Raw genomic sequence first — 70399 nt, forward strand, 5'->3', positions numbered from 1 at the left:
ACAGGCAAATTACTCCAAGATCAGACTGCTCTACTTTGAGATCTAAATGGATCTGGTGACGTCACTGATCCGTACTCTTCATGATCCAAGATCTCTTGGAGCCACTTGTAGTAGTATCTAACGAACAGGGCTAGACAAGAAGAAATCCGAGTAATCAGAGCAACCGGAGTGAATTTTCGTGAACCCCTTGCACAGTGTCTATTTATTTATATCCCTTGTATTGGCGCTCCCAGTCATCGAAACCACCCATGATCTGGAGGCGGCAATCCTCTCCCTTGAGACTGACATTAAAAACGCCCTGACTCAGACTACGACGGAGACTATTGTCCCCCGACTGACAAACCCCCGGGGCACCCTCCCCGATGACATAAAAAACTTAATACGTGACAGACGACGTGCGAAACGGCTTGCCACCCGCACCCGCCTCCCCCGACACAGACATGACTTAAACGTACTTAACAGACGGGTGAAGGCGGCTCTGGATGAACTGGCCCAGGATAACTGGGCTAGGCACCTGGAGTCGCTGGATCCACAAGACAACAGCCTCTGGAAAACGCAGAGGGCCCTGCGACAGACCGCTCGCCGTAAAATTCCTCCAATCCACGGTAGTGTGGGGGTGGTTTACACGAACCAGGAAAAGGCCGAGGCTTTCGCCGATAGCCTGGAACTGCAGTGTAGACTGCCTCAGCTGCCCGACGAAGACGAGGAATTCGAGATAGTGGCTGAGCGCGCGGCCCGACGCGTCGACAGAGAGCCAGACAATGACATAATCCCCCCCGCAACACCTGACGAACTAAGACTGACAATACGCAGACTTAAAAACAGAAAAGCCCCCGGACCCGACAATATACATAACACGACACTTAAACGACTACCACACAAGGGCCTCATGGCCCTACTAAACATAACAAACGCGACACTCAGACTAAGACACTTCCCTACCCGCTGGAAAACNAAATGATTATAGAGTTTCAGTGCTTTCTATATTGTATTAGCTTTCACGGTGAATAAAAAAATATTACAAGTAAATAATTTTACTAAACCAATCTTTGATTAATTCTTGTAATAGAGATTTATTATGCAACTTTAAATTTTTCGTTGTGTTGATATCCATAAAAAAAACTACCTACCTCTGATCACATTTTTTATTAAAGAAAACAAAAAAACAAAACATTTTATTATTAATAAAAAAATGTGATTATATGATGATCAGACATTATTATGTTATATAAATAAATGTGAATGAAATATCTAATAAAACACACTAAAAACACAAATAAAACACACACCAACACTCGCCAAACCTAACCAACAATAAACAATAAACATGAACAAGAACAAAAATGACATGAAATGATTCATAATTGCAATTGTCAAAATTTATTCTACAAAATCTTTGTGGCGACATCTGTAGACTCTTTCCCCAACTTGTATATCCATCTCAAGTCACGTGGTTCCCAGTGTCCCCATATTTTCAAGTATAAGTTCTCGGGCCCTGAGTTTGCGTCAACCTGTTGTAAATGTTTATCCGTTTATATTTGTTTTCTGTTGAAATTTTAAGGTGTTGGGGCCAACAAATCATTTAATATAATTTTTTTTGTGTTGGAGGTGATATGCATAATCTTTTATTTGATCAGTATTTACCGATTTATTTTTTTATGTAGGAGTGCTGAAAATTTATTTGGAAATACCGTTGTTGTGCATCGTTCTGTGTTTGGTTATGTGTTTGTGTTAAACTGTTAAATATTATATTAGGTATTCCCGATAGTTTGGTAAGTCTATAAGAAAATGGATTCACAATTTTCTTTTCATGTGTTAAGATTTCTATTTCTGTGCATTTTTTTATTTATCCTTTTTTATATTCTTGGCAACTGCAGTTGATCATTCTCATTGGCTTATTTTTTGGTTAAATTTAGAATTTGCATAGTAATACGTATCTTGGATACAAAACACTTATTTGTTATCATTCAGCAAATAATGTATGAATTACTTTAGATATTAAGAATTGTTTGATGTTTTCATATCTTATTATTTAAAGATATCTATTTAACTGGTAATTAGGATATTACTACATTGAAACAATTTGATATTAAACTGTTGTTGACTAACACATATAACTTATTTGTATCAGTAAATAAAGACGTTTTCATTTTTAGATAATCTTATTATGGCTACGAAACTGGTATTCCAGAGTGGTTTAACAAAATCTGATCCGCAACAGACGCCTGTTCTTGTTCTTGGTCAAGTGAAGCATTTGACACAGTTAAAGTTTCAAACCATCAAGAGTAAACTAGAACCTAGGGTTACAGAAGAAACTTTCAAGGTTGCTGTGTCCAGCTTACACCCATCGCCGACTGATAGTTGTTCGTTGTACTTAAATCTAGCTACGGTAGCCGCATTGCCTGTGAAATGCAGCCGCCACAATACTCCTTCAAGGGCTCATGCTATTACAAGGTTAATCCAAGTGTCTTCTACAGGCGTTGATGAGAGCATTGTGGTAAGTAATAAGAACATCCAATTGAAGGTAGTGCCGTCTTTAAAATTTTTGTAAATGTGTGTTTAGAAAGATTTATGCCTTGTATCTCTCTTGTATTAATTAGTATTTGTTCAATTTAGATTGTTTGTGAACGTAATGACGTGTACGCAAGTGGATGTGCTGTTGCCAGAGCATTTCCGTTGTACTCAAAAAAGACATCTGGAAGTAGCGATGGGGAAGTCACGACTGTTTCTGTGGAATTTGTGATTGTTGGAAGCAATAACGGCAGGGAAAACAGCCTTGTGGAAAGTGGTGACCTATCTCCGCTAGAAATTAACGCTCTAGACGATGCAGCCACTGGCATTCGTTTGGCTGCACGTATAGTCGACATGCCTTGTAACGAGATGAATGTTGATCACTTTTTAGAGGTAATATTGTGTTTTTTTTGCTATTCAATTGATTTTCCTATGCTATTTAATGATGTACCTATTTTTGATGGTTAATTTTAACTCTTAGGAAGTTCAGTCAGTTGGCAGGGCATTAAACATCACCCCCACTATAATTCGAGGTAAAGAGCTGGCGGAAAAAGGTTTTGGGGGCATCTATGGAGTTGGGAAAGCAGCTGCCGTGCCTCCCGCCCTAGCGGTACTAAGTCACACGCCTCAGAGTGCTCAAACGACAGTGGCCTGGGTTGGAAAAGGAATCGTTTATGACACTGGCGGTCTCAGTCTAAAAGGAAAGGTAACGATAACGTTTCGGGCTGCGGACAACAGTTTTCGTGTCTGGTCTCAATATCGCAATTTCTTTTCAGACTGCTATGCCGGGAATGAAACGGGACTGCGGCGGAGCTGCTGGAATCTTAGGTGCCTTCTATGCCGCCGTGAAGGCGAACTTCAGCCACAACTTACATGCCGTTTTCTGTTTGGCGGAAAACGCGGTGGGGCCGGACGCAACAAAGTAAGTTGTTGTTGTTAAAGTAACGTATGGTCCGAACAATTTTTAAAATATACTTTCTAGGCCTGATGATATTCATACGTTGTACTCGGGGCGTACGGTGGAGATCAACAATACAGACGCAGAGGGGCGGTTGGTGTTGGCGGATGGCGTGGTTTATGCCCAGCGCGATCTCAAGGCTGATATCATTTTGGATATGGCGACTTTGACGGGAGCTCAAGTAAGTGGCAAATTATTAAATTGTAACTCGTAAACTATTTTTTTCGTATTAGTGTTTTTTCCTTCCATTATATAGCATGTTTATAAAGTGTATTAGGGAGAGAGGGACTAGAAAGGTAGGCAATTCAGAGTTTGCCGATTTGGAAAATTTTTTTGAATTGTATGTATCGAGCTGCCGACAAATCCAGCAAAAAAAATTGCTCGTAAAATACGATAAAATAATATATAAAAAAGTAATAATTTCCTTTTGGTATAGTTTTTATGAAAATATTAGTTCTTCATCAAAAGAAAATAGTTCCAAACAACCCACGATCCGAACCAGGGAGCTTTGGTTTGGCAATCGCAAACTTAAAACTGAGTTAGGGTGACGTATCGGTGGGCGGAGCCTGTAACAGATATTTTAACGTGTAGGCAAAATAATGACCTGAACAAAATTTGTTTTGATGTCTTCACTGACATCAGTCTCGGTTTTTATTTAATAATTATTCTAAATGGAAACGTGATAGAATCTCAACGAAAATACACTAGGCTATTGAATATATCAAAAAAAAAAACAGGGTTAAAAGGAACTGACGTTCAAGCCATTTTTTTGCATGAATCGTTCAAAGGGTCATTTTATATGAAAAAACTGTGGAGTGGTATTAAATTAGAGGGTGGAAATTGGAGATAGGGGTGGAAATGCACCCCTTTCAGTTTTTTAATTGTAGCACGAAAACGAAGCAAAATTTCGGTATAGTTTATAGGAAAAATTTTGTAGAGAATTGAATTTCTCATCGACATGGTTTATTTAAAAAATGTAAAAGGAAAATTTTATGTAAAAAATCATTAATAAACAATTTTAAAGAAAGCAAAAAAATAAGATTGTTTGATTTTTTTTATTTTTTAATAAAATAATTTAGTAAAAATTTGAGAATTTAAGTACAATAAAGTTTATTAATAATGCATATACAGTGTGTCCACGGATGGAATTGACAAGAGGATAAACTCTTTTGTTTTTAACTTTATCAAAAAATGTCACTTTATGAAAAGTTCTGCCCCTCGAAAAAATGAGAATATCATACAAACATCTTGGATTAGATATACAGGGTGCTCATAAATTAAAAAAACACGAAAATACCCAAGAGAGAAATATCATTACTTGTTATTTTACACATTTTTATAAAACAAATCTGTTTATAACCTCAAATAATGTCCTAATAAAAATTTTAAAATCAAAATTTCAATTCTGATTTTTACTCTATAGTACACTCTTGTTTTTTGAAAAAAGCCTGATTTTCGAGTAAAACTTAAAAAATCAACTGAAAACACTTTTACTTAAATGGCATGACAAGCACTAATCATTCAGTTATTTATTCGAATAAAAAAATTAATAGCATTAGTCGTCATTTAATGATTTTATTTAAGTAAATGCTCAAAAATACCTCCACGAACACAGGCCCGACATCTTTTTAGTAACGAAAATGTAATTTGTTCGAAATTTATTATTTATTCTTCTAACTGCTCAGAATGTCAAAGTTGGTATCGCAGCCAACTATGTAATTTTAAAAAGCATTATATTGGAATATTGAATTGTGTTCTCAGTTCGTTTTTTAAGTTTTACTTGAAAATCAGGCTGTTTTCGAAAAACATAAGAGAGTAGTAATTTGTAGAAAATTGAACGACGAATCCGAAAATATCATGGTTGTTACCGTAAACAGTGGTGTTTAGAAAAAAATATGCCACCGATACCCTGTATCTCCGCCACTGGAGCATATAAATTTTAGTAAAAGTCCTCAGATTTTGGACAATGTTTACATAAATACGTGCCCAATTTCAAATTATTTCTCTTACTAGTTTTCAAATTATTTAAAAAATGTTTGAAGTTGTATCTTTTTAACGAAGCGTCCTAGATAAAAATTTTATAGGAAAGACCCCTTAAAATTCACCAAAGAATACGAGGTTTCATTTTTGGTCACCATTTGTGAATCACTCTGTATAAACTGGTGTTGTCTCGAAGTTAGAAATTTTGTCTCATTTAAATTTACCTTTTAGGCCCGCTTTAGAATCCAAAGATCTGCGAGTCTATAAAATTTTATTTAGGATTAGCCCTTACAAGAAAACTGAAAAATTGCTAGTAAATACGGGATTTGTACAAAGAATAAAATCAGATACTTTGTCACTTTTACAAGGCAATAAATACGTAAAAACGGCTTCAAAATTAAACAAAATACTACCTCAAAATCTTGACACGCGTAATAAAAATTTTAGGACGTACCATCGTATATCAGAAGGGCTTCAAAATCCATCAAAATGCATCAAATTTGCCTTACAATCGTGCAAAAAGCACCAAAGCTTCTATAAATTATGTCAAAGTACTTTGAACAGGTTTCATAAAATATTAAAATGGATCAAAACAGGTTTAGGGTCATATGCGGGATTTCGCCCAAATCATTGAGGGGGCAAACATCTCGAAAAATTTTGCAACTTTAAATTTTTTTTATATTTTCTATAGTTTAACTCAACTGCCTGTGGTGTTGCGAGTACTGAATTTGCTTTCCCCCACCTATCTACGGTTTAACTCACTTATCTGTAGTTGCACGAGATTTAACTCGCTTTCCCCGCCTATCTAGGGTTTAACTCGCTTGTCAGTGGTTTTACGTGTATTGCTTGCGAGTATTGAATTCGCTTTCCCCCACCTATTAGGGATTTAAATCACTTTTCTGTGGTTTTACGAGTATTGAACTCGCTTTCCCCCGCCTATCTGGGGTTTAACTCAGCTGTCTGTGGTTTTACGAGTATTGAACTCGCTTTCCCGCCACCTATCTGCGGTTTAACTACGATCTGCTGCCATGTGACTATTGAAATTGCAATTTGCATTCCCTTGAAGTTTAACACTGAGTTTAATTCTTTTAACTCAATTGCCATAATATTGGGGGAGCAATTGCCCCCCCCCCCTCCTCAGTCCCGCCTATGTTTAGAGTACAGCAAAATATGTAAAACTAACCGACTACATAAAAATTATATAAATCTGCCGCTAAAATATGTCGGAAAACGAATAATATATCAAATTGGCATTGGAAATATGTCGGAAACTTGTACAAACGTCGAAATACCTGAAAAATCACAAATTAGGTATATTGAATACTTTGAAAATTTCAAAGTACTTGGAAATATGTACAAACTTATCTAAATACCTCAGAAGCTAAAAGTTAATCTCGGCTTTAGTCTCTGGAGGTCAAAGATCAATGACCCCAGGGTCGAATAATGTCCCGGGATATTTTTAAAAGTCTTTTGAACTATTTGAAGAATTTTTATGCAGTTCAAGGTTGGTGTAGTATATTTTGTTATTTTCTAAAGCCGTTTTCATCGATTTTAATTTTGTGATGCTGTTGCTATGTACTTGCGTATTTTATAGTTCTAACACTTTCGAAGCATTCTATATTCTATGGCCAATTTAAATATGATTTATTAGTTTATACCATTTCAAAACGGACTCCTCTTTTCCGTTGACATTTAAAATTTATCATAATTATCTACAAGTGAAATTAATTTGTCAATTTAAGGGCATAGCCACTGGCAAATATCATGCCGCGGTGCTAACCAATAATGGAGAGTGGGAGGACCTCTTACTGCAGGCCGGACTACGATCGGGGGATCTGGTTTTCCCGATTCCGTACTGCCCCGAACTGCACTTTTCGGAATTCTCTTCTGCCGTCGCCGATATGAAAAACTCCGTGGCCGATCGCAGCAATGCTCAGTCCAGCTGTGCCGGACTGTTCATTGCCGCCCATCTGGGATTCGATTTTCCCGGTAACTGGATTCATGTGGATATGGCCACTCCAGTTCACAGCGTAAGTTGGGATTGGGTTGAGAAATGAATTATTTGGGGGTTTTTTCAATGAATTATACATTTTTCAAGGAGAATCTTACGAATTTTAGGGTGAACGAGCCACTGGTTACGGTGTTGCCTTGTTAACTACCCTTTTTGGTAGTTTTTGCAAGCAGCCTCTGTTACAATCTATCGCCCCGGAGTTGGATAACGTTAACGAAACTGCTGCCAAGAAACCGAGAAAGAAATGATATTAAGTGCATTAATTAAATACTACATATTGGAAAGCAATTATTAACAAATGGAATTATTAAGATTACTTGCCCTTTTGGCAAATAATGCGGTTAATAGTGTATTTTTAAGAGAAATTTCGCGTTGGTGCAAATTGTAAAGTTTTAGTGTATTGAATAGTGTTTTATATATATTTTAATCAATTTTGTTAATTCTGTAATTTTACCTGTAAATCGGTAATAAAGTTTTATATTCTGCTGCGCCGCATATCATTGTGTTTCAGTACCACGCATAGAATTTCACTATCGCAATTGTTCAGTTGTAGTCTAATAAATCATTTTTAACTAATGATACTGTGGGAGACAACTCCTCTGCGAGCTACATGTCCTGTCTGGCATTGAATTATACCCGCAATATTTAGTAAACATCTAAAAACATCTGTCAGCAGCATCACCAGACAGATCGGTTGATTCTTATCACTAATCCTAGAACGAGAGAAATGCTTTCTTAGTACCTACAATTAGGCCCGCCCTTTAGCAGTAGGTACAAAATAATGCTTTGTAAAAGTAGGCATTGAGTGCAACGATATATACTTTGTAGGTTATAGGTCGGTAAATAGACATTGAAATAGCTAAATCATAAAAACCTCTTCAAGGATGCAAAAGCATTTCGCATTCGAGATGCAAACAATTTTTTTTCAAAAAGTGCAATAAAATAAGTACTGTGTTATATAACGAGCGTTCAAATAAAAACGTGGTCGAAGTTTGCTTTGACACATTGGACGTAGGGAGTAGCTTATAGCGACCAACTTAACCTCATTTCTCAACGAGCTGTATAGCAGCTGTCAGTTTCAATAACGTTAATGACTATATAACTTTATTTTAAAGAATAATCGTGATAACAATAACAAACAATTAAAGGAGCTGCGGAAAGTGTCCCCCTCCTTGTTATAACAATAAATTAAAGCAGCTGCTGAAAGTGTCCCCCTCCTTGTTCCAAGCACTTTTCACACCTGTTCCTCAAAGAATTAAAGACATTTTCTAAGATGCTCGGGGTATTGTTAATTTCACGAATCTTGTCTATAAGTCGAGCCTGCAGATGGTTTAAATCAGGAATAGGCAGTTCAAAAATAGTGTTTTTAAGGTATGGCCACAAAAAGAAATCACACGGCGTAATATCACATGACCTTCCAGATGGTTAACAAAAGGAGCGATAATTTCTTCTCTATACCTTTGCGCAGTAAGAGTACCATTAAAAAAAAATAGGTCCATAAATCCTCCTTCGATTGAGAGCACACCAAACTCCAATTTTTTGAGCGTGTAGAGGGCCCTCGACAAAAAAGTTATCTGGTTTTTCAGAAGACCACATTCTCATATTCTGTGAGTTTACGAAACCACGTAAATGAAACCAGGCTTCATCAGAAAAAAAGGTGATATGAAGTTCACCGTAGTTGTTTAAAAACCATTCACAAAATACAGCCTGTCGCGGAAAATCAACTTCATGAAGTTCTTGCTGACAAGTTAAACGATAGGAGAACAAACGCAAATCTTTTTTTAACACTGTGTGGCAGGTACCGACTGATACTCCCACCATTTGTGATAAAACACGTACAGAAGTTCTTGGCGCATTTTCCATTATTTGTTGGACATTTTCTTTTAATTCTTCAGTCCGCTTTTTAGGTCGGCAGCTTCCTTCTTTTCTTGTTTCACAAAAAACATTAACACAACGCTGAACTGCACTTTGAAAAATTTTGTACTCGACAACGCCGGGAAATTGATTTTGAAATTCTATGAAACATTCCTCAATAGAATACTTCCATATTCCATCAATCTTGCGTCCATTTCTAAAGTAGGACTCTATGATAAACACTTTTTGTTCTTGAGAAAACACCATTTTAAACGCTTTTTAAAACGAAAATATTCAAATTGATAGCGGCGATATAGCGCTTTGACAGATGACGTTTAAGTTCAGCTACGCCCTACGTCCAAATTTTCAGAACCAACTTGACCACGTTTTTATTTGACCGCTCGTTACAATTTAATTTATATTTGAAATTGTTTGAACCGTGTTTTAATCAAGACGGTTTAAGCGCGGTGACTATTGTAACGATAGCAACCTAATAAACAACAAAAATTAGTTGTTTGTAAAAGTAGTGTCAGAACTATACAGGGTGTCCCAAAAGTAACGGCCGTCCTGGGTTTTTTTTTAAGGAGGCAAAAACAAATTGAAAATCAAGAGTGGAAAATTTTCCGATTGCTTTTATTTGTTGAGTTGTTCAAAAAAATTATTAAAAAAACTAGAAAAGTGAAAATCCAATTTTTTTTGTCTCAAAACTGAGGTGCTTATACGAAGACAAATGATTTATAACCAATAGTAGGTAAGTATAGTTTCCGATTATCGGTATAGTAAGAGTCTGAAGCATTATTACTGGCATATTTCGAACATAAAATTAATAAAATTAAACTATGCTATGGTCAGTATATTCCAAGTTAAAAAGAAAGAGGAATGCCAAAAAAAAATGTAAATATCAGAAAATTTCCAAAACTAATACCATATTTAAAAAGCAAATCAGTTGGATACCGTCCGAAAAAGTCCAGAATTCTAACGAAAGAGAAAATTGAGGGATTTCTACAAGAAGCGTGTGATAATAGATTTCTGCTAAAAAAGGTAATTCAAATTAATATAAATCAATAGATTTAATTAATTTTCGACAACTTTTTAGTTGAGGGTTATTTTTATGAAAATAGTTTTGCCTAAACCAAAATCACACTGAGAAAAGCAGACAAATACAAAATATAGTACAAAAAGAAAAAACATGTCACTTAAAAAGTTGACGTTTTGAAATTCTATCTGTTTTCGTCTTGTGAACTTTTTTGATTTTTGAGATTAGTCAAAGCAACTAAAAAGCAGTCAAAAAAAGTTCAGAAGATGAAAACGGATATATTTTCAAAACATCAACAACTTTTTAAGCGATGTGTTTTTTGTACATTTTATATTTGTCTGTTTTTCTCAGTGAGATTTTTGTTTAGGCAGAACCATTTTCATAAAAATAACCCTTTACTGATCCTGTTAGGACAAGGGTTTATTTCAATAATTTTAAATTTTTACAGGTGACAAAAAATTATAATTCTTATAAAAAAATGTTCCTCAGTTTTTTATATGCTAGCACCGTATCATTATCTTGTAATTAGTAGAACCACTATATAGGATGTTTCTGAAATATATAGAATTAACTTGGCGATTTTCTACTTATTTTCATGAAATTTTTAAGTATATCGGTGTGTGTATGTCAAAAAAATATCAACAAAATTGCTGCTAAAATATATATTTCAAAATTGAAAGCACGGTATCAACATACAAATACAAAAAAATCTGTTGCAACTTAATATCCTGAGGGTGCAGTTCCATACCAGTCGACAATTTTACAATCGCGCCAGACATACTTTCCTTTGAAATCAGCCTCTAGAGCCACATAAAGAGGAGCTTTTGCCCCTTCTTCAATAGTCAAAGTTCCTTTATGACTGCTCATGTCGGTATCTACATAGCCCGGATGAACGGCGTTGACCGCAATATTCCTGTTCGGTTGTTCCTTATCAAACAACCTCTGTTGGGCAAAGGTTAAGGCACTAACTCCTACTTTGCAAACGGCGTAAGCTGAGTCACCCCAACCTTCTGATTGCGTTTTGTTCTCTTTGGCATCCCTAAATAATGGTAAATTAATTTATCTGAATCTCTGATCTCGTATCATTTTGTAGAAATTTTATGTTTGGCAAAGTTCAAATAATAAGTCTCGGAAATCTAATCTAAGTTATACATGTAAGGAATTTGAGTACTTAAATATTTGTTAAATAATGTAGTGGTTGTTTATAAGTCAGTTTGGTTCTGTTTGATTGTGATAACATTTTCCAAAAACATAAAAGTTGCAGTTTATCAGAATGACAAACAACCAAACCGACAATATACACTATTAAGTTGATTCAAAATCGATAATTATTAGTCGTCATGCGGTTACTTTTGCGTATTTGTCAAATAACTAAAAAATTTCAGTACTGAAAATCTATATGACAGAGATATATGCTGCCAGCTGATATTAATAAGAAGAGATAAACTGTTATTACATACTTTACAAATTTTTCCATCAATTTATTGAGATCTGGAATGGTCAAGTTAGAATCGCTTAATTTCACCCTTAAGTCCGCAGATGGAATTTTGCTGAGATGACCAAGCGAGCTGGAAACATTTACAACTTTGGCGTTGTTCCGTAACAATGGGAAAAGTGCCTCAGATACTCTTAGTGTCCCAAAATAGTTAACTTTTATGGTTTCTTCCGCTTGTTGGCCAAAAGGTTCAGTAGCGTCATTCTAAACATAAACATCATTAAGTTAAAGCTTTCATATAAAAAAACATCCAACCCTTTATAAAATGATGCAAACATCTTGCTAATGCAATTACAAGATTTCAATATATAAATTATTGTAATCAATATACCTTAAACGCTATAGCAGCATTATTAACCAAAACATCTATGCCCCCATGTTTTGATTGAATATATTCCTTAAATTTGTCGATGCTAGACTGGTCTGAAATATCCAATTGGTGAAACAGAGGGTTGAAGCCAAGTTTTTTCAATTTATTAACTGCTGCTTCTCCTCTACCAACATCTCTTGCTGTTAAATACACAGAACCATTAAATTTCTCACAGAGGCCCTTAACTATGGCATATCCAATGCCTTTGTTACTCCCTGTAACCTGTTTCAAAAAGAAAACTGACGTTTTTTATCTATTTCAGTTACTTACCACAGCAATTTTTTGTGTCGACATCTTAAGAATCTTATATGGTTTACTGGCAAATAATACAATATTAGGAGTAGTATTTTTCGTCTATTCTGTAATAATATTTTATTTCTACTTATTTAATTTGTTGTTTTTGGTTAGGTTTTATTATCACCACAGATTAAAAAGAGGATAATTAATTATCACTCTGACAGATTCTCAACTGTTGTTAACCAACCAACCCAACAACCTAGTATCATTTATCTAGGCAACAACCGAACTGAAATTGAAGTATTGAAGTACGAAGTACGTTCCTTTTATGTTCACCTATTTATATTTTGTGTATCACTTGACGTCATTTAACTGATATAATAAAAGTAGGAAATAGAAACACTCTATGTGAGAAAACATGAAAACAATCTTTGTGATAAATAAGTAGGTCGGTAACTATCTATATTATTTTCACAAAATAAAATTGTTGAATAATATTTATAGAACTCATTATTTTGCCTTCCCATCTAGTCTGAAAATGTGCCATTTCGCGGACTATGTTTAAATTTTAGTTACACGTTACACCTCTTTGAATCATTCCTTACCGTTGCTTATAAAATCAAAGAGTGACCATCTTCCTCCTGTCAGCTATGAATATCATTAATCCCTTTTGGCATTAAGGGTTTTTTGGCGAGCCAAACCACATCAAACCCGGTTAGCTCGAGTTTGATTGTGTTAAGAGTTTGAGTTAACATTTGACAGAACTCGCAAAAATTCTTTTGGTTTGGATATCTAATCAATAATGAAATCGTAACCTATAATCTATGATAGTGCTCGTAGCTCAAGTTGTTTAATTATTTCTTATATACTATAGTTGTTATTCCTAATCTGAAATGCAGATCCATGAAAGAACGTTAATGTATGGTTATTAAATCAAAATGGGTTTACCTTGTTCACAAATATTATCTATTCAAACGCAAATGTATCGTCTAAAAGGAAGTTAATAAAGATCTATACAGTACAATATATAAAATGCATATTTACCATCTAATAAACGATTAAAGTTATTTGGATCCTCGATTACTATTTTTTTATTATCAATTTCAAATATTACTTTGTATTTTTTGCAGTGAATCCATTACCAAATTTTTTTATTTACAACTTAACCTATCCAAACCTCTAAAAAAACGAAGTAGTGACTACTAGGTACGAAACAGAAAATACATAAACAAAGATAGAAATATTAACTTAAGATCCAAACCAACCCACAAGTCCGGTTTGATGGTTAGGCAAACTCTGCCAAACCGGGTTAACAACATTTCTCGCCAAAACGGCAAACCGCAACAAACTATAGTTAACCGGGTTAGCGGTTTTCTCGCCAAAAAACCCTTAATATTTTTTCTTAAAATCTTTTAAAATGCTAATGTTATGTCTTATACTAAGAATTAAAAAGATATAAGCTCAGTAATATAAATTAAGCAGTGTGGGACACTCATGGAATAATGTTTTAGAAGATATCGTTATTGAACATATTCTTAATATTACTAACAATAAATCAGCTTATTTAGAGTAGGTTTTCTTCTAGCAAGATTTTTTGAATGCTCTCAAACTCAAATTGTTGTGGTCACGGTGTGTATACTTCAAACTCAATGTTTAGTCTTTATAAATTACATTTTTTGTAGCTTATTTAAGGTTTGTTCCTATTATCTCATGGGGGTGTGTAAATAAATAAATAAATCACATAAAAAAATAATCTGTTTTTAAGATTCAATAGAAATAAAACACTTGTTCGATGGTTCCGTATGTATTGTTCATATCCAATTCATTTTTATCTAATAATATTTATAACAAATATTTGTTATGCTGTTGGTTTTGGTGGAGTGGTGTCTCCATACCAGTCCACAACACTACAGTCTAACCAGACGTATTTCCCCTTTAATTCTGCATCCAACGCCAAATAAAGAGGCCCCCTGGCACCCTGCTCAACGGTCTGAATACCCTGATCATTTAGGTCCGTTTTAATCCAACCCGGGTGAACGGAATTGATGGAAATATTCCTGTGGGGCACCTCTTTATCAAAGCTTTTTTGTTGGATATTTGTAAAGGCAGTAACAGCGGTTTTCGATATTCGATAGGCGCAACCAGGGAGTTTACCCCATCCTTCTTGTTCTGTTTTATTGTCTCGGGCATCACTAAAACGACATGCAGAGAATTATGAAGACGTAAGATGTATATTTTGAAAATTTTACCTAAGGAATTTTTGAACAAGTTGTTCCAGTTGTGGAACAGTCAAATCACGATTGGTAAATTTTGCTCTTAAACTTGCCAAGGGAATTCTAGACGGATGACCAGCTGAACTCGACACATTTACAACTTTGGCATTGTTGCGTAACAATGGAAATAACGCTTCACATATGCGTTTGGTGCCGTAATAATTGATATTTAGGATGTTCTCTGCTAGTCTTGCAAGTTCGGCGGCTGGTTGCGGTGGATCTGTCAACTAAATTTCAGATTACTTGAAAGCTACATAAGGGCAAATAAAATCTAAGTGTGGAAAGCAGGTAGGTGCAAAATAATTTAAATCTTTATTTTTTTTCGAGGAGAAAGCGACGACAAGACACATAAGTAATTCAATAATTATGTGGTATATATGTTCAACCTTTCCTTTAACCCTTAAAAATGATATAGCCTGAAATTTGGAAAGATAAGCATCCGTATCGTTTAAGTGGCAGTTATAATCGAGAGTGATTTGAAATCATTTGCAAACAATAAAAATTTAAATTGGCAGCATTCATAAATGTCATTTAGAAAGATACTAAAGAATAACAGTCTAAAGTGAGAGCCTTGGGGTACACCTGACACTAAACTTCTGATTCAGTCTAGAAGAGAACCACAAACTACAAGATCTTAATTAATTATTGTATTATATATTATTAATAAAAGGTCTTCTCTAAAAGTGGGAGATATAAAGCCTAATTTAAGAAAAGCACCTTGATTTAAAGGTATGTTAAATATAATCCATAATGATGTAGAAAAATTAAAACTGCAATACCTGAAAATAGGAGAACGAGCACCATTAATTTTCTCTATACTAGGTAGTTTCTAAGGTACAAGGCTTGTACTCTTACCTGATACCCAATGGCAGCATTATTAATCAACAAATCCAATCCTCCATGTGCTGTTCGAATGTGTTCTTTGAAATTATCCACACTGGTCTGATTGGCAATATCCAGTTGGTGGTATAGCGGGTTAAAACCCAACTCTTTCAGCTTCGCTACTGCCGCCTTTCCTCTTTCTTCATTTCTCGATGTCAAATAAACAGACCCTTGAAATCTTTCGCATAGACCCTTTACTATCGCAAAGCCTATTCCCTTATTGGCCCCAGTTACCTTATAAAAATCGACAATGGTTTTACCGGGTGGTTTGTAACAAATATACTTACCACAGCGATTTTCTCAGTTGGCATCTTCAATACCACTCACGCAAGACAAATCGTGTTATAGACTTCCGTAGTTCAACTACAGTGGCTTCGTTCATGACTTATTGCTTTTATATTGGGTTGCTTCGTTGTCTTAGTATTGAAAAACAATAGATAATTTTGTATTATCAATATCGACCACAAGCAAATACAAGAGATCGATAACTTTGGATGTGGTTTTGATTTGTACAGGTCAAAAATATTAAATGGCATGGTCAAGGTTGAATTTGCAAAACCACGATATTAATTAATCAAGTTCTCTCCTTTAATATCTCTTGTGTATTATCGTTTTTCTCTAAGAGAATTGGTCATTGAAACTATTGCTTCTGCATTGAGATCTCACGGTTTGTTTGTTACACAAGATATATTAAACATTGTTATTCGTCTATTGTGAATTATTTGTCAATTATAATTTCCGGTACATATTATATATGGTCTAGCATTAGTTTAGTTGTTAGGTTAGGCTACTATGACAGCTGCTCTACGATATACAAACTTAATCAATAATTGTAATTCTTCTCGCCTTAATTTTTTTTATTTAAGGGGTAAAGTCACCTTAGAACTTTGAAAAAATTGATTTTTGGATAAATTGTTTAAACAACGCTTTATGTGAAGAATAAAGGAAAAGAGTTTTAGATGGTGGAAAAATCTGGAATATGAGTTTTCTTCAAGGTGGAGCGCAACCACTCGCAACGCACTGCAGGAGTGCTTACTGTAACTCGTGAGAACGCACGCGATAGTTATTATAGAGGCCAGATTGGGTTTCACATCAAGAAGGCCAATTATATGGTGCAGGCATCGTTGATTGAAGATGTACATAGGAACGAATTTCGTATACGAAGTATTTTTTGAGAAACCACATTTTTTTAACTGGCAACAAACATAATTCAAAAAGTTTCCAACAAATCGACATGAAATTTTGTATAGAGTTTCACAATAACAAAATACATGGAATATCTTAGGGGTTTTTCAATTGATTAACAATTTTCACTGTTATTAACAGTTTAATGAAAAATTTTTCATCTTTTTTCAACACATTTTCTTTAATGTTCACTAAATCAACGATTATTAATCAGAAATTATTTGTTTTTTTGTTCAAAAACCGGACCTCAACCCACTGGATTTTTTTGTGGGATGCTGTTAAACGACATGTATACGTTAAACAAATTAATACACCTGAGCAGTTAGAAGAAACAATAAATAATGCTTTTCATCAGATTGAAGCAATAATAAATTTTGAATAAATTACATTTTCATTACTAAAAAGTATTTCACTTACTGGTTTTTAAATTATTTAAAAAAATTAAAATATTTATTTTAAGTTTTACACCCTGTATCTTTTTAATGAGGCGTCCTAGATAAAACATTTATAGGAAAGACTTCCCTTAAAATTCACCAAAGAATACTAGGTTTCATTTTTGGTCACCATTTGTGAATCACCCTGTATAATTGAGCCTATATTTTTATACTCTTTATTTATGATATTATTAAACATTTAATGTTGAATGTTGAATACCTGTTTATATGCAGATGACCTAAAAATTTATTCTAAAATTATCTCACTGTAACACTGCTTGATCATTCAGCAAAGTTTAAATGATGTATGTTAAACAAATTGTTCCTATTACCTCACGGGGGTGTGTAAATAAATAAATAAATCACATAAAAAAATAATCTGTTTTTAAGATTCAATAGAAATAAAACACTTGTTCGATGGTTCCGTATGTATTGTTCATATCCAATTCATTTTTATCTAATAATATTTATAACAAATATTTGTTATGCTGTCGGTTTTGGTGGCGAGGTCTCTCCATACCAGTCCACAAGACGACAGTCAAACCAGACATATTTCCCCTTTAATTCTGCATCCAACGCCAAATAAAGAGACCCCCTGGCACCTTGCTCAACGGTCTGAATACCCTGATCGTTTATGTCCGTTTTAATCCAACCGGGATGAACAGAATTGATGGAAATATTCCTGTGGGGCACTTCTTTATCAAAGCTTTTTTGTTGGATATTTGTAAATGCAGAAACAGCGATTTTCGATATAACGTAGGCGCAATAAGGGAGTTTACCCCATCCTTCTTGTTCTGTTTTATTGTCTCGGGCATCACTAAAACGACATGCAGGGAATTATAAAGACCTGAGATATATATTTTGGTAATTTTACCTGAGGAATTTTTCAACAAGTTGATCCAGTTGTGGAATAGTCAAATCGCGATTAGTGAATTTTGCTCTTAAACTTGCCAAGGGAATTCTAGACGGATGACCAGCTGAACTCGACACGTTTACAACTTTGGCATTGTTGCGTAACAATGGAAATAACGCTTCACATATGCGTTTGGTGCCGTAGTAATTGATATTTAGGGTGTTCTCTGCAAGCCTTGCGAGTTCGGCAGCTGGTTGCGGTGGATCTGACAACTAAATTTGAGATTACTTAAAAACTGACTTACAAAAGCAGAAAGTGAAATGTAAAAATCGTAATGACTAAAAAAATTGTTGGCCAGTTATAATTGAGAATGATTTAAAATTATTTCAAACAATAAAAATATCACTTAGAAAGACATTAAAGAACAATGGTTCAAAGTGAGAGCCTTGGGATACACCTGAAACCTTTGTGATTTTGTTAGATATAACATTTTCTAATTTAACCATATGATATTTCTGTGAGAGATAATTTCTTATTCCGTCTACAAGAGAACCACAAACTCCAAGCATATAAAGTTTCTACTCTTACCCGATACAAAACAGCAGCATTGTTAATCAACAAATTCAATCCCCCATGAGCGGTTCGAATGTGTTCTTTGAAATTATCCACACTGGTCTGATCAGCAATATCCAGTTGATGGTATAGCGGGTTAAAACCCAACTCTTTTAGCTTCGCTACTGCCGTTTTTCCTTTTTCTTCATTTCTCGATGTCAAATAAACAGACCCTTGAAATCTTTCGCATAGACCCTTTACTATCGCAAAGCCTATTCCCTTATTGGCCCCGGTTACCTTATAAAAATCAACAATATATGGTTTTAGCGTGTGGTTTATAACAAATTTACTTACCACAGCGATTTTCTCAGTTGGCATCTTCAATACCACTCACACAAGAAAAATCGTGTTATAGAGTGGTCTTTTACTTCCGTACATCAACTACAGTGGCTTCGTTCATGATTTATTGCTTTTATATCGGGTTGCTTTGTTGTCTCAGTATTGAAAAACAATCGATAATGTCGTATTATTAACATCAACCACAAGCAAATACAAGAGATCGATAGCTTTAGATGTGGTTTTGATTTCTACAGGTCATCGAAAATATTAAAAGGCATGGTCAAGGTTGTATTTGCAAAACCACGGAATTAATTAATCAAGTTCTCTCCTTAATATCTCTTCTGTAGTATCGTTTCTCTCTAAGAGAATTGGTGATTGAAACTACTGGTTCTCCATTGAGATCGCACATTTTTTTTGTTATACAAGATATATTAAACATTATTATTCGTCTATTGCGAATGATTTAAGTCAATTATAATTTCTGGTACATTATAGTATGTGGTCCAGCATCAGTTTAGTTGTGGCCTAATATCAGTTTAGTTGTTAGGCTACTACCTTTTTTTTTACCAATAGACTAGATGTTCCCTATCTGTGCTAGAAACCTCAAATGGCAGTTGCTCCACATACATATATATAAACTTAATCAATAATTGTAATTCTTTTCTTTAAAGGGATAGGGTGAGTGTTTCATTATTTGAAAAATGCATAATTTGATAATTATTTGTTACCCGCAATTGTATTTGGCACGTTTTGTTTAGACGATTTGGTTTTTGTAGGTCTTAGGAATCTTAAGATATACGTACGAAACTGTTAATTAGAGTTTCTATCCAACGTTGTACATGGGCGTTTCTCGAAATTCCTCCCTGATACTGTAGTTAATGCTATTGCTGTTCTTGTTGATGTTGAGCAATAAATGAGCCTGAAAAATTAAAGAAGAAAATTATGTCACATGGATAGCTGAGTCTTTTGCCTGTCCTATACTTACCTGACCCGATACCTTAGAAAAAGTAGCCGTGTAGCCGCTGTATTTTACGTAAGCCGAAGGCACTTGGTGAGCTGTCTTGATTACGTGATCCTAAGGCTGTGCGTACATTTTCATTTGTTATGACATTTTGCTGTCTTGTGCAAACCCTAAAGAAGTAGTGGAGAGCTGTTATCGTCGACCATTTTGCCTTGAAACTTTAGATTTTCTGTGCTGCAAGTTCTACAATTTTTTTAACAATCTATTTCTCACAAATATTTATTAGAGAACAAATATATGAACAATTTATTTACCTAATTATAATAATATTTATTGGTCTGAGATGGTAATTGACATATGCCATTTTGGCTTTTGATGTCAATAAAATTATACTACGTATAACAGATACATAGTATGTTTTATAAACCGAATAACAGCTGTTATCTGGGGATTTAATATGTTTTATTTTTTCATGCTCATTTTGAGTTGCATATACACTAATGTAAGATAAATACTTACCTGGCGTATAACACCTGCACGAAGACTATTTCTCTACCGTGTAATTGATACCTAAATAATACCCACTCATTTGTTAATAATTAAATATGTTAAATAATGTTCATCTATTTATATAGTAGTATCTAAGTAATTTTAAGTACTTATTTAATTAATCATTTTCACAAAATCATTACCTGATTAATCGAAGTCATAGAATTTTATACATTTTAGCTCACATTAAAGTTTTTAAGCATTTTAAGATCAAAATTTTGTGTAAGTCTTACGCTCCTCTTCCCTTTTGTCGATTTGTTTCGGCTGGCGCCCAGGCCTACCTTATTTGTAGTTTTCTGCAATCAGGAAATATACTTCTCACCCACTGCCTGCCTCAAAATCAAGGTTAACATTAGTTTTTGAAATATTTAAAAGAAAACTGAAATTTTGCCAAAACGGAAACGTTTTCGAACATTTACTGTAATTTTTTAAAGTATAATATTCATTTGGAGTTTTGGTTGTCCATATGCATTTTTAAGAATGAATTTGTCATAATGAAATTAGAATTGTAATAATGTTTTTTAATTTGGTTGCAACAACATATTCGAGTTATGTATGACCAGATGATAGAGATTAAAACACGAATAACGTTTTATTGTAACGTGTGATAGTAATAGGTTAAAAAACTAGGTGGATTTCACAAGTGTCACAGAGTTTAACGACACTTAGAGTGTACGATAATTCAATAAACATAGAAATCTAAATTAAAAAATTAGATAAATTTGGGACGAATACATTGAAAATGATTTTTCGAGACAAAATGTCTGAATCTGGTTCATGCTGAGACAGGACAATATTGGCGGTCATGAAGGCTTGCAAAAAATGTTATAAAATTTACAGGGTCGTATTTAAAAAAATGAAGTTGATGGTTCGGGAGAGGCGAAACGTTATATATAAAAATTGATTATGCCATTTGATAGAGGACAAAAAGTGGCCATGAGAAAGTGTTCTTCGTTTTTCAATATCTCCTCAAACAAGGATGAAATTAAACAAAAACGGATTTCCAAAATTTCGATTTTTTTCAAATATTTCGAAAACTAATCATGTTAGCCTTGATTCATGAAGAATACAGTTTATACAGTTATAGTTTAGTTGAAAGATTATTTTACAGAAACATAAAAACATTACAATATACATATACCTATATGCATATACAACTGTAATATGTATGTATCTATGTACCAATATCTTTGTTAATAAACAATTAAAAGTAAAGTTTTTTAATTTAATACTGTTTACATATACATTTTCCATTAATCCGAACTTTCTAGTACTCCGGCACTCTTAGGTTTTTAATGGTGCCAGATTAGTGAGATTGTACTGTATTTACAAAGATAGCACTCCCTTCTGTTTTGCTTAAAAATAAAAAAAAAGAAGAGCTTTTGAGACAAATGACCTTCAAAGTACTAATGACAATAGTTCGACTTATCCTCAGTAAAAGTTTGGAATTTTTTTATCAATTAACAAAAAAATTACAACAGGTTAAACTGAGAGGTATCAATTTTGTAGGCAGAAAACAGTGATTTTTTCAACATTTTCATTAATAACTAAAAAATGGAATAACGAAACTAATGAAATTTTAGCATACAATAGAGTAATAGTGAGGCTACACATGGTCCAAATTTGAATTTTTTTTGCCAATACATTTTCTTAATATCGGTTTTCAAACTCGGGAGTCTATTTCATTTATTTTGATAGCAAGTCTGCTTTACCTGTGCTAGAAATGTTAAATGACATTGCTGTATATACAGATTTTTTGTTGTCGCAATTTTTTAAATTCTAAGAACTGCTTGAAGCATAGCATGACATTTTAGTAAAAACTGAAGCGCCCTTTACTTTTCTTAAATTAATTTAAAAGAAAATATCCCTTAAAACCTTTTAAAGTAGGACCATTTGAATAGTGGTACCACTGTCTTAAAAATATTAGATTCATTGCATAGAATCAATATAATGAATGCTACTTATACATATTTGTATATCGGTGTGGGTATTTCGAAGACAAATACATAAATTGCTGCAAAAATATATATTCCAAAGTTATATGTACAAAATCAGCATGTAAATAAAAAAAACATCTTTGTTGCAATTCAATACAACGAAGGTGCAGTTCCATACCAGTCCACAATTTGACAATCATGCCAGACGTATTTTCCTTTGAAATCAGCCGTAAGGGCCAAATAAAGGGGTGCTTTTGCCCCTTCTTCAAGAGTCAACGGTCCTTGGTGATTGCTCATGTCGGTATCTACGTAGCCGGGATGCACAGCGTTGACCGCAATATTCCTGTTCGGTTGTTCCTTATCGAACAATCTCTGTTGGGCAAAGGTTAAGGCACTCACTCCTACTTTGGACACGACGTAAGCATGAGACCAATCTTCTGATTCCGCTTTGCCCTCTTTGGCGTCCCTAAATGATGACAAATTAATATAACTAAATCTATATAATTTTATTTTGTAGCAATTTTATGTCTGACAAAATTCATCAAATAACTGATAAATTGTAATTTATCACGGCGACAAACAACGAAAACCACAATTTATATTATTAACTTTTTACAAAAACAAACAAGCGATATTGGCAATTAATTATTATAGTCATACAATGCAGATAATATGTAAAAATAATGATAAAACTATTATTACGTACTTTACGAATTTTTCCATCAATTTGTTAAGGTCTGGAATGGTCAAGTTAGAATCGCCCAATTTTGCCTTCAAGTCTGCAGATGAGATTAGGCTAAGATGGCCAGCAGAGCTTGAAATATTTACAACTTTGGAATTATTGCGTAATAGTGGGAAAAGTGCCTCAGATACTCTTAGTGTCCCGAAATAGTTAACTTTTACAGTTTCTTCAGCTTGTTGGCCTGCAGGTATAGTTGCATTATCCTAAACATAGTCATCATTGCTAAGTTGAATCCACAATTTATTTCACAAAAAAGTATCTAGTTTAGTTTTAAATAATATTTTCAAAATATTATAATCCTTTGCGAACGTTGCAAACAGACAAGTTTCCAAAGTAGAACTTAATTATGTGAAAAATTAAAATTGGAAAATATTTTGGAATAAACTTATCTAACTACTTCATTTTGCTTTTGCAATTATAAGATTTTAATAAACAATAATTTATGGAACTCGGCATACCCAATAGACAGTAGCAGCATTATTAACCAAAAGATCTATGCCCCCATGGTTTGATTTAATATATTCCTTGCATTTGTCAACACTAGACTGGTCTGTAATGTCCAGTTGATGGAATGGTTGAATGGTTGGTTGAAACCAAGTTCCTTCAATTTCTTAACTGCTGCTTCTCCTCTACCAACATCTCTAGCTGTTAAATACACGGCACCATTAAATTTCTCGCAAAGGCCCTTAACTATGGCATATCCAATACCTTTGTTGCCCCCTGTAACCTGTTTTGAAAAGGAAATTCAATGATTTTTTTTAAATATGTTGGAATTAAGTACTTACCACAGCAACTTTTTGGGTTGACATCGTAAATAGTTGATCAGGTAAAGTTATACAGTTTACTCATGAATAAAAGAATATTAGGAATAGTTTTTCTAGTATTTTACATAATTATTTTGAATTTGTTGTGTTAGGTCAGATATTATTCTGACTGATCTGGCAAATTGTCAACTGAGATTGAAATACGTTCCTTTTATGTTCTCGTATTTATACATATTTTTGTATCTATAAACATTTACTGATACTAGAAAATTAGGAAATAGAAAAACAATATCCGAAAGACAACTTTATGATAAATTTGTCTGTAGGTTAATAGTTATCTAAATTCTCTTGACAAAAAAAATTGTTGATAATATTTACGAAAACATAGATTATTTTGCGACCTTGTCCAAAATGTGGCATTTTTACGGACTATCCCAGCATGGGTGGCCCAATAGTGTATCAAAGTTCAATATCTCCCTTATTATAAAGATTTGAAAAGAAATATATATGGCAGTGATGTACTTAAAAAAGTTCACATTTTAAAAATATTTTGGAATATACAGGGTGATGCATTAGGGCGGGGCATCTTTAAGGTGGTTTTTCTTAAAAGGAACACTCTGTATATTTTTACTAATTTGTATTCTACAGAAAATTCTCTTTCCAGCAATGTATTTGTTTTTTGTATTCGAGATGTGGCGATGCCAAGTTATTTGAAAAAATAAGATAATTTTCGCTGGGACAGGGTCCTGTAAATCTATCCACTGTGCGGGTACTACCAGTAATTAAGAAAAAATATTTTGTAGGCATGCGAACCAAAGATGTAGACAAACAACAAAATAGCAAAATCTTTATAATTTTGAACAGGGTGTTCTACACATAAACCGCAGTTTAGCGAATCTCGAAGGACATTTTCTCGATTTTTTTAAATGAAACACCTGGTATATTATTTTATTTTTGTATTAATATGTTAATTACTTACAACTTTTGTAAATAATACCCTATGCCTAAAATCACTATTTTCGGAAATATTGGAACTTTTCTAGCAAAACCTCTTTAATTTTGCAGATTTTACTTTTTATTACTCTAGTAGGCCATGAGTTTGACATAAAATAACAAAATCTGCAAGTTTACTGTTGTTTAATTGTCAATAGTGTAAACTACAGGGTTGTAAGTTTAAAAATACTTTTAATTAAATAACTAAATACTAACTTTTCTCAAGCAGAAATGGTTGATAACGATTTATGTGTTGGGTGCAAGTGATAAAAATATTTTATTAGCAACGCGAATTTATCATCAACGCTATCCACAGAGAAGGCAGCCCAGTGTACGAACATTTAGAAAAGTAATGGATCGTTTTGATAATTCCGGTACTGTAATTTATTGCAAAAATGTTAGGAAAAAAAGACCATTAATTGAAGAAAATTAATTAAACGTTCTTTTGGCTACTTTGGAACAGTGCATACCAAATGATGGAGGACTAATGGAAAAATAGTAATATAGCACCCTGTATGAGTGAAATCAATGAAACTGCATGGATATACCTTCGGTTAATAAAATTATGTAAAAATATTTTGAAAATATTTTCCGCTGCAATACGTGGAATTTTTCGAAGTTTGCACCTATTTTGTGAACACCCTGTGAAAGCTATAATAATGAAATTTTGTATTTAGAGTTTTCAGGCGTAATAAAATCGAAAATGGTATCCACTTCTTTCTTAAAAATATGCCTAATATATTTTTTAATTTTTGAGGGTCTTTTCTTAATGATAGTAGGCCGTAAAAAAGATCACATGTCAAAAAATATAATATCAAAAAGTAGGCCTCTCTGAGTACTACCACATAAAAAAAAGAATTTTGGGAATCGACCACCGCCATCCTAAATACGGAGGTGTCCCAGCTTTAAGTGAAATACACTGTACATATAAGCTCGTAGGATTAAGTTTAACTAATTCGCACAAACATTATGAGTACTCCAGGGCTTTATACTACGTCCCATATTTTTTTATACTCTATTAAGTATTTTAATTTCAAATATGTTATTTGTTTTCTTTAAACGATACAGGATACAGGACAATAATAAATTCTGGTACATTGTTGTATATGTGGCCCAGCATCAGTATAGTTGTTATGGTAGGCTAGCATCTGATAACTATTTTCTAACACCATTTGTATCTAACTAGACCTGCTCCCTCTGAGCTTTTTGTTTAAATTATTATGAAATTGACCAAAGTGGGATTAATTCAAGAGCGATTTTCTCAGAAACCGTTAAAGATAACGATTTGAAACAAGAGTACCTTTTTAACGTAAAACAGTTCGGGAAAACGGAATTTGCTGTCCAATTTGTTAAAAAGTCAAAGATGAAAAAGTTACACACACAAAGTACCAAGGGCCCCCCCGTACCCACCCCAATGGACCTTGTGGAAATAAATTGATTAGTCCATCAAATTGCTCATCAAAATTTAGCTGTGTATACCAAATTTCATTCATTTATCACAACGCAATTGAGAGATATTGCAAAAAAATGATTTCCATTCCTCCCTCTTCAATGGGTCCCTGTGCCCTTAGGAAGCATTTCCGGACCCATGTTCATATGAACTTTTTTACTTAGTTTTGATCATAGAATCGGCCTGTTCAGGGTTGGAAGCTAATTATGAGACACCCTGTATATACAAATTTTTGTTGTGCTACTTTTGGTTTAGTCCATTTTTTAAAATACAGTACAACATAAAATTCAAAGAACTGCTTGAAGCATACCGTTGAGTAAAAACTGATGTGCACCTTACTTTTCTTCAGTTAATTTAAAAGAAAATATCTCTTACAACCTTTTAAAGTAAGACCATTTTCACATTCACATCACTATCTTGAAAATAGTGGATTCATTGCATAGAATCAACATAACGATTTCCTACTCATTTTTAAATGTCGGTGTGTGTATTCCAAAGAAAAATACAATAAAATGCTGCTAAAATATATATTTTAAACTTAAAAGTACAAAATCAACATGTAAATACAAAAAACATCTTTGTTGCAATTTAATACAACGAAGGTATAGTTCCATACCAGTCAACAATTTTACAATCGTGCCAGACGTATTTTCCTTTGAAATCAGCCGTAAGAGCCAAATAAAGGGGAGCTTTTGCGCCTTCTTCAATAGTTAACGGTCCTTGGTGATTGTTCAAGTCAGTGTTTATGTAGCCGGGATGCACAGCGTTGACCGCAATATTCCTGTTCGGTTGTTCCTTATCGAACAATCTCTGTTGGATAAAGGTCAGGGCGCTCAGTCCTACTTTGGACACGAAGTAAGCATGACGCCAACCTTCTGATTTTGCTTTGCCCTCTTTGGCATCCCTAAATGATGATAAATTAATAGTGATGTAAAATAGCATGCTATTTAGTTTTGGGTGATATATATCAAAATATATATCATTATATATATCAGATGAATTTTGTTAAAAAAAAACTATATTCAAATTAGTTTTTTTATATTGCTAATGCCTTGCTGATTAATTTGACACCAAATACATGTCATATATATGAACTTTAAGAAAAGTTATCAAGTGATCTTTTTTTTTTTTCATATTTAGATTGGAATTTTATATTTTTTTTATCATACTGACTTCTAATTTTTGTTGCGTGCTACTGACTGTTTATAAGCAAGTACGCTGTTTATTAGCAATTTAGTTTTATCAACCCAGAAATAAAAAATGGGAAATTTCTAGAACAAGAAAATTTAGTCTTTGTATATCACAATACGTACTTAAAAAAAATTAAAGATAAAAATTGAAATAAAAATTATCAAAAACTTATGATAATAAAGAAACTGCTTTAAAGTAGTACTTAAAAATCTGAAAATTTAGGGGTGTACTATAAATGGGGAGACCTAAGAGCGCACGTAATTTCAACTCACCCCTTCCACCCTAGGGGGTGGGGTGAAGGTTTTTTTTAGACGTACCCTATTTATTTTGCGATTTTCGGATTGTACGCGTAAAACTACCCCCAGAAACGCGTTCTTGGGGGTACGTCTAAAAGACCACCCCTCACCCCCTCTGCACCTACTAAGGTGGAAAGGGCCAGTTGAAATCAGGTTCGCTCTTAGGTCTCCCCACTTATAGTACACCCCTAAAATTTCAGATTTCTATATTTATTTTTGAAGGAGAAAAATGCTCATCGAAAAAACGACAAAATCCATACGAGGGTGGTGGTTTGGTTTTTGTGCGAATTCGGCAAGAACGCGCTTTCGGGGGTAGTTTTACGCATAGAATCCGAAACTCGCAAAATGAGTAGGGTACATCTAAAAAAACCACCCGTCACCCCCTAGGGTGGAAGGGGTGACTTGAAATTACGTGCGCTCTTAGTTCTTCCCATCTATAGTACACCCCTAAAATTTCAGATTTTTATATTCATTTTTGACGGAGATATTCCAGGTACCCAAGAGCTACTACAGTCCAACTCAAGCCTACCACACCACAAGTTTTTAGTTTTAAAATGTAAGGTTATGTTTGAAATTTGGCTTTATTCATGAAATGGCGGGAAAATTGATATATATCAGCTATTAACATAAATATAATAGCTGATATGTATCAAAAATTGATATATATCAATTTGTTATATATTTTCACTCACATCACTATAAATTAATATAACCAAATTATTTTATTTTGTAGAAGTCTGACACAATTCAACAAATAACTGATAAATTGTAATTTATCACGGCGACAAACAACGAAAACCACAATATATATTATTAACTTTTCACACTTCGATTGTATTTGTATTATTCTTCAGTACATCAAACAGTGTAAACAATTTTGCTTGCATTCAACTTAAAGGCTAAAAACCAAAGATAGATAATATGTAAAAATAATAAAAGATAAACTATTATTACATACTTTACGAATTTTTCCATCAAGTTGTTCAGGTCTGGAATGGTCAAGTTAGAATCGCCCAATTTTGCCTTCAAGTCTGCAGATGAGATCATGCTAAGATGACCAGCAGAGCTGGAAATATTTACAACCTTGGCATTATTGCGTAATAGTGGGAAAAGTGCCTCAGATACTCTTAGTGTCCCGAAATAGTTGACTTTTATGGTTTCTTCAGCTTGTTGGCCTTCAGGTATAGTTGCATTACCCTAAACATAGTCATCATTAAGTTGAATCAACATAATTTATTTAATAAAAGAGTACCTGGTTGCTTTAAATATTTAAAAAATATAATCCTTTGTGAACGTTGCAAACAGACAAGTTCCCTAAGTGGAACTTAATTGTGAAAAATTAAAATCGAAAAATATTTTGGGATCAAAATGGTAGGCATTTCTACCTTATCTACTTCATTTTGCTTTTGCAATTTTAATAAACAATAATTTATTTTACTCAGCATACCAAATAGGCTATAGCAGCATTATTAACCAAAATATCTATGCCCCCATGGTTTGATTTAATATATTCCTTGAATTTGTCAACACTAGACTGGTCTGTAATGTCCAGTTGATGGAATAGAGGGTTGAAACCAAGTTCCTTCAATTTCTTAACTGCTGCTTCTCCTCTACCAACATCTCTAGCTGTTAAATATACAGCACCCTTAAATTTCTCGCAAAGGCCCTTAACTATTGCATATCCAATACCTTTGTTGCCCCCTGTAACCTGTTTAGAAAAAAAAATTCAATATCTTTTTTTATATCTTTTGGAATTAAATACTTACCACAGCAACTTTTTGGGTTGACATCGTAAATAGTTGGTCAGGTAAAGTTATACATTTTACTCAGGAATAGTTTTTCCCACAAAACATATAATACAGTTTTTCCAGTCGTTTGTATAATTCATAGATAAGAGTTAGTATCAATATATTTTATCTATGGTTAGTATAATTATTTTGAATTTATTATGTTAGGTATTATTCTGACAGTGACAGATGTGGCAGATTGTCAACTGAACTGAACTGAAATTGAAGTACGTTCCTGTTATGTTCTCGTTTTTGTACATATCTCTAAACATTTATTGATACTACACAGACAAATAGAAAAACAATATGCGAAAACAATTTCATGATAAATTTGTATGTAGGTTGAGTTATCTAAATTATTTTTAGAAAACAAAATCGTTGAATATTTACGGAAACAGATGATTTTGCGACCTTGTACGTGACATTTTCAGGAACGAATCATTGGTAAGTTAAGTAGTTTAGTTATCCTATATACAGTCAATAATGACCTTAAACTCCATATCTATTCCTTAAATCCTTATTTATGTACATACATACTTACACACACATAAACAAGGCTTATGTTATGTTTTGTGACTCCATCCATAGTCGCATTCACGCATTAGTCGCGCGTCTTTTTCATACTCCACTTATAGTACAGTCATTGAAGCTTTTCACCTCCGAATTCTTTGAAACTGAACCGATCGACTTGAAAATTGGCAGTTAGAGAAAAGGTCAATGAACATTAGTGAAATTTTTTTTCAAAAATAACGCTGGAAATCGCTAGTGAATCAAATTTTGAGCAAATAATATTCAAAGAATTTTTTCGATAAATCAATAGTTCTTTAGTTATTCACGACTGAAAACTTGTGATTTTGTGAAAAAAAAAAGTTTTCAAAATATTTTTCGCTAATAACTCAAAAATTACGCATTTTATTAAAAAGAAAGTATATTGGACAAAAATGTAGCTTATAAATATACAATGAAAATTGTTTTTTAAAAGTGTTGTACGTCCCCCCTTATACAAAGCAAAATATGGTTACTGGAAGGGGACTTGTTTTGGGGGGAATACTCAAATCGATGTATTCAACATCAAATAACGGAAAAAGGATTAATTTTATGTGTATAACGCTCCAGGAGTTTTTTGTAGTATTCAAAAAGACCTTCAAAATGAGCACTTATAAAAGTTAATTAGAGCAAAATTGAAAGAGTTATCGTCAAAAACTCATTGGTTGCTCATATTTTTTAAGGAAAAATGAGCAATAAACGCTGTATCATTCCCATCAGAATCAAAATTAATCGTAGACCCTTTACAATTAGTTTTTTCTTAATGTTTTTCATAGGATCCTAAAGTTAAACCGGTTTAGAATGCGTATTTTTTTAATAATGTACGGTAAAAGTTGAAAACGTATTTTTCATTATTAAAAAAAAAATTGCCTTATTTAAATAATAACTCTGAAACTATGAAAGATACGTAAAAAATAATAGACAACAAAAATATAGCATTTTTTTTTAACAAATATCTTGTTTTTTACAAAAAATAAATTCTCAAGAATCATTAATGTCAAATGTAACTTAATACTGCGAAGGTGTAGTTCCATACCAGTCGACAATTTGACTATCGTACCAAACGTATTTTCCTTTGAAATCTGCTTCCAGAGCCAAGTAAAGAGGGGCCTTCGCTCCTTCTTCAGTAGTTAAATGCCCTGTTTGACTGGTCATGTCTGTAACTACGTAGCCCGGATGAACGACGTTTACCGCGATATTCCTATTGGGTTGCTCGTTATCGAACAGTCTTTGTTGGGCAAACGTTAGAGCACTCACGCCCACTTTGGAGACGACGTAAGCTGAGCGACCCCATCCTTCGGAATATGCTTTGTCATCTTTGGCGTCCCTGAATAATGACAAATCAATTTTATTTATTTTCTGATTTCATTTCATTATGTAGAACTTTGTTGTTTAGCAAAAGCTATCAATCAGTTTATCACACCTAATTAAGATGTTGCAATCAATGTAAATATTTGAAGTACATAAGTATCGTTAAATAATATAAATTATTTGTTTATCACATATTTTAGTTTAATTCGATTAGATTTTATTAATGTTACCGAAAAAGATAAGATTATAATTTAACAAAATCACAAACACCGAAAACCGTAATATATTTTTATAAAAACGAGTAATATTAATTATTGGTAATTGCTAATAATGGGTAAAATGTTTGTCTTATTTTTGAATAAAAAATATTCAGACTAAACATAAAAATACATCGGAGATAAGCGCTGATAGTGGGTAATAAGTGAAAATAGTAAGATAAACTATTACATACTTTACAAATTTTTCCATTAATTTGTTGAGGTCTGGAATGGTCAAAGTAGAATCCCCTAATTTCGCTCGTAAATCTTCAGACGGAATCCTGCTGAGATGCCCTGAGGAGCTGGAAATATTAACGACTTTGGCATTGTTGCGTAATAAGGGAAAAAGTGCTTCCGATACTCTTAGTGTTGCAAAATAGTTCACTTTTATGGTCTCTTCAGCTTGCTGGCCAAAAGGTTCAGTTGCATTATTCTATATATAGAGAAGAATCATTATTTTAAAGCAAAACAATTTACTTATCTATAGAAAAAATATCTGGGTCATAAATTTTGGTTTTACATATTTTGAAATATACAGTCCTTTACAAAATGATACACACAGAAAGCTTTTTAAGTGGTCATGGTGAAGAATATTGAAATTACAAAATATTTTACAAATTACGATTATAAATCTTATTTAATTTATAAAATCAATCTATAAATTATTACTTAGCTTACCTTAAATGCTATAGCAGCATTATTAACTAAAATATCTATGCCTTCATGTTTTGATTTAATATATTCCTTAAATTTGTCGACGCTAGACTGGTCTGTAACGTCCAACTGATGAAACAGAGGGTTGAAGCCAAGTTCTTTCAGTTTGTTGACTGCTGCTTCTCCTCTACCAACATCTCTAGCCGTTAAATACACGACACCATTAAATTTCTCGCAAAGGCCCTTAACTATGGCATATCCAATGCCTTTGTTGCTCCCTGTAACCTGTTCCGAATGGAAGGATGAAGGTTTTAACATCTATTCGAATTACGTACTCACCACAGCAATTTTATTAGATGACATTTTAATAAATAGGCTTTGTGTAATTAATTCCGGCTAATTTGTCTTTCTAGGTTAGGTTTTATTCAATACTGTCTACTGTCAAATCTATGTTCTAATTCTTTTCTCTGTTTTGTGGTTCTAATTCTAATATTTCTGACACGATCGCAGAAAATCTACTAGCCAAGTGAAATTGAAAATTGATTGAATTGTTTTTTTTTATTTAATCTCGAGTCACGTGCCATCATTTTTGCTTGATATTTTATTTATACTACAAAATAAAAAATTACACTACTAATAATCACAAAACATGATTGGGCAGTGATCATAGATAAGATATACCATATGTATACATACTATCTAGATAATAAGTATATGAGATATACTTTAAGAAAGCAACGATTCATATCCACATCCACTATCCAGCACTTATAGCATTATCTTCTGTCACAGGTCACAGTTTCTGTTAGTTATCTTATCTCTCTTATCTATAGCCTTTTTTTCGCGAGTGGAGTTGAAACTACTTAAACGAGTAAGAGCGCTTTCACAGTTCACATTATTACGCGAAAACGCCACTATTGTGGCGTTCTGTGGTGATTGGTCAATTTTCTTAAATCAACGTAGTCAACTAGTCAAGGTCACCACGCTGGAAGTTGCTTTAACCGCATTAACTTTAACTTTTTCGCATAAACGTAAAAAAATAAGCGTTATTTATGTCTTATGTCATGTCAGATCAGCAGTCATACATCATTTTAATTTTATTAGAAATTTTGACAATCGTGAAAATTTGAAGTGAAGGTGAATTATAGGTATTATAAACATTCCTTTTTCCACTTATTTTTCTAGAATTACAGTGTGGCTACTCCGGTTGGTTATTAAATAACTATTACCAAAATTACTGGGACCACAATCAAAAATACTTCACTGCTTTCAATGATTACAATACAACATAACCTGAAACCTTCTAATTATTTCGATTACGCGCGAATAGTGTGGAAGGTGATGTTTTCAAATTTGGCGTTTACGTCAAACGCCGCGTTTCGGCGCAATAGTGTGAAAACGCTCTAAGCGAAGTGAGAAGTGTGGGGGACAAGATTCCATAGGCGTACTACTTGAGAAGGGGTCAAAGAGCAGAAAATTATAAAAAATAAGTTCAGGGTGAATATTTATTATTTACTTTAAAAAGCTTATAGACTCACCTGTCATCCTCTCCACAATTGTTGACTGCCCACCACCACCTACTTACACCTACCTGATTCGCACGCCGCGGATATCACACTTTATCACTTATAATAATACACCGTATATATACACACCCCGTTCCAAAAATCCTACTGTACTTCCAATATGCGTTATTATTAGGCGCCTCCCTTTTCCAGAAGGCGACTTTTTCCAGTCGAAAATCCTTTCAGAAATGCCTGCCGTTTGCTTTGGATATCGATATGAGATATTTCATATTACTTTGAAAAATCTGAAAACTTACATTGAAATGCCACAAATAAAAATAATTTCAAAAATCTCTAAGAAAAAATTTGGTAGACAATAACGGCACTGACCGATCAAAAACTGCATTCGGTTTCTCTCTAGCTCCTCCAGTTGTTGAGATTTTCGATTTTTTGTCTCGACCGAATCACAATGTCGACGCGCTTGCCACACACAAGATAGCCTGTTAAAAACTTTACTACTGCTGTCTTGGTGCAAGCACCACTTTACTGTCAAATATATCGGGGGCAAGTAAGCGCGTCATCTACGCCAAGTGAACATCAATGACGTAAAGATGTTTTATTTAAAAACGATTTAGTTGACGTTTATCAAAATAAAACCACAATTGTTTTACAATTTTATTCATGTTTATAAAAATAATTTAAAACACGCTGTAACTAAAAAATTAACAACTAAAGAGATTACAGGCATTGACAATTACACTTGATCTACCACATAGCTTAACAAAACTTCAGTCTCTGACGAAGATAACAGAAATAACATGAACTATACCAACTGGACCCCGAATTTGGCCAAATAGCCTTGCAGTATCGTTTGAGTTTGAGAGTTCGTACTGTTGATCATGGTCGGTAAACGACCCGGCTGCGAACTGCCCAGACTTGCGAGGCTTTGGACCAGAAACTGACGGGGTTCATTCACCGCTACGAAATAAAATAAGAATCAATACAAAATTTACTCGATACCGTTAAATAACCCACCTTGTAGAGGATCATTTTTGGTATTATTGGCGAAGTTCAGTTTGGCACTAGCCGTCTGAAACGTTGGGGTATCATCGACTTCTATAAAGTGGTCGTCCGGCAATGTGCTCTCATCTCTGGGCATTTCGAAGAAGGAAATCAAGGCCTGTAATTACAAGAAAATCGAAAAATTCTAAAAAACATCCTAAAATCATTAATAGGCAAATTCAAGGTGTTCACATTTATATGTTAAACGGAAGAAGCAAATAGGAAACTGTATATAATTGTATATTTATATTATATATATATTTCGCTAAAAACTTCATCTTAGTCAGTTCACCGCCCTAAGAGCTGTGACGATATTTTTTAATGGGAAAGTTCACATTTTTCTCAACATTTATTAAAAATATAATACAACATGCTATGAGAAAAGTACTAGTTCGATCAAGTCTGTTACTGATTTTATCAGCATTGTGGTGGAAAAAAAGATACTTTCAATGAATATATCATTACGTTTATTTCTCTTTATAATTTCATTTTATATTATTTATTATAAATTTCTATAATAAATGTAGTAAATTTGCAAATAAAAATAATTAAAATATGTCAGTAATGAATATAAATATTAAAAGTATCTTGTTTCCCAAGACAACGTTGTTAAAATGATAACTATCATACAATGTACAAAAAACATGTATGAAATTAGGAAAAATTATTTCAATCATTGCTAGTGTTGCGAGAAACAACTACTCCGCACGCTATTTGCCCCGACCGGCATTGAATTATACACGCAACATCTAGTACAGAGCTAGGATCGTTCGTCAGTTTAACCCACCAGACACAGACCGGTTTCGGACTTATTGGTCCTCATCAGTATGTCGTAGGTAAGACAACTGACGAACGATCCAGCTGCTTTAGTGTCGTATACTCACGAAAAGGAAATATGTTATACACAGGGCGAAAATTGCTCCATCTATCATGCTACTTCCCAAATACGCCATTCTGATGGCTACTACTAGTAGGAACCTGCTAAAATTTGCCAGGTACTTATTTGCACGACCATCGCCAATTGGGCGAAAACAAACATTTAAAACATTTTGTTGTTTGTTGTTTGAAGTCCCAGTTATTAAAACGATAAATTTTTAACAAGTAATTTTAGGTTAAATACTTATATTATCATACTCTATAGATCCTCGCTTGCAGTTTGCTATTTGCTCTTTCCGTTTTTCTGTAATGTATATTATTGACGATAAGTTTCTTAAAACTTTATTAGCAATTTTTTAATTTGAAATTTAAATAACACAATGTTTTAATAATATTGTGGTAAACACCTACTCTGCGAGCTACAGTCATGTCCGGTTTTCAAACTTATTAGTTCTCATCAGTCGATTTACTGACATGTTTAGAGTGTGGGTGAGATATAACCTGCAAACTGTCGCATTTTAACCGCCAATGCTACTTGCAATGCTACAGATTAGTAGGTCGCTTTCTGTCAGTAAGTACAAAGCAATGTTTTGCAAGTTTTATCTCGCACGATGTTATTCTACATACCAATTTGTAGAAAAATTTTTAATTTTACATAAAAATTGTTTGCGCAATTTTAAGGAAGATTATACTTTCCAAGTATGTGCATTCTTAGAGCTTATTTAAGGAAAATATTTGAACTTCATTTGTTTTTACTTATAATAGTGGACTAGAAACCTATACATCGGGAAACTGTGTAGCATATTAATAACATATTTTCTTTTCCTAGAATTGAGAAAAAAACCACCAAGTCTGAACAAAATAAGACTTCGTACTATTAATGTCAAAAATGTTTAAGGGTACAATATACAAAAAAAATATTTGAGGATTTTGTGAAATGAGATTTGTGAGTACTGTTTTAATTTGTTTATTTCATGAAGAAATTATTTCCAGAAAATAATATTCAAAGTTGTTATACAGGATATCCAAAAGTTCCGGTACGGCAGAACTTTCGAGGAATGCATTTTGGGAAAAAATAATCCAGACAAAAGTGTAAGAATTTTTCCCTGGATATCTGATGGTGACCTTGGATTTGACCTTGACTTTGACATTCAAGGTCATTTGAAGGTCAAGTTAAGTTTTTTAAACTGGAATTCCTATTTTTTATTGCGGATTTGGAAAGAGCAGGAAATTTTACGTCTAAAGATGGTTTGACCATGACTGACAATTTCCTGCTCTTTCCAAATCCCCAATAAAAAATAAGCAGGAAATTTTACGTCCAAAGATGGTCTTGACTATGACTTTGACAATTTCCTGCTCTTTCCAAATCCGCAATAAAAAATAAGGGTTTCCATTTAAAAAACTTAACTTGACCTTCAAATGACCTTGAATGTCAAAGTCAAGGTCAAATCCAAGGTCAGCATCAGATAGCCGGGGAAAAATTCTTACACTTTTATCTGGAATATTTTTTCCCAAAATGCATTCCTCGAAAGTTCTGCCGTACCGGGACTTTTGAAAGTCGACCCACTTTTGACCTTGTAGCTCATTGTCAAGGTCAAAGTCAAGACCATATTTTGATTTAAAATTTCTTGCTCTTTCCAAATACGCAATAAAAAATAGGAGTTTCCATTTAAAAAACTTAACTTGACCTTCAACTGACCTTGAAGGTTAAAGTCAAGGTCAAATCCAAGGTCTCCATCAGATGGCCAGGGAAAAATCCTTACACTTTTGTCTGAAACATTTTTTCCCAAAATGCTTTCTTTGAAAGTTTTTCTGTATATAAAAGCATTGGACAACTTGCTCGTCCCGGTAGCTTCAGCCGGTTCGATTTACAAACGTCTGTTTATTCAGTATTACTGTGGTTTCGGTAGTACTCTTATTACTGTGGATTATTGTCTATATCAGTGTTTAAAATGACTTATGTCTATAACTATGTAGAATTAACAGATATTCTTTTAAATTTATGGCGAAGCAAGAAAAAATGCAATTGCTGTTTCTCACCTGTATGCAGACCGTTTTCCTGGTCAGTCAATCAAATTCCAGTGGTGTATAGGTAAATATTTTTAAATAATTTTAGAAATGTCCTTTTTTAATTTTCTTTTTACATTATAGCATTTGTATGTATCAACTCTACTTCCCATAATTTTTTTTTTTTTTTTTGGAAAACTTGTGTATCACCTTTTTTATGCTGCGATTTTTACACATTTTTTAACACGTAAGCAAAAGAGTAAATTTGTCATTAATTTCAATTTATACATTTAACAACACAACAATCCGACATATTTCAATTTTTACAATTACAATTCCGGTACTTTCTCGATACTGGGACTCTTACCTGTAAAAGTTGAGGCCAATACTTCTGGTACGACCCTGTGTACATTTCGGGACATTCGCACAATAATTTCGTTATACCACAAGCCACAATCTTTCTCTCTATCGTACCGGCGACTTTTTGCAGTTCCGATATCAGAAGTTTTTCCAACACCATCCCAAACATCCTAAAATATAAAGTAAGTATAATCTCACACTATATGAACCGAGTAAAATCGACTTACTGCGCTTGAATTCCGTCGATGGTAACCACAAGTTCGTTAGCCGAGTACTTAACCACGTACAGACAGAAAAACACTATGAGATTTATCACATATTTGGTGGTTTTGCTGGAAGACAACCTCTGGAAGAGCAGGAAGAAGATCTGTTTCTGGTACGGAACCAACGCTTCGCTGGAAAAATATATCGGATCAAATGCTGTATTGGAAGCACTACAGAAACTTACGTAGGGAAATTTTGAACCATGCTCTGCATGAGATGAAATCCTTCGTGGTCGTTACTCTTCGAGGCTATCAATTTTTGAAAGACACCCAAGAAACCACCCTAAAAAAAATGTTCTCGTTATAGTTTTTTTTTTTTTTTTTTGGTTAATAATAATACACAGTTAATAATAAATGTTGGTTGATTACTATTCCAAAAAAACAAGGTGAATGTAATAAAATACCAAATATAAAGCTTACACCAGAAAATAACAATAAAATATACAAATAAAATTATTCACAAATTTTTATTTTGTTTCAAAAATATTTTGCTTCTTCCGCGCTTTTTTTGGTGACACGAACAAGGCCGATTCCCTTCACTGGACAATACAACTGAGAGTGTATGTTTTCTCGCTTTCCATTTTATAAATAAGAATTAGTTCGCACATGCTTAAATATATCTATGATATGCTTGAAATGACTATAGATAGTAGAAACTACAAATTCGAAAAGTGAAATTATGTAATACAAAAAGGGCAAATTAATTTATGCCAAAACTCACTTAAAATTGAATATCCGGCTCGAAGGACCAAAAAAATGTATGGGATTATTATTCCAAAGAATTGGATAATTCCCATACATTTTTTTCTGGTCCTTCGAACCGGATATACAATTTTAAAAAATATTACTACGTTCATTTCATAATATTTTCTTTCAATTTTAAGTGAGTTTTGGCATAAATTAATTTGCACTTTTTGCAAATACATCCACCATTTTTAAGGGGTCCACTTTAATTCTTATTCGTATTTGGACATGGTTTGACAACTAAATTTTGCTATTCTGTATTTACTTTTACTTCACCAAATAGAGAAGAATATTAAAAAATTTAAGGCCTTGCATCAAGAGATTATTTTTTGTATATTAAAAACATACCAGTTTGTCCTGAGCGACGATCTGCGGTGCCGCCTGCGTAGCGAACGCACTGAGCAGCCTGACGAGCGGGCTGATGTTTGCCGGTCGCTCCCACAAAACGGGCGCCAACAGGCACGGCAACAACTGCATGTAAGGTTCGGGCACCGCTCCGGGCGGGGTATTTTCCATAAGCAGGGAGAGTATTTGAAAAACGTACGGGATAAATTCTGAAAGAACATCGATTACAAAAAAATACTGCACGTAATCTCCTCAAGTTGAGTCACCTTGGATGTCTTGCTGTAATATTCCTTGGAAAATTGGAAATAAGATGTCTTCGAACGATGTTACCGCAGCTGGATTCGTGTTACACACGATTCTAGAAACGTATTTTACACAGATCATCGCTAATATCTATACCAACGGTTAACGGTACGAACTAAATTATTGAAATAGCGCCTTAAAGTTTTTAACTAATGATTTTGTAGGAATCGACTACTCTGTGGACTAAAGCCCCCAACCAACGTTGTATTACACATAGTAAAGTACAAACTTTGAATTATTAATAGCCTGCAATATCATTAGTTAAAAACGTTACTTTGCCTACTGCGGCAACGTCGTGGTACCTACAAATTGGTAGGTCACTCTTTGTCAGTAGAAATAGCGCCTGAATTTATTTATTTGTGGCGTTTCTTAAGCAATTTATTTTTTTGAATATTTTGCCACATTGTAAATAAGAATTATACAGTAACAATTGAAGTGGCTCACCTTATAGCCAATGAGAAGCTTTCGAACAAATAGTGGTTGAAGTGTGGTTTGGAAGGATTCTTGGCGACCGCCTGCAATTTTTGTGTCAATTTGGGCAATGCCGCGCTTAAAAATGGTATAACCCTCTCCTGTAGTGTACAAAAGGTCCTCATCATTGCTGGAATGAAAAAATTGTCGACGTTGCGTTTACACGTTACAATAAACTGACCAATTTATTGGTGAAATTAACCGAACCGATCAATAAAACGGCAAACTGTAGTAGATTTATACTAATACAATAACAAACAAGGATCAAAATTGTAGAATGTATGTAAAATTGGTAGAATTGAACGAATATATATGAAGTAAAACAAATTTAACGACCAGTTAATCCTTGGTATCCTTACCTTTCATGACGTATTCGTTTTCCTCCGATACAGGCCTCTCCAGTACAGCGAACAGATTCGATAATAGATCACCTGCTATCGGTTGCAGTTGAGCACCAGAAACTCTGAAAGAAGTCATAAAACAAACTAAAGCCGATCTGTGAGAGTCGTTGAGTTGGCATCAGAATTGTTCAAAACTTCCCATGCATCTTATACAGATCTTTCTGTATCTTGAAAAAGTGATGAGTGAGTGAGTGAGTGATAAGTGGCCTTTTACCTATTTCTTTTGCATAAAACGACTATCGATCGTTTTTAAAAACAAGCTGGTAAAAAATGATCCCACCGGAAGCCCTAGAAGCTAATACTTCGTGTGAAAATTCAATTGGAACCTGTAAATCTTAAAGCACGGGACCGTATGCACTTCTGAAATTTCTTCTTATGCTTTGACCATGATGTGTCTCGTAATTTATACTCGAATAGCAATTCGGCGAGTCCGGTATAGGTAAACTTGTCCGCCTGATGTAGAATTGACGCCGGCACGCTGGTCACCAAAGCAAACCTGTATTGGTCCACTACGTCGTAACCAATTTTTTTGTATGGTAGACGGGTTCACTTAGCTTTGCCGCTTTGCCAGTGCAGTGCAGAGCATTGCTTGGCGGGGTATGTTGTTGGTATAATACGTATTATTATCTATTAGTTGATATTATTATTTGTTCAAATTGTAACCAGTAAAGGGTAATAGTTATTAAAATAAATGTTATATGTAATTATCTAGTAATTTAGCGTGGCTCTCTGGAGACTCTTTGAAGCGAAGGATAAGGAAATAACTCGGGAAAATCCCCAAATAGTGGAACCGGTCGAAAGTATCGAAACAAACTCAGACTTTAAAAACAAAGATTTACACGTAAAAAGTCAACGTATTATATTAAATATATATGATTGTTTGAAAATTTAAAATAGTGAACGATGTGATGAAAAAGTTAGGAAACGTATTAACAAATTAACTAAGATATCAAAAACGACAATTTATGGCGTAATTCAAGAAGGATTGATCACGGTACAAAGAGGAAACGGAAAAATGCAAAATTAAAGAAAATTGACGATTTTACCAGATGTAATTTATAATATGTATAAAGAAAATAAAGTTCCTACTTTAAACATGAATCGAGATAAATTAAGCGATTATCCTGATTATAATTATAAATCTTTAGATATATTACGACATGCTTTATTACAATGCGATTTTAAACATAAAAAACTTGTAATTATATGGTAATATAGTATCTCTAGACGAGACAGGGCTAAATTTTTCTGGACGTCTATGGATTCCGTAGAATTTAGGAGTTAAATGTTTTTATGCGGTTCCAATTGAGATCATAACAACTATACCTTACACATATCTCGTAAACCAATAAACTTACTTAAAACTGAAATAAATGTAATAAAACGAAGCAGTGACATATTTGACCATTCTAGTTTCGCCAAATAACATCGGCCTTTTATTTTTTGCCCTTGTAGCATCCGATTGTCATATCACATCAGGTGGATTGACATTATGTAGTTTACTTGAACTAGGACGGTGTTAGAGGTCATTGACACTGAGTTCGCAAACTAAACACAGTGCTTTAAAGAAATTGTAACAAATATTTCAAGTCTATCTAACATATGCTTATCCGCATACTAATACAGTTGAACTCGCTTATAACGAGCAGGGGATATAACGAGCACTTGGTTATAACGAGCAAATTGAAATGTCCCTTCCGAATTCCCTATGTAACACGTGTATTTTTGTGGCTATTACGAGCTTTTATTTTGGTCCCGCGCAACAGTGATCTCGGCTATAACGAGTTATCGTAGAACCAGTTTTTCCGCACATGACATCAAATGAACGCAAAAACTTGTTATGACTAGTAGAAATAACAACATATCCGATTTTGACGTCTTTGACTTAGTTCAGTACGACAAGGTAGACGAAAATCTCGAAGTGGCTGAATTCCCAAATGAAATTCAAATCACACAATTAGCGATTAACCCATCAATAGATGAAGAAAGTGATGAAGAAGAAACGGGAAGCGATGAGGTTACAGTTCCTTCGACACATGAAGCCATCTCTGCGTTAAAACCATAGTATCATACGTCGAATTCAAATATCCGGAAAACGAGCAGTTCTTAAATGCCGCTGATCGGTTGCAAAGAAATATCAGTCAGGAGATATTAAGCAAAAGAGTGGTGCAGAAAAATATTACAGAATTTTTTCGTTAATAATAAATGCTATGTAATGTAACTTACCTACAGTTATACGTATCTATGTTATGTAGATAAATAATATTATAAAATAAAAATACAAGTGCAATGCAGCTATAATTATGTTTCAAATAATTTTCAGCATAGTTGGCGACGGCGACGTCTATAACGAGCACTCGCATATAACGAGCAAATTTTGCGTTCCCGTGAATGCTCGCTATAACCGAGTTTTACTGTATTAGTAAATACTTAATATGAAAAACATAAATTTTTTTCAAATACTTGAAAATTTTCAACATTCAGAACTATATCTGCATTGACAAAAAATATGGTGACTTTAAAATGACACGTCATAAAAGAACAAAATCATTTTCTATTGAAGTTTCACTCTCTGATTAAAAAATAATAATAATTTCAGATTAGTGTTCTGGGAAACACGTACAAGTACACTTGAAAAACTGACTCCCTCGTAATGTTACACCCCATACATTTGAACAAAATAATATATTAGAATCAAGTTCCGTTTAATCGTTTTTATTTATGTATTCCACATAAGAATAAATGTTATTTTTACCAGTTTTATGCTTTTTTATTTTGCAATATAAAAAGCAAGAATAAAATGTTTGTTAAATCGGACACCTTTTTTCCCAATTTGACCTGATTATCGAAGCTGTACTAAAAATAATATCGGTCAACACTTACATTAACTGATTATTGCTGTCCTTCATGATGAGGATCTTTTCTAAAGCGCACGCGGCGTATGTGTGCACGACGGCGCTCTCACTAGACAAGTGCCTGATCAGTTGCGGCATAGTAGCCACCACTAACTCCGACGGGAGGACGGTTCTGAATGTCATCACGTATTTGATGGCGTCTGCTTTGAGAACGGGCAGCTCGTTCACTGAAAGAAAGCATAATCCTTTTTTTCAAAATGATACATATTTAAACACAGAAAAACCGTCGCATACTCCAAATTTACCATGTCGTCGAAGCCTTAAAATGTAAAATAACAATGATACGAGTGATTTTGAATATTAACTCACCATCAGGTCTCTCCATCTCGGGCAGTATTTGCTGCCGGCAGAACTGAGTGATGTCGACCAGCTGACTAGTCTGCGTCACGCCGTGCTTCTGCGTAGAGCCCCTACTGACAAGCGAAGTGACTAGATACAACGCGGCGTCTTTGCTCCGCCAGTGGTTCTTAGGATCCTCCGTGTATTTGCCCAGCATAACCTAATAGAACAAAAACCGAAATGTTTTCGCATCATTACGTTTCACTGTTTGAAACAGTCGACGTACCTGAAGGTATTGACCAAAAATTTCCATGATTCTCGCCTCGAAATTCTGACTGAGGGTGTTTACTAAGTCGCAAGCTGCCCTTCTGCGAGTATCCACGTCTGAACCTTCGATATCTCTTCTCGTGTATTCTTCTGGGTTGTCCTCGAATAATTCTTCGTCTGATACTATATGACAGAAAACAATGAAATAGAAATAGTTTATGTATTCGATAGAATACAAGTAGTCACACAGAAACGAATCCATACAAGAATTAAAAAAAAATTTCGATAAGTAAATACTCAATAAAGGTGCAAGAGAGAAAAGGTTTTATTCTCTGAAATTTGAAACAACCTATAGAAAGCCAGTTCTACTTAGAGAACCAAATTGTAATCCCATCTCTCCCAAGTAATTTTAGGTGGGGTCCGGATACTTTTTAAAATTTTTAACGAGGTCCAGAAAAAAATTCACATTTCTTATTTTTTATTTTAATTTGGACTCAAATTTAATCTGCTTACTAACCATTAAGAACTCAAAACACACACAATTGTAAAATACTAGAAAAAATGATAAGATTGGCACTTAAACGTAAAAAACGTTTTTTAAATAATTTATTTGAGCAATTTATACTTTAAAAAAATTTTTGGCGGTCCAGTATTTTACCTTCCGCGGTCCGCCAGTTGCCGACCCTTGATCTAGGTTATTAATTGAGATGCAGAATTAAATATAAGCACATTTAATTTGAAAAAAAAAGAATAAAAAACAGATACTTCATTTTCACAAACTCATTTTCTTTTGATGTAAATCAGTGTTTTAACAGCATTTTGCAGCAAATTATTGTAATGAGTGCTAATCAAGAAATTTGAATAGAGACGAATGTGAGAAAATGATTACATTAGCTGATTAACGAATAAGCTAACGTGATATAGTTAGTAGTTTTCACTTGCACCTTGTATATTCTTAAAACTTAATTTCAATGAAAACTACATTACAGAAGAATGAACCTAAAGTTTAAAAAAAAGATCATCAAAATAAGATTACTCGTTCGCAAGAAAATCAATTTTGAAATTGGGATCCATTTTTAGTGGTGCATTAATTTTGATGCGAAGTAACTCATAAATAGAGTAAATGCAGACATATGAGGTTTGATCAGAAAGTAACGTAAGTAATCTTGAGTATCAAGTTGATTGTTTTTTTGTGAATCGATACCGTTATCCTCGACCATCATGAATTTTTACTGTCCAGTTGTATGGTTAACTACCTACAAGTTTTGCATAATTTGCATGAGACAATCAGGAGAAAACGACAAGAAGATAAGAGACAACTCGTAGATTTTGCACCACGACAACAAACCGACGCATACCGCTTTGTTTATCCAACAGTTCTTGGCAAAACACAACACCTTTGTGATGCTGCAACCACCCTATTCCTCATACATGACCCCTGTAACTTTTTCCTATTTTCCAAAATCAAAAGGGTTCTCAAAAGACATCTTTCAACAAGAGACAAGATATAGACAAAATCGCATACTGTGCTCAAGACAAAATTCAGACGTTCCACCAGTGTTTCTCAAACTGGAAACCATTTGACACCATTTCTATACAAAATATTTGTTACTTTTCCTCTCAATATAGCCAGAAATAATCATTTGTCTCGGAGTCTTAAATTATACATTATTTTTTTAACGAGAAATTTTATCTACTAATAATTATCAGAATATCAATTATCAAAGTTGAATCAATTTTGGAGGTAAAAGCGTACGAATCTCTGATCGATAATTTTGGCCATCAACAATGGATTTGTATAAACTTTCTATATTATAAATATTATTTAAATTTTTTAAATATTTCAGTTAATTCAAATAATTTTATTAAAATGATGAAGTACAAAGTACTTACCCCTGAATTCCATATTGGGGATGATAACTTTTTCGCAAATACCGCTTAAAACTGTATTATCTTCGAATAGAGATCGGTAATGGTTCCTTTCTGCCACACTGGACAAAAACTGTAAAGCGTTTGAAACCAGCTAAAAAAAACACAACCGATTACAAAAACCAACTTTTACATTTTTATTATTCTTACCAAATCATACTTTGGTTCCAATCCAGTGGCGATCAAAAGGCTCCAAACGTCAGTGACAAACTGAGGTAAGTAGGGTCGAAATTCTTCATCGTATTTCTGAGCGTAAAGGGCGATATTGTCGCACACCTGAGACTTTAATTGCTCCATAATTCCAGCTTCTTCGCTATCCTAAATATAATGACGAATAATCCTCAAATATGTATAAGAACCTTAACATAATAATTACCGTATTTTGTAGACTTTTTACATCGGCTGTGAGCATTGTATGAAAATTGGTCATCCAAACCTGCATATTATCTTCGAAAAACTCGGGTAAGTCTTGAAAATTCAAGGAATAAAACACTTTGCAAATAAGAACAAGTGAGCCGTAAATTACTTTTAAAGCATTGACGTCATTAGCATGCGTCTCTGCTAAGTTCATTGTTGCCTAAAAATATTCCTATGAAAATATTTAACCATTAGAGAAATACAAAATACTTACACTCAAAAGATCTGTTAATGGTTGGGCCAATTTCTCCAAAACATATTTTATCTCCGTCCAGAGTTCATTAGATTTAAACTCGTACCGATATTTTTTAAACAATGAATGAGCTGTTCGTAGAACTCCGTTTATTACATTGAAATCGCCAGTAGAAAATTTCTCAACCATCTGTGTTATCAGTTCAGGCCATTTAAGAGGAAAATCAGTTTTTCCTATGATGCTGATCGCATCGCTCAACTGCTTTTGTATCGATTCGGGAGACGTTAACATTAATGTTACGATAAGGTTTTTTATTGCATCTCTATCGGATTTGTGAATTCGATCTGGTTGGTCCTCCTCCTACAAACGACATTCAATGATAAACTAAGTCAAAAGTGATATAAAGTATTACTTACAACTGGCCAATTACGTTTAATGTAGTTTTTGAAAGCCACTGCTCCAGCAACTCGGATGGTCATATCCACTTCAGGTTTGTGGACGAGATTTAACAATAAAAGGGGATAGTTCTGGTTCACTTCAACACCTTCTAAAAACTTCTCAGCTGAAACATATAAAAATAACAGTGAGAAATAAGATAATTTACATTTTAAATTTAATTTACCAGGTCTTCTGACGTTAACATCCGGGTTCAGCGTTTCTTGTAAATACCGTCCCAGAGTTTGTAAATTATCGTCTGATATTTCCATTCTACTTTATTCTTCCGTACTTTAAAGGAATAATTAGTCAGATTTTTCAATTACTGCAGCACCGCTACACTTTAGACGGTTAAATTTAACATAACCTCGATGAATGACTCTTATTTTAGCGATTACCGCGCCACCTCGCCACAAACATACATAACAATTTTTGAAGAACACATTTTCCTTTTTTTATTTGGGTATTTGCCACCTGAAAAATATTAATCCGTTTACCTGGGGATTTCACGACTTTAGAAAAAAATATTATTGAAACAAACCAAATACAAGGGTTATTTTTATGAAATGGCGAAAAGTTTATTTAATTTCCTTGTTGGAAGAATACTCTAATAAATAGAGAATAAAGGTATATAACATTTCTAAACAGTTAAATTAGTTCTATGATTGAATAATTTAAATGAACAGAACATTCCTGTAGGGATTTATTTATATTTGGTTTGAGGATCACTGGTCACTGAATTTGTTCTCTCATTCTGATTCTGTGTTCTATGATTGTGAGTGCATAAACTGTACTATATGTTTCGTATAGGAAACTGTATGGCACGAGGAAATGTAAATTAAAATATAAATTGATTAACTTAACAACAACGAGATGTCCACACTTATACTGTTATCGTTTTATGTTTGAATTTCCACCCCGTTTCCACTTATCTTATTTCACAGATTTCTATATTGTAATAAGATGTAAAAACCTATGATATTCTGATGAAAACTAATAGGTTTTGTCTAGCGACTCTACTGATGATCAGATTTACTAGACCCTGCGGTGCAAATCAATGCTTGTCGGGACTTTACTTCACAGAGTAGTTTGTAGTTAAAATACAATTGTTTTTTATATCTCCCCATATTATTTTTTATATAACTGACAGGGAGGCCACATTTTCAGTTGATATTTTACAGCGACAAAAGTACTGGTTTCATAAACCGATTGTAAGAGACAACAAATAATGATTTCTTTCCGTCCATACAGTTATCTACAGAGCCAGGGGCCGTTCTACAAAGCCATTTGCATTATTTATTTTCGGCTTACTTTACTGAAAGTAGTTCCGAAGAATTATCATCGCAACTACCCACCCTATCCTGGAAGTTGTTCCAAACATATTTATTTATGGATATCGTGCCACTTTGGGAGCGGAGATAACTCCGTTTTATTCCGGTTGTTATCTCGACCGTTCAGAGAGATTTAGAATGAAAGTTATTTGTCCTATAGGGGTGGGAATTCAATACAACGGTTAAAAATAAAAATATGTAATATTAGATATCAACTGCTTGCTTTTAGAGTTTGCATTTTAAATATGAATAATTCATTTTGTTAATTACATATCCAAAAAGTCAGCAGGATTTTTATCTGGGACATCTGGTACTGAATCTTTAACTGAGCAATGATGTTCACAATATTTCATAAGCACGGTTAATTACAGAACGTCAAGATTTATTTTTGACAAAGGAGCTGAGAGAAATCGCAGGAAATTATTCTTGGGTTCTTCAACTCGCCGGAAGATACCGTAATGAACATGGTCAATGACAAAATAGTTACTTGTTTAACTGGGTTACTACCCATTAAATCTTGTAATTTACTAATTATAAGATTTAATGTTGCGACTGGTATGTCTTGAAAAAGGTGTATCAAGAGATAAAATAATATTGTGAGATTGTTTCATTATTAGCTACCTATGTTGGTATTGGATAATATATAATAAGTATCTATTAAACTACGTTAAATTTAGTCTTACTTTGTTTTGTTGTAAGGAAGTAGTTTATTATTTCCTTTAAATTAATACCTGCCTTGTCCTTATCCTTAAAGCCTTCGTACTATCCCTCACACTGACATCAGACTCTACCCGCGTACTATGTGACGCGTACATTAACCGCGAACTGAAACTATAAGCAGCTTTGAGCCGGCCTCAGTTCCCTCCTAAATCACGTTATTTTAACCGCCTCGCGTGGAAGGGGAACTGTAGCATATTGTAGGCAAGTGTGAAGCGCCTACAAGCAAAGAAATTCTTGTTTCACTCGGAACTAGTGTTACTCTTGTTACTTAAATTCTCGTTAGTTACGATTTCTTTTTTCTCAGAGCAGTGTTCAATCATTTCTAGGAGATGGCCGACGTCATGTCTCGTTGGAACACCCAGTACAAACCGTGTTTTCGTTCGAGCAATGTTCTTAGTCGAAACCTTTCCACCGTGTCGTAATCGGGAACTTTTTATGAAACTTCGGCGGCCTCGGAACGTTCTTACACGAACCAGGCAAGAAAAGTTGAGTTACATTAGGCGCTTTTTGTGTTATTCTGTTATTACACGGGTCATAATATAACTAATTCATCACGGCGCAAAGTTTAGAATACGCCCCAACCGCACGGCAGCCAGTCTATAATAAAAAACTCGTTAAAAAGTTGACGGTTGGCGCTGGGAACGCTGCCGCCGTCAGAGCAACGAAAATAAGTTTCTGGAAAGGGAACATTGTTATTATATCTAACCCGAAAAGCTAAGTAAGCAATACATCATGCCAGCGGCGTGCAATGACGGATTGCGCCGGGGGACGTATTCGGAATTTTCCATTATTTTTCCCAAAAATTTACTAAGCACTAATCGTATATGAACTACCTATGTATGTTTTAAAATAATAATTTTTGCTGTTTTATAAAATGTACATAATCAAAAATAAATAAAAATATCTGATAGATTTTAAATACTTTTCAAAGCCATTTCAAGTTTTTAATATGTATTTGTTACAATTTTTTTAAAACACTACTTAGTTTGTCAATTTCGGTGTCAATGATCTCCGAAATTGACCTAGTTTAGTCACTACATATTCCAACGAAATAAACATAAATAAACCACGACATGTGCATAAAAGTGCACAGGGAAAGTTAAAATAGTTAAAACAGATACAATTAAAAGTTATTATAAAATTCTAAAGAAAATTATATGTTTTTACTTCTCTCCTTCTTATTCAGCCACTGCATCAGCTGAACAATATACAACAGCAACAAATTAAACCGCTAATTATACGCACGAAAAGAAAACTATTATACGTTGCAAAGTACGATCCCGTATACAGGGGTCGGAAAGTCCCCATGGTTCATCGGCCGTTACGTGGAGCGATAAAGTAAGTCATAGAAATCCGTGCGATAGAGAAGGATGGTTATAATGACGGCGTCTCATAGTCACCGGCCGTTTCGCCCTTCCACAAATAAGATCCACTTCCACTTGTAATTCAGCGACCGGTGGTCATCTTTGTTTTCGTCGTTTGGCTTTTCTTTAATAGATGTCACTACTTATACAATTTCGACTTCGGTATTCCGATATGTTAATAACATCCGTTAACAGAGGGCAGCACAACGCGTAACAAAGAAAACTTTAGCTAGTAGATACCTCTGTTTGTAAATCTAGTGACCTTGTTTCCCCTACTGAGAAGTTATTCAAATGGAGTCTAGTGCTCAGTTGCATTTAACGTTCATTTAGTTGTTATTTAAGTATACTTTTTAAAATGACTTAAAAATTCCAAGAAATAAAGCAAAATTCCCTATTTCCCCAATTCCAAAAAAATCTGTAGACGTTCAACAAGAGTCTTTTGTATATTATAAAAAGGATACCAAACAAGCACTGCCATACTCCAATCTAGAACGTACATACGCAAAATACAAGATTTTAATAGCATTTATGTCTGTGAATCGCTTACAGTTTCTTAATATAAATCCATAAAATTTTAACGCTTTATTTATTTTAAGGACTAAATGATCAGTAAAAGAAAATTTTGCGTCAAATAAAACACCCAAATCCTTGCAAGACTCACACCGGGATAATACAATATTATCGATATTATAATTAAAATGGACAGATAACTTTCTGGAAAAACTTAAGATCTTGCATTTGGGTGGGTTAAGATGTAATCTATTTTCAACACACCAGGATTGTATATTGTCAAGTTCTTTCTGCAAATTATTACAGTCTTCAAGACTAGTTACGGATGAAAATATTTTTAAATCATCTGCATACAATAACTTACGACAGCTGATTACTTCATTTATATCGTTAATGCACAAAACAAACAGTAACGGACCAAGTGTAGAACCCTGAGGTACTTCAGAGGTTGCTACATAAGAGTTAGAATCAAGACCATTGTAACTAACGTATTGCATTCTCTTGTATAAGTAGGACTTAATAAAATCAATAAAATCGTTAGAAAAACCAAAGTTTGCAAGTTTATAAAGTAAAACTTTAATAAATACTAAATTATATGTATTAAGTTCAATATCGACAGTTCCCGTAATTAATATCAAAAAAATTATATATTTAATTGCATTTGTAGCCCTTTCAACCATTCCATTGAGGTCTAGGCATTTTTAGTTGATAATGCCAATCGTGCAATGTTGGTTGTCTAAGCTCGACGGTCACGTGGCTTGTAATCATTTACGAAGCTCTGTACAGTATACACTTAATAGTCCTTAGTAATATCGCTGAAGGTAACTCAAGAAAAACAACTCTGGGTACTTTTTTCGCTGTAAAGGTGACGTTTTAAAACAAGATAATTTTTTAATTGGCTACAAAATAGGAAAACAATTCTCTAATGTTTCGATTTGTGTCCCATATGTTCTGTTTATCATAGACTCGGCACAGCTACGCGTTTAATAAATTCCGTACTTCCTCGGATATCACGAGAGCGATTGCGAGAATCGGTCCAGTGACCGAATTCCCATCAATGCAAAATATTCGATCTGTCACGCCCGCCGGGCCGTAATTACAGAGAAGGAGACGGCGTCCGCCCCTCCGCCGACGGCCGCGGGGGTAATTAAGCCGAGAACCGGGCAGCTGCCGCCTCGGACTCCGCGGACTGCAATAATCCATAACCGCAAGCATGCGAGGCACGAAGACGCCGCAAGGGAGTGCCCCACGTGCACTATGCCAATGAGAAATATGCCAGCGTCAGGCACAAAGCGATCAAAAGCATACTGCCCGCAGCTATTCCCTATTTCCTATTTTACTAGGGTGAGGGTGGTGCGCTATTCTTCTTTTCTGTCCACAAAATTTTATTCTTAAATACTTTTGTTAATTATTTATTTTGTAGAATGGTCGTAGCCAAATAATACACACAAGTCTATTAGTCTAATCAATCTGTCACGGCCTTATGTTAAATTTACAAAAAATACCACATAGGAAAAAAATTCTAAGAAAGATAGTGTATTTTTCCTGTGGCGCATAAACGGCGAAGTTAACCTAAAAAATTCATAAAAGTAAACAAAAACGGGTTTTTCGCTAATAAAAAAAACTTGAACTCCAATCGAAAAAAGTTATATGAAAAAGTTGTAGCTATTAAAAAAATATATCGATTGCTATATTACTTTCGAGATATATCGAAAAAACCTTCAAAAATCGACTTTTTTTGTTTTTGCAAATTAAGGTTTTGAAACTTATTCTTATTACTTGTTGTAAATGTAGCCCTCGACAAGCAAAAAAGTACCTTTTTTGAAAATTAAAAATACTAAAAAATTTTCGAGATAACGATTTTTCGAAAAAATGGTGATCTCGAAAATCGGCTCTTCTTGCTCGAAGAATAGTCGTAGAGAAACAAATCAAGGCTCATTTCTCTCCTAAGAGTTATACTTTCATGGTAAAAAAGAGTGATAATGATTTTATTCATTTCAAGTGTTCAAAGATGGCTTTGAAAAAAAAATTTTTTGCTCGCGTTTTTCTGGAATATCTTTTTCGATTTTCATTTCTCGATAATGTCTATTACAGGAATCGATTGCTGGCATTTTTACGCGAATTTTTTAAAAATAACGTTGCTTCAAAGGTAATTATGCTTTTGAGGCTGTCGTAAACGTCCTATTTTGTTTTGTTGTCGAGCTACCCCGAATTAAGTACAAAAGAAACATTTTTCAGTGATCACTATTTGTCTGGTATCTCGGGTACTTAAAATTAACACCCTTATTTCTTGTCGCAAAAAATTTGCCAGACAAATTGGAAAATGAAAAAATTGTGCCAGACAAAAGAAAATTCGTAAAAAATATATTAAAGTTTAAATGATTTATTTTTGTCTGGCATTTTGAATTTCAATTAGAAATACGCGTATAAACACAATATACATATGCAAGACAAGTTGGGATGTTCGAAAATGAATAAATGAATTGAAAAATTACAAAAAAAATAATGAAGACTTGGTTTTCTGTTTCTTTTTTCTAATTTAAACGATTTATTTTGGCCTGGCATTTTGCATTACTATTGAAAATACATATTAATACTTCAGGTTAAAAAGCCAAACAAGTTGGGTTGTTCGAAAATTAAAAAAAATATATATTAAATTAAATAGTTGTAAAAAAAATAATGAAAACTTCAGTGTCTTTTTTTTGTCTGGCAATTCGTTTTTTAATAAAAAATACACTTACAAACTCAAAATAAAAATGCCAGGCAAGTTGGGCTGTTCGAAAATATATAAATAAATAAACAAAGTTGTAAAAAATTACAATTTCTCATTTTTTTTTCGACTTTTTCCCTTTATATTATAAGCTGTAATTACTCGGGAAACATACTCAAGATACTATTTCCGACGTAAAATTTTCTACTGAATCTGATGCTGTCAACGGAAGTGACTTACGAAATAGGAAAAACCTTCGTAAATTTATGAAGTGTAAATATGTATTTTCAATAGAAATGCAAAATGCCAGACAAAAATAAATCGTTTAAATTAGAAAAACAAGAAAACTAAGTTTTAGTGATTTTTTTTAACTTTTTAATTCATTTATACATGTTCGAACTGCTCAACTTGTCTGGCATTTGTGTTTATACGCGCATTTCTAATTGAAATGCAAAATGCCAGACAAAAATATATTATTGAAATTTTTATAAATTTTTTCACGCCTTTCTTATTTATTTATAAATTTTCGAACCGGCTAATCTGTCTGACATTGAAAAATGAATAACATTTTATAATACCTCAAACACAATGGCCCTCTTTTTTTGTACATTAAGATCACTGAAAAATGTTAAAAATTTTCACAAAATTTTCCGCAGAGCTACTCGACTCCTAACATTGGAAACCGTCTGGCAATTTATTTTTATCACTTTCATAACAAAAATTTTCATTGTTTCGATTGCGAGACAAAAAGTAAACGATGAATTTTGTTTTCTTCTTGCAAGTTGATCCCTATGAACCACCCTTTCGGCTATTTGAAACCGTCTGGCATTTGAAAATTGTTGGGTACTTATTAATGTCTATTGCATCAACTGCCAGACATTTTAAGATGAGTGAAAAACTAATAATTTTATGCAAAAGGAAACTGATTTTCCAAATTTTCGAAGATGGGTCGGCCCTTAAAACCACCCTTATTTTCATTAACTAACTTACCTTTTTCAGACCTCAAAATGCCAGACATTTTTCGATGACGCCACATTCATGTGCGCTAGCTCACTGTCTATCACTTCTTTCGAGTTACTTTTGATTATCGTTCTACATATCCTTCCTCGTCATAAAGGGCAATAAAATGTATACTAATAATTTTTTCAAGATTTTAGGTTCTACGATCGACCGGAGTATTCATCGTTCTGTATTTACATGCTACGTTACAGCTTTCTTTGTCCAACAGCTGCAGTTTTGGGTGTTTTACAGGCTTGTTTTTAGTAACTTAATAAAATAGCAATTAACCCGGATTAAATTCAAGGATTAAAATAAAATTGGATCAAAGAATAACATAGTTTACAAAGTATAAGGGCTGAGAGCCTAGCTACTAACCTTGTGTGACTCCTGTAAAGAATAAAGTAGAGTGTTGGTTTAGATATCATGTTTTTAGCTATAAAAAAGCATCCTTTGTTTAGTTTAACACTGAAACAATAATATCGATAACATAACTACCGTTTCTACGTAATATTTGTTCAAAGAAGTTTATTTAAAAAATGAGATACGCCTTCGTTTGTTTGAAGAATAAATTTCGTATATTTCACACATCCTGTTTACAACACTGTGGTAGAGATTTCCTATTTATCATAACAAATGACTTTCCAAATCGGCATTATGTCGCATAAAACCAAAAAAAACTACCGCCAACAGACGCCGTAATTCCAATAAATCGCTTAAAAGAAAACAGTTGCTATAAATAGAGGCCTGTTGACCGGACTATATAACGCCAACGACAGTTTTCTCCGATATTACGACGTGGAAGTTGCATGCGGATAATGGCTTTTAAATGTCCTTAGTGGTGATGGATATCGGATGCCGGAGTCGTAAATTATGTTTCTAATTGGGATAGACGCGGTTCTTTATTTATAACTAACGTCGTGTAATTGTATTTACATGTCGGTGTTAATGGGCCTCCAGCAGCATTCGAAGGTAGTTTGTAATGCCTGTATATCTTCTTGCTTCGATGTTGAATATTAAGTACCGGAAGCTTCAAAGCAAGTCTATACAGACTTCGGGAATACAGAAAGGCCAAACTTTTTGTCATAAGTTGCGGAAACAAGTCTAAATAGATCAGGGCGGATCTGTTTTGAGTTGGATGTAAGAGGAGGCAAGCTAATTTCTGCTGGAATGCCTTCAGGACAACTCACATAATAAAAGTGTAGATCCCTAGATCTGGGTGAGGACCGGAACATTTTCAAAACTGCAAAAATGTTTAAAAAAAATACCTATTTTATCTGAGTTTTTTACTTATAACTTGGAACCTATGCATTTTGGAAGAATATTGAAATGGAAAAAAAGTTTTAGAATTGAATTTTACATAATATACTGTAAGTTGGGAATGTTTAAATTTATTACCGATGTTGCAAAATAGCAATAATTGATGAAAAAAGGCAAAATAATCAAGTTATTTGGATAATTTTTTTAAAATATTTTAATTGCTCCTAGGGCATTCTAATTATGGCAAAGAAAACTTTAGAGTATAATAAAACAACACACCAAATTTCATTAAAATCGGTTAGATAGTTTTCGCAAAATAACTTTTTGAAAAAAAATTTTCGAACTTTCAAAATGTTGCACAGTCTCAAATAAAGCATCTAGATACTTGAAAATTCTTTCATATAGAAAAGACCGCTCAACCTTTGAAATGGTTTTTGAAAAATTGAAATCGGTTGATTAGGAGGGCCACAAATTTTTAAAGTTAACACTATATTTTTTATTTTGAAACAATTAGATTGTATTTGTCAATTTTCAATTTAGTTTTTTTCAAAAACTATAACTTTAAAGTACTCGGAAAGACGCTTCTTTTTTTAAAAAAAGTTAAATTCCGTTTATTGATTCTCGAGATATAAACGGTCAAAGTTTATGGGCATTTATAGTTAATTTATAAACAATTGAGCAATAATCTTTGATTCAGTGGCTTTGTTTTTCCGAGTTCTAAGCTGGAAAAAATTTATTTCCATATCCATAAGTTATCGGCAACGTAGGTAAATCAGCCGAAGACCTGTCGCTCGCACGCACGAAAAGTGACTCAAAACACGAAAAGTGGGGGAGGGGCTTTCGCTCCGAGACTAAATTCGTAGGTTTAAAATGCAAAGGTACGAGAAAAAAATTGCACTATTACGGCTTCTAATGGAACAATTTCGAACTTTTTTTTAATCCGATGTCTCGCGAGCCAAGGAATTCAAATATCGTAATGCCAATTGTCTAATTGTTTATTTTGTTATAGAGTTTATTATTTAAGTATTAAATAATAATACTGTATATTTTACCCTACGCCATTGCATTTTTTCAATGAAAATATTTGCTTACGTATAATGTATATTTCAACACTCTGAATATGAATGTATTTAGTTATGATTATGACAATTATTTATATAATTTTTGTTTAAACAATTTAAAAAGAAAATTATTTGGAAATTATTTTTTTGTTAAATACAGATAAAATTAAGAAAAAATAGTACTTTAAAATTATAATTTTTGAAAAGAACTAAATTGCAAATTGATAAATGTAATCTAATTGTTTAAAAATAAAAGAAACTATATAAACTTCACAAAAATCTTATATTTCCTCATACTAACCTATATTATCTCGAATCCACCCATATTCCTCCATAAAATGCTGTATTCTTTCATACTAACCCACTCTACCCCATAACCATTTTACCATGTCCACGCACATTTCAATATACACGCATTTTACTTCGTATAAACCAATATACCTTAAATACATGAAGGTGGTAAAAAATAGCGACCCCAAAATCCTGTATAACATGTGGTCGGACTTGATTTCTCGGCTTTTTCTCAATCTATCCTTGAAATGACCTTGATGACCTTGAAACAGCCTTAAAATGGCCTGATACGACAAACTAATCCCCGATTCGGATTCAGCGACCCAAAAAACCTCAACTCTAAGATTCTTTGACTTAATGCAATTTTCTTTAATCTGACCTCTAATTGACCTTGATCCTGACTAGGAAAGAGGGGGGGGTCCCGTTTGGGGTGGAATCTATTAGTTATTGGATAGGTATAATTAATAAAAAAAAGTAAAGTTGATTCAGATCTAGTAAATTCTTGAAAACACCTGCATCTGGTCGAAAATCCTTTTACTATTTTAATAATTCCGTCACAGTTGGCCACTCAATTAAACAAAAGACGGCCGCTCACCTAACGGTAGCGAGCGGGTCGGCGAACAAGTGAAATAATAATTTATGGCACCTAATAAGCTCCCGTTTCCGACGCCCGGAGAACAGCTGGGCTTCCTTCTTCGCATGAACACGTGTCGCATCACTTGTTTACGTACTTATTTCTCAGTCGAGCTGTCAGCGACCGAGACGTCCGCGAGACGAAAAATCCAAAGATGCCGACTTGATCGCGGCGGTCGTCTAGGTATCCACATCCAAGGGTGCCATGAAACTTGAAGGTGATTTGTAATGCTCGAAACAAGTATCTAAATGTGGAGACAGGCTATGCAGAAACGGCTCTAGATGGAATTTCGATGTAGAGGAATTACGTTCTTCAAGGCATGGTTCCTGGGCCATTTCTTTTTCTCACAATCGTTAATGAGTTGATCAGTGCTATTTCGCCTGATAAAACATGTTCGGTCTCATCCGCCCTCAGTTTTTCTGGATTTTTATCTGTTTTCCGTCGTGACTGGGTCAAATTTTTAGCTTTTTTTTTTACTAGATCTGGCGATGCTTACATCTAGATAGTGTACTGAGTTTCAATGTAGTCCACAAGAGCTAATTTCTCTACGCTGTTAACGCTGTTATTCATTAAATGATACTTATGTTTCCTTAACCTCGTGATAACGTGTCTCCCGATTTGTCCAGTACACACATACAGAGTGGAAAGTTCAATTGTAACAAATTTTGTAACTTAATAAATAGTCCAGTTACTCAGGGTTTTTCCTATTGACGTGAAATTTTGACTGAATATGGGGAATGCCTCAAGGAACAAGACTTATATAGTGCCGAAGTGTGCTTTTGCCCTGGGGGTGGTTCCCACCCCTTCTTGGCGGTGGAAATTTCTACGATCAAAATAACCACAGGAATCGATAGAGGAGCCAATTTTAAGTAACAAATGTTATATAAAGTTTTTTGGATAACCCAATACTTTCCGAGTAATTCTTCATTGAAAATGTTGACTTTTTTCTGAAAAAGTGCTTGTTTTCGGACAGTTTTTTGCAAATAACTCTGAAACCATTGGATTTAACGAAAAAGTTTTAATGAACAAAAAGAAAGGTAATAAAAAACAAATCTAATGGCATTATTTTGTTTTTCTCTAATTGCAATATAAACCGAGTTATGGATTTTTAAACATTATTATGTTAGCTAAAAACTAAATTGGAACCAGTTAACCTTAAATAACGCCAAAACCATAAATATTAGGAAAAAAACTATTTGAACCTTTTTTAAAGTACATACTTTGAAAAACCTTTAAAATGAGCTGTTTTAAATGTCTTTAGAATCAAAATTAACGGAAATATGATCGAAATAACACACATTCTAATTTTTTTTAAGAAAAAATTAATAAACAAATCAGTGCCTTTGGCGACAGAATTAAAATTAAATGCAATCCATTTATAGATTTCTTCATTTATGTTCTAAGAATATGTTCTGGGTCTTTGGCTCACTTACAAAGCATGATTTCGAAAAAAAACTAAATTTTTGAAAAATTAATTTTTAAAATTTCTGAAAAAAATTCGATTTTTACGCTGTAACTTAAAAATTAAAAGGTGTACGAAAAAAATACAAGAGTAAAAAAATTAGCTTTATTTTTGCTGAAGATTTTGCTTTATTTATATTTGGCATTACAACAAAATAGATGACTTCAAATACTAAGTATGATAACAATCGGTAGGCTCGCACATTATTTTCCAATGATCAAAACATTTTAGGGGTCCAATACATCACAAGAACAATTTCATTTGCGATTTCAATTCCCTCCTCAATCAGTAACAAATCGTTGTGTATCCAATAAAATTATAGGTATATTGACACAACTAGAAATTGTTATGTAAGAGCAGAGTACATGCCCCGTAATAAAATTATTGTCGAAGCAACGAGCAAACACCGAGACCGAGTTTGATTAGGATACTGCTGATAAGTTAATAAATAAATAAAAGCGGCACCATCAAAGACCGCTCTCCCGACGATTTATTAGCCCTTTGAAATGCCGGCTATTTCCAATTTCCTGCGTCCCTTTTTATTGGGCTGCTAATCGCTGTCGACTCGCAGCGGTTTCCAATCAAGTTAAGGCGGCGGAGGGTTGGCATTGCGACAGGGCGCTCCAAAGGGCGCCCCCTTGGGGGTGGACGGAAGGCAATCGCACGTTCCCGGGATGTCGATTACAAGGCAGTCCGATGTTATGTGATGTAATTGAATCCGATACAAACTTTGTAAATGATTTCCCAAACCGTCACGGAAAAGACACGCTAAAGTGCTAAAGATACCTAGATAATGAACTGCCATAAATAGTAGTGACAACTATAGTCTGTTTAGAAATGAAAGAGAGTAATAAAAGCTCATTATGTATGCAAATCGTAAATAAATGTAGTACTGGTGCTTATATTCATTATTTTTATATTATGTATTTTCCGTATAGATGAGGTGTACTTTTAACAAAACTTTGTGCGATCGGACTGTACTAAATTGTAGCAGGTAGCTAAAATTTAATCCCCGACAATCCGTCTTTGTCTATGCCGCTTCAATTTCTCGGTCCATTTCTCTTATAAGTAAACAATATAAAAACAGCATTTCAAAACATGAGGCTACTTTAAGCATCATAACCGGGTTAAGAGGGTTTTTAGTAATTCAAATAAAATTATTCAATATTATTATCAAAATATTTATTTAAATTTAATGAATAGACTTTTATTCCACACAAAAATATATGTATTTTGAAAATTCAAATTATGGTGAGTAAATGTAGTGTTGTATAAATGTACAATAAAGAAAATAAAAAAGTAGGTATATTAAAATTCATCCTCTGAATATTCTGATGAATTATCTTCGTCTCCTAGATTGATAACGATAGGTTCCACAGTAACGTCAATTAAATTATCGAGTTCCCACATTTTCTCCTCTTCTTTTTGTACATGATGTATACATCTTTGCCAGTTATCTGCAGTTACTCGTTCCAAGGAATTTTTTAACAAAATTTTCACGTCACTTAATTTAAACGTCGTATTATTTCGCGCTACATCTCCTTTTACCTGCGCCCAGACTAATTCGATTGGGTTAAGTTCACAGTGATAAGGTGGTAACCGTAGTACCGTTATTTGGCGATTTGTTGCCATTTCATCGATAACATATTTTTTCTGATCTTTATTAAGATTGACAAGTGTCAAAAGTTCCTTTTTCACCATATTTGTTTCAAAAGAAATGTTTTTTCCGGATAACCATTGAATTATATCGGCTTTCCTCCAAGCAGTCGTAGGCGTCCGCTCGGTCTGCCGTGAATGGTAACTGGCATTATCCATGACAATTACAGACCCCGGAGGAATAAGATCCAACATCTGTGTAAAATACTCTTCGAAAACATCTGCGTTCATGTCTTCGTGATAGTCACCTGTATTTTTAGATTCAAATAAAAGTAAACCGCCATCTACAAAACCACTGGCACTACCTATATGTGTCACTATTAATCTTCGCCCTTTACCTGAAGGTGCCTTGAACCCTGTTGAAAGTCCATCCAAAAATGCTTGTCGAAAACTTTTTACATTTTTATCTTGCCATACTTTTGTTACAGTATATCCCTCGTTGACCCAAGTTTCGTCTAGATAATAAATATTCCTCCCTTCGTCACGGAATTTTCTAATTGATCTTAAGTAGGATCTTCGCCAACAAATAATTTCATCTTTATCGATAAGAACTGACTTCCTGTTCTGCTTTTCCCAGCAAAAATTCAACTCTCGTAAGACGGCCCATAATTTGCTTCTACTGATTTTTGGCAAATCGTTGTCCTCTGAAAGTTCACTTAAAATTTTGTTTAGCGTTGGTATTTCTTTTTTAAAATAAAATGAGTGCACATTAGTCACTAAACACAAGTCGAATTTTACTCTACTGCACTAGCACGTCTTCGTATATTCAGCTCTAAGACTGGATTGATCTGTCACAATACACTGGCTCCTGCCCTATGATGTATCCAGTAAAATATACTAATGTACACCCATTACCTGTTAGCATTAGTGTTACCCGATAATTACCTGAAACGAAATATTAGCACGCCCATGGCCGGTTCTTATCTCGGGGTTTTATTACTCTCTTTCATTTCCAAACAGAGTATAATAGATTTTATTTATTTATTAGTTTCATGATTGAAAACATACATAGGTATTGAATTTTCGAAATCGAGACAGCTGCACTAACCAAATTTGGACAGGACATGCTACTATAATGCGAAACATCGCATTACTGTCAAAAATGATGTCACCGCCGTTCTTGGTGGTGAAAATTCAAAATATTTGGAATAATTCAATTTTCATGATTGGATTTCGTCATTAGATATTGAACTTTTGCTCGCAAAAATGCTGGGACAGCATCATGGAAGTATTGATTACAAAAAGGTTGAGTTTCACAATAGTTGAGGAAATGAAACACTGAACCTCCGAAATCTGTGGAGTAAGATAGATCGTGATAAGGTTTTTTGCATTCGATTCGTTAGAGCATCCAGAAAGTTTGTGACCCTATGCGATCAATGAGAAATGAAAATTGCATCGTTGCATAAGAAAAATGCATTTTTAAAATTGCTTCTCGAAGAGTTAAAATATGAAAAATTTATAACTCGGAAACTATTGACGGAAATTAGTTCAATTTTGCTAATCACGGATGACATCGGTACTTCGGAGACCATTATCGTTGTGATATTCGTATTGAACGACCCCAAAAACCCCGAGGTAACGAGTTTCGGCTATGTTTATAACGAATTTCCACAAAACTCCAGGAGACGACGTGGAAACCGGCCACCCTGGGCACTAGGTACCTCGGAGACCGTTGCCGTCATGATATTCGTGTTCAGCGACTCCAAAAACCTCCGAGTAGCAAAATTGAACTCATTTCCGTTAATATTTTCCAAGTTACAAATTTTTCATTTTTTAACTCTTCGAGACGAAATGCACTTTTCTTTTGCACCGATGCAATTTTCATTTCTCATTGATCACATCAAACTTTCTGGACGCTCTAACGAATCGAATGCAAAAAACTGCATCACGATCGATCTTACTGCACAGATTTCGGAGGTAATGCCGTTTTTAGTGCTTTATTTCCTCGACTACAATATAAATGTTAAGCTATTTTTCTTAACTAGCTTTTTTTAATTCAAAATTGTGACGATTGAAAATTCCTTCAAATATTTATCGAGCTGCTTGTCTAAATTCCTATAAATTTGATTTAAATAAACTATTTCGTAATGTCAACCAACCTACAGTACACACTTTGGGGTACGTTTTATAGGTTTAAGGCTTTGTCATTGTACAATTTCAACTTTTATAAGTGTAAGAAATAACGTCATGGTGTTAATGAGGTCTCATAAACCATGACTGTAAAACTTCAAGGCATAGTTGAAAATTCAGCAAATTAACACTACCAATTTAGTTGTAAACCAATTTCTTATTCATTGAGTTGTAAGAGCGATGTTCAAATGATTTATAATGAAAATTCCCATAATGACTGGCTCGGAGCATGAACTTTACTTTTAATAATTTGGTTTGGGACTGATATACAGGGTGTTAATGAACTTATGTCAAATATTTTTGCTACATGTCCGTTACATCAAAATGAGGTAAATACACGAATTTGTGTTGAGATATTTCACGAACCACTTCAGGCATAGCCAAATGCACTTTTTATTTAGAGTTAATAAAATCAAGAAGGTCTTGTAAAATTTTAAAGGAATACACGGTTAAACGTTACAGAAACAACTTTTCATAACACTTTTTTTTTGTTGCAAAACCTTTATTACTTTCAATTAAATTTAACACACAATTAGAAAAGAGTTGTCACTATTGAATGCACCTTCAATTGTTTCTGTCATATCTCTTCTATCCACAAAAAATCTTTATCATTACGCTTTGAGCCATGCTTGGATTCAACTCGAACGAGATGTATGTAAACTTAGCTGATCCTTCTTTGACTATCTCCCCCTATAAACCAGTTAGAACTACGTGCAAGTATAATAATTAAATGTTGAATTTATTGGGTTTGTTTTACGTTTTTACAACAGCCGAGCTTGTTTTAAAGTTTTTATTAGCTGAAACGTTACGGGCTCAATTAGTGCGGTTAATGGCGTTGTAAAGTTTCTCGCTTTTGACTTTTAACGATGCTTTTGTTAACTAGATTCTATTTATTCGGAATTACTAGGCGTTGCCGTAATTCTCGCCTCGCAAATTTCACTGTTTGTTACAACATAATGATGGCGGTACAATTAAAACTACCGTAAATTTACGTAAATATAGTGATAGCTGAAAGTTGTATGATTATACAGGGTGATTCAAAAACGGTGACCAAAAATGAAACCTTGTATTCTTTGGTGAATTTTAAGGGGTCTTTTGTATAAAATTTGTATCTTCGTTAAAAAGATATAGGATAGGTTTTTCTGTAAAAACGAAACAACTTTTTTTTGGGAAAAGTCCTCGAACAGGTCGATTTTTAATTTAAAAAATACATATTTTAGCGGAAATGGCGATTTTCAACCGTCATTTGTTTTCGAGTAATGACGTCATCGATATTTTTTTTTCTTGATTTTGAAAGATTGTTTCATTGTCGATACGACAGTATTAAAATATTGCCATCTTACATAGAAAAGTTTTCGAGTAAATGACGATTGAATGTTAGAAAACCCAAATCGATTAATATAAAGAAAAACGTTATCAAATTTAGTTTTTCGAAATGTCTGAAGTTTTTTATGGATCACGTAGGTGTGAATCTTTACAAAGTGTCACTGTCCTACCGACTTTCTAAGTATTGTAAGCGATATAAAAATTATTGTTGAATTTAAAGTATTATGGCACATTTAACTGTCACACAAAGAATTGAAATTTTAATTCTTATCGATTTATTTAATGAAAAACATCCAGATCGCCGTATCAGCCAATCAACAGTCAGTAAGATATAATCTAAATTTAGAGAAACTGGCAATGTTGTAGATATTCCAAAACCTGGACATCCAAGGTTAGTGAAGATCACAAACAGAACATTTCGATAAGTATGGTGGATAATCCTCATAATACTTCACGATTGGTTGCATTAAACAATGAAATTAGTCAGACCACAGTGCTACGTATCCTGAGGGAGGAAAAATATCATCCCTACAAAATTCAACTTGTGCAGGAACTCAATGAAGACGATCCCGACCGCCGCTTACACTTTTGTGAAATTATGATGGATTTATGTCAAGTAAATAGACATTTACTCAATGGTACAGTGAACCGTCAAACTTGCAGGTATTGGAGTCGGGAAAATTATCATTGGATGGCAGAGACACATACCCAACACCCACAGAAATTAAATGTGTGGGCTGGAATAGTTGACAACAGAATAGTAGGGCCTTTCTTCTTTGAAGGAACCCTTACAGGAGAAAGATATTTAGAGTTTTTACAAAATGACCTTGTTCCAGCGCCTGCAGTAATTTTTCCTAGCGATAATGACCCTGATGACAAATATGGTTTCAGCAAAACAATTGTTTTCCTAGGAGGTGGATCGGCAGACGAAGACCGATGGAATGGCCCGCGAGATCCCCAGATCTTACACCCCTGGACTATTTCTTATGGGGCTACTTAAATTCCAAAGTGTACGTTAATAGACCACATAATTTAGAAGAACTCCAAAGTTGTATTATATGAAATACGCAGAGTTACCCCAGAAATAATTCATAATGTGCAAGAAGAATTTCTACACAGACTTGCGTATTGTCAAGAAGTCGGTGGGTGGCAATTCGAACACTTAATTTAGGTAGAAAACTTAATGAATTGTATTTGGTTGACATAGGAATTATTATTTTTTTAATGATTAAAATTTACATTTTCTATCATTCAATCGTCATTTACTCGAAAACTTTTGTATGTAAGATGGCAACATTTTAATACTGTCGAATCGACAATGAAACGATCTTTCAGAATCAAGAAAAATGTCGATGACGTCATTACTCGAAAACAAATGACGGTTGAAAATCGCCTTTTATGCTAAAATATGTATTTTTTAAAAAATTAAAAATCGATCTGTTCGAGGATTTTTCCCAAAAAAAAATTGTTTGGTTTTTACTGAATTTATTCCATACTTTAGATGTTGTTATAAGTGAGTCTATTTTTTGTACTTTATGAATACGAAATATAGACAACACTTGATTTCTAATTTTAATGCAAATCTATCGGCATCTCTCTAAATAAACGAAAGTACGTTTAAAGGATGCCATATCTCCATCTTCGATTATCGACACTTTTTGGAATCAAATCCAACTGTACTTCTGCCCCAACGGACCGGGAGATTCTAAGAAACTTTTACTCCCCTCCTACCATAAATATAAAAGTTATGGCCTATTTTCCATTTGATTTAAACATTTTTTACTGACGCATAAACAAGCCAGAGGCAGGAACGTGAATTATGGAGTCTCTCGGATGGTACGGCGCGTATCGACAGTTCTTTTTGTAAACGCTGGCACTCTTTGTCTGTCGGAGCGTTGAAAACGATAAGCTGTCGATAAGAAAAAAACCTCGAACGATTCAATCTCGGTAGTGACAGGCGTCGAATAACAAAAGTTTATGCTACGGAACGAAATGAAAGGAAGTAGGCAGGGTCGGGTTTGCCCTTTGTGCAAACAAAATACGTAAATCAATAATGTAAGTACCCCATAGCATGGTACAAAGATTAAACTGACTTAAAAGCTGTACTAAAGGTAGCAAAGTAAGTCGGTACTAAGACTACTAAGTTGAGATAAAAGTTTACCAGCAAAATTTAAAATCTTTATTTATCACTATATGTATACATGCTAACACAATAGTGAATAATAAAATTCTCCTAACATGATAAATCTCTAAGTACCTATGTGAACAATTACAAGTTCATATATTTCAATACCAAACATAAGTAAAGTTTAACGAAACAACCTTCTCTTTTGTAAATGCACTGGTAAGAGCAGGGCTCAACTGTCCCAAAAATAATTTATGTTCCTGTTAGACCACGTCATTGGTACAAGAAGCCGATGCTCCTAACTTATATGCGCGGTTTGTTGTAGATCCGTAAGTGCGATGAAATGACAAAGGATTGGCAATTATTTTTTTGTCGTCATGGAGCACTTAAATATTAAAAAAAGATTCATAATAAATGTTCAAACTGGTGAACTTCGGCACCCTGACAATATCCTAATCGGTCAACGAAGGCTCTTAAGGAATTTTGAATTGCATGCTGTGATATTTCTTGAACGGCCATCTTTATTAGACCTTCCAACTCTTCTAACGATTGAGGTTTGGTCTTGTAACAGGTTTTAAGTGACCAAGAAATAGGCTGACGGACTTAAATCTGGCGATTGCGGTGGTCATTCAATATCCACTTCGCCCTATCCATCTCTGTGGAAATACATTATTTAGGTACCGATACACACCAACTCCATAATGAGGCCGAGCTCCATCTTGTTGGTACCAAATGTCATTTGAGAGTAGTTCAGGAATTGCTTGGTTTGGAAATAAACGAATCAATGCTGGAACAATTTGCTCGCGCAAAAGTTGTAAATAAAGATTAGAGTTTAATTTTCTCTATTTTTTGTAAGCTCTTCTACCTATTGATTGGACTAATCATCTTTTTAGACGTTGTGTCAAATAAACTGTGGAATATCTTCATAAAAATGTTTATGATGATATAATTTTTAGAACCCATGTTTTGTAAAATGTTTTATTTAATTTTTAATGGGTAGGTATAATAAACTTTAAATTCCTCTTGAATTTTTGAAAAAAACGATGAGCTTCAGCTTACTTTGAAGTTCGCTTGTTGGTTGGCTGTTCATTTATAATTCTACCTCAGGGCCAGTCCGGTCCTGGAAGGGCCAAATGACGTTTAACGACCTGCCTCATCCCGGTCTCTTTAATTATCTCTCTTTATCTCGCATCGCATAATAGAGCCTAGTTTTAATATTCCCTTAATATCGTCTTGATTGTGAACCGGCATAATTCATTTTTCAGTTTCTTCGTAACGAATACGGGTTTTAATTACTAGGCAGGCCGGGGCCCCGAGCTGCTAATTTCGCCGGATGAATTTATTATATCGTCGGAGAAAAACGTAATCTGCGAATTTTAATTGAATGTTTTGTTGGGCTTTCACATAATAAGTTCCTATAGTCGGCTCGAAATACCCACTGAAAGGGGGATTTCGAAACAACAACTCGTTAAGTGTACCGTTTTAATTATAGTGTAAATGGAAAAAGACGGAAAAAATAGTTGTTTGCGCAAAACCTCCACTGTACATTTGTAGGGGGACAGCGGGTGGGATAATAATCATAGAGAAAATGAATAAAGAGAACATTTACTGTAATTACAATTTAGGTACACAACTGCATGATCTGTATGTTGTTTATTTCTGGAGAAATCTTGTTGTTTCTGAAATAAGTGCGTTGTTTGAAAAGGGTGACAGAGGGCGTGAAAGCGAGCAACCAATTGTTTTCGATAAAATTAATTAAGAATATTAACCATAAATGTAAGCACAGCCTGTGCATCTTGTGCACGTGCGTTGTGTGTGCAGTATTACTTAGCGGGCGTATAAAACTAACAGTACCGTGTGACGTATACTATGTTTGTTAACCAGGTACACTTGACATGCTAATGTTACCCTTCAAATTGACTGCCATTGCAAACTTGAAGCAGATTTTAAATTTGAATTTGTTCTTACAAAATATGCCAGTAAGCTTCACCAAAATAAACTTGTGGGAAAGCAAAGAAGGAACTTCGCTGTAGTGCTTTTCGTTCAGGCTGACTATACGGAGTCTAACAACCACGTGCAGCTTATTACATTCCTCTGTCGATGTCGATAGCCATGATGCGAAGGAGGCAAGTCAGACCGCAGTAATATAAAACATGTGGTATCCTTCCGTATCGGATTTTGCTTTGATGCAAGGAACTGGAACTCCTGAAAAGACAACGCGGCTTAAATAACTGCTATTTGACGCTGTTTGTGCATTTTTGTGTCCCCTTAGCCCGAGGGACCAATGGAGATTTCGTTTTTAGATAATTCCAAATAGGGCAAAAGTTCGCTATTTTTAAAACAGTTGTAGTATAGGAGATTTATTTATAAATAAAAAGCTTTAATTTTGTTTATTTAATTACCGAAAAAGGAAAATACACAGGCTTTGCAACCCAGAATAATGTTCACAAAATGCTTAAAGCTGTATTAAAATAGACATTAATTAATATTACAGTAATTAATTAATATATTAATTCACGTGACTTTCGTTGTGGTTTGCGATAAACAAGTAAGTGCTTTGAAAAATCATTCTGTATTTTATTTAAAGCATATATTTTTCACTTCAAATGTTCGTTATTTGTATTGCAACCTGTTTTTTGAATTAATGTTTATTGTCCTGTAATTGGAGGTTATGCCTTTGAAGTGTTGGCTATTATTGTATACATGTGGATGGGAACCTTATTAGCTTGACAGGTTGTTGACTAAACGCATTTCGTAGAAACTATATACTTAAACATTTAGTTTCACGTTCACCCTTGAACCAGAAAAAGGCTCCCCAGAAGTGAGCCCTTAATAATTTTTTTAAAAGCGATTGAGAAAATGATGAAAAATATTTATGTTGCTATGTTGATTAATAACGTTATATTGTATTGGAACATACAAAAGATGAGATAAATTTATAAGAAAGGATGTCCCATTTGCTAGAAATGGTATATAGAAAACTACATACACTACAATTGAAACAAGACCAAAGTTAACGTGATATAAAAACAAAGTGGAAAGCAAAACAAAAGTTAAAGTTATAAATCCAAAAATAAAAACTACAAAGAAAAATAGTGAAAAGAAACGGAGTCTATTGTCATTAAAATGTTGGCATTTCGAGTATTAGAGTACCTAGATTTGGAGGCTTCATGGAGATTACTTTTTTTAGATCTATGGTTTTGGAAACTTTTTGGAGCTTAATGTATCCTGTGGGATCTTCGTCACAGACCCAGAGACTCCTGGGCATGTTGATTACCAGATAGGATTTCTAGGTCGGCAGCAATGTGCTTGCAAAGAGGTTTGAAAATTTTCGACAATGTTTTGAATTTCGAAAAAATTGATGTATCACTAAATGTATTAATAATAAATCGCTTAATGATCTGCAAAGGGCTGTATACAATGCAAACAGAAATTTGGAGAGTACTATACGTACTAGCCATATATTCGGCCGTGGTTAGTGAGTTAATCAGAGTTGAAGTTAGAACAATGTTTATATTGGCTCGGCAGGGGTGCTGCAGTGGCCTCCGCCTTAGATTTGGACATTTGGCCTCATATTATGTTGTTCTCTATATTGAGTTTCGCAACGTTTGGAGAACTTTTAAGTTTCCAAAATTGGAAACTG

At 33.9% G+C, this 70399-nt stretch overlaps 7 protein-coding genes and 1 pseudogene across 11 annotated transcripts; 1 reads left to right on the forward strand and 7 right to left on the reverse strand.

Annotated features, from left to right (window-relative positions):
- Nucleotides 1-1495: 1495 nt before the first annotated feature.
- LOC108905107 (probable aminopeptidase NPEPL1) lies at nt 1496-7957 on the forward strand. Of its 4 annotated transcripts, XM_023453950.1 has the most exons (9): nt 1496-1608; nt 1665-1772; nt 2157-2497; nt 2617-2904; nt 2993-3217; nt 3288-3433; nt 3494-3650; nt 7192-7479; nt 7568-7957. In XM_023453950.1, exons 3-9 carry the CDS (start codon nt 2168-2170, stop codon nt 7706-7708), a joined length of 1575 nt encoding a protein of 524 aa, XP_023309718.1. In that variant the 5' UTR covers nt 1496-1608; nt 1665-1772; nt 2157-2167; the 3' UTR covers nt 7709-7957. The 4 variants fall into 4 exon arrangements, with proteins under 4 accessions (XP_023309718.1, XP_018563401.1, XP_018563403.1 ...); XM_018707885.2 differs by having other exon boundaries at nt 1496-1772; XM_018707887.1 differs by lacking the exons at nt 1496-1608; nt 1665-1772 and adding an exon at nt 1960-1979.
- A 3039-nt stretch (nt 7958-10996) lies between these two features.
- On the reverse strand, nt 10997-12736 carry LOC108905085 (carbonyl reductase [NADPH] 3-like). The gene is made up of 4 exons (XM_018707859.1): nt 12486-12736; nt 12177-12437; nt 11811-12049; nt 10997-11389 (listed from the first exon to the last, which is right to left on the reverse strand). Exons 1-4 carry the CDS (start codon nt 12507-12509, stop codon nt 11071-11073), a joined length of 843 nt encoding a protein of 280 aa, XP_018563375.1. The 5' UTR covers nt 12510-12736; the 3' UTR covers nt 10997-11070.
- Nucleotides 12737-14240: 1504 nt separating this feature from the next.
- LOC108905036 (carbonyl reductase [NADPH] 3-like) lies at nt 14241-15986 on the reverse strand. Its single transcript, XM_018707803.2, has 4 exons — nt 15895-15986; nt 15581-15841; nt 14702-14952; nt 14241-14644 (listed from the first exon to the last, which is right to left on the reverse strand). Exons 1-4 carry the CDS (start codon nt 15916-15918, stop codon nt 14311-14313), a joined length of 870 nt encoding a protein of 289 aa, XP_018563319.2. The 5' UTR covers nt 15919-15986; the 3' UTR covers nt 14241-14310.
- Nucleotides 15987-17593: 1607 nt separating this feature from the next.
- Nucleotides 17594-19477, reverse strand: LOC108905083 (carbonyl reductase [NADPH] 3-like). Its single transcript, XM_018707857.2, has 4 exons — nt 18986-19477; nt 18668-18928; nt 18101-18351; nt 17594-18043 (listed from the first exon to the last, which is right to left on the reverse strand). The coding sequence occupies exons 1-4, from the start codon at nt 19007-19009 to the stop codon at nt 17710-17712; spliced, it is 870 nt and encodes a 289-aa protein (XP_018563373.1). The 5' UTR covers nt 19010-19477; the 3' UTR covers nt 17594-17709.
- Nucleotides 19478-22491: 3014 nt separating this feature from the next.
- On the reverse strand, nt 22492-24128 carry LOC108905084 (annotated as a pseudogene).
- Nucleotides 24129-26879: 2751 nt separating this feature from the next.
- On the reverse strand, nt 26880-29836 carry LOC111691295 (carbonyl reductase [NADPH] 1-like). The gene is made up of 4 exons (XM_023453953.1): nt 29620-29836; nt 29301-29561; nt 28812-29050; nt 26880-27270 (listed from the first exon to the last, which is right to left on the reverse strand). The coding sequence occupies exons 1-4, from the start codon at nt 29641-29643 to the stop codon at nt 26955-26957; spliced, it is 840 nt and encodes a 279-aa protein (XP_023309721.1). The 5' UTR covers nt 29644-29836; the 3' UTR covers nt 26880-26954.
- Nucleotides 29837-31113: 1277 nt separating this feature from the next.
- LOC108905046 (carbonyl reductase [NADPH] 3) lies at nt 31114-33253 on the reverse strand. 2 transcript variants are annotated; one of them, XM_018707817.2, is made up of 5 exons: nt 33105-33253; nt 32748-33018; nt 32433-32693; nt 31949-32187; nt 31114-31513 (listed from the first exon to the last, which is right to left on the reverse strand). In XM_018707817.2, exons 2-5 carry the CDS (start codon nt 32769-32771, stop codon nt 31195-31197), a joined length of 843 nt encoding a protein of 280 aa, XP_018563333.1. In that variant the 5' UTR covers nt 32772-33018; nt 33105-33253; the 3' UTR covers nt 31114-31194. The 2 variants fall into 2 exon arrangements, with proteins under 2 accessions (XP_018563333.1, XP_018563334.1); XM_018707818.1 differs by lacking the exon at nt 33105-33253 and having other exon boundaries at nt 32748-33024.
- Nucleotides 33254-34591: 1338 nt separating this feature from the next.
- LOC108905113 (exportin-2) lies at nt 34592-47452 on the reverse strand. The gene is made up of 18 exons (XM_018707893.1): nt 47368-47452; nt 47162-47307; nt 46767-47105; nt 46512-46712; nt 46286-46453; nt 46100-46229; nt 44226-44389; nt 43970-44159; nt 43629-43827; nt 40704-40807; nt 40318-40474; nt 39837-39928; nt 39574-39779; nt 38667-38764; nt 38446-38613; nt 38226-38388; nt 34949-35093; nt 34592-34891 (listed from the first exon to the last, which is right to left on the reverse strand). The coding sequence occupies exons 1-18, from the start codon at nt 47450-47452 to the stop codon at nt 34737-34739; spliced, it is 2910 nt and encodes a 969-aa protein (XP_018563409.1). The 3' UTR covers nt 34592-34736.
- Nucleotides 47453-70399: the final 22947 nt, after the last annotated feature.

This window comes from Anoplophora glabripennis, unplaced genomic scaffold, assembly GCF_000390285.2.
Source record: "Anoplophora glabripennis isolate ALB-LARVAE unplaced genomic scaffold, Agla_2.0 scaffold129, whole genome shotgun sequence".
In the NCBI taxonomy this organism is placed as follows: Eukaryota; Metazoa; Arthropoda; class Insecta; order Coleoptera; family Cerambycidae; genus Anoplophora; species Anoplophora glabripennis.

What these genes read in the sequence shown, in the direction of transcription:
- LOC108905083 (XM_018707857.2), bottom strand. Translation starts at nt 19,009, where the DNA reads ATGCCAACTGAGAAAATCGCTGTG. An exon ending in CAACTGAGAAAATCGCTGTG is followed by an intron (nt 18,929 to 18,985) that starts GTAAGTAAATTT and finishes GATTTTTATAAG; the next exon opens with GTAACCGGGGCCAATAAGGG. An exon ending in CTTGTTGAAAAATTCCTCAG is followed by an intron (nt 18,044 to 18,100) that starts GTAAAATTACCA and finishes ATGTCGTTTTAG; the next exon opens with TGATGCCCGAGACAATAAAA.
- LOC108905113 (XM_018707893.1), bottom strand. Translation starts at nt 47,452, where the DNA reads ATGGAAATATCAGACGATAATTTACAAACTCTGGGACGGTATTTACAA. An exon ending in GACAGCAATAATCAGTTAAT is followed by an intron (nt 40,808 to 43,628) that starts GTAAGTGTTGAC and finishes GACTTCTTTCAG; the next exon opens with AGTTTCTGGTGCTCAACTGC. An exon ending in ATTACAGCAAGACATCCAAG is followed by an intron (nt 39,780 to 39,836) that starts GTGACTCAACTT and finishes ATGTTCTTTCAG; the next exon opens with AATTTATCCCGTACGTTTTT.
- LOC108905085 (XM_018707859.1), bottom strand. Translation starts at nt 12,509, where the DNA reads ATGTCGACACAAAAAATTGCTGTG. An exon ending in CGACACAAAAAATTGCTGTG is followed by an intron (nt 12,438 to 12,485) that starts GTAAGTAACTGA and finishes TTTTTGAAACAG; the next exon opens with GTTACAGGGAGTAACAAAGG. An exon ending in ATGCTGCTATAGCGTTTAAG is followed by an intron (nt 12,050 to 12,176) that starts GTATATTGATTA and finishes GTTTATGTTTAG; the next exon opens with AATGACGCTACTGAACCTTT.
- LOC111691295 (XM_023453953.1), bottom strand. Translation starts at nt 29,643, where the DNA reads ATGTCAACCCAAAAAGTTGCTGTG. An exon ending in CAACCCAAAAAGTTGCTGTG is followed by an intron (nt 29,562 to 29,619) that starts GTAAGTATTTAA and finishes TTTTCTAAACAG; the next exon opens with GTTACAGGGGGCAACAAAGG. An exon ending in ATGCTGCTATAGCCTATTTG is followed by an intron (nt 29,051 to 29,300) that starts GTATGCTGAGTA and finishes GACTATGTTTAG; the next exon opens with GGTAATGCAACTATACCTGA.
- LOC108905046 (XM_018707817.2), bottom strand. Translation starts at nt 32,771, where the DNA reads ATGTCATCTAATAAAATTGCTGTG. An exon ending in CATCTAATAAAATTGCTGTG is followed by an intron (nt 32,694 to 32,747) that starts GTGAGTACGTAA and finishes CATTCGGAACAG; the next exon opens with GTTACAGGGAGCAACAAAGG. An exon ending in ATGCTGCTATAGCATTTAAG is followed by an intron (nt 32,188 to 32,432) that starts GTAAGCTAAGTA and finishes CTCTATATATAG; the next exon opens with AATAATGCAACTGAACCTTT.
- LOC108905036 (XM_018707803.2), bottom strand. Translation starts at nt 15,918, where the DNA reads ATGCCAACTGAGAAAATCGCTGTG. An exon ending in ATGCTGCCATTGGGTATCAG is followed by an intron (nt 14,953 to 15,580) that starts GTAAGAGTACAA and finishes TCTGAAATTTAG; the next exon opens with TTGACAGATCCACCGCAACC. An exon ending in CTTGTTCAAAAATTCCTTAG is followed by an intron (nt 14,645 to 14,701) that starts GTAAAATTTTCA and finishes ATGTCGTTTTAG; the next exon opens with TGATGCCCGAGACAATAAAA.
- LOC108905107 (XM_018707885.2), top strand. Translation starts at nt 2,168, where the DNA reads ATGGCTACGAAACTGGTATTCCAGAGTGGTTTAACAAAATCTGATCCG. An exon ending in GCGTTGATGAGAGCATTGTG is followed by an intron (nt 2,498 to 2,616) that starts GTAAGTAATAAG and finishes TGTTCAATTTAG; the next exon opens with ATTGTTTGTGAACGTAATGA. An exon ending in GTGGGGCCGGACGCAACAAA is followed by an intron (nt 3,434 to 3,493) that starts GTAAGTTGTTGT and finishes TATACTTTCTAG; the next exon opens with GCCTGATGATATTCATACGT.